The 71,808-nt window shown below is 44.3% G+C and overlaps 1 long non-coding RNA gene across 3 annotated transcripts, besides 3 other annotated features; it reads left to right on the top strand.

Moving 5' to 3' along the window:
- Nucleotides 1–23,401: 23,401 nt before the first annotated feature.
- Nucleotides 23,402–60,384, top strand: LOC105378617 (uncharacterized). 3 transcript variants are annotated; one of them, XR_001737960.1, is made up of 3 exons: nucleotides 23,402–23,532; nucleotides 36,146–36,218; nucleotides 60,306–60,384. It is a non-coding gene; the product is annotated as an uncharacterized LOC105378617 (long non-coding RNA). The 3 variants fall into 3 exon arrangements; XR_001737959.1 differs by lacking the exon at nucleotides 60,306–60,384 and adding an exon at nucleotides 41,989–44,474; XR_947128.2 differs by lacking the exon at nucleotides 60,306–60,384 and adding an exon at nucleotides 38,129–38,710.
- Nucleotides 28,484–28,984: an enhancer, noted in NCBI's record as "H3K4me1 hESC enhancer chr1:30667220-30667720 (GRCh37/hg19 assembly coordinates)". NCBI's record gives its function as "activates a minimal SCP1, AML or CMV promoter by ChIP-STARR-seq in naive H9 embryonic stem cells {active_cell/tissue: H9 hESC(naive)}" and the evidence as "EXISTENCE:reporter gene assay evidence [ECO:0000049][PMID:30033119]".
- Nucleotides 32,491–33,021: an enhancer, noted in NCBI's record as "H3K4me1 hESC enhancer chr1:30663183-30663713 (GRCh37/hg19 assembly coordinates)". NCBI's record gives its function as "activates a minimal SCP1, AML or CMV promoter by ChIP-STARR-seq in primed H9 embryonic stem cells {active_cell/tissue: H9 hESC(primed)}" and the evidence as "EXISTENCE:reporter gene assay evidence [ECO:0000049][PMID:30033119]".
- Nucleotides 68,724–69,537: an enhancer, noted in NCBI's record as "OCT4-NANOG hESC enhancer chr1:30626667-30627480 (GRCh37/hg19 assembly coordinates)". NCBI's record gives its function as "activates a minimal SCP1, AML or CMV promoter by ChIP-STARR-seq in naive and primed H9 embryonic stem cells {active_cell/tissue: H9 hESC(naive and primed)}" and the evidence as "EXISTENCE:reporter gene assay evidence [ECO:0000049][PMID:30033119]".

The raw sequence follows: 71,808 nt of genomic DNA, 5'->3' as shown, positions 1-71,808 counted from the left end.
AAGATAGAGGCCTGGAATATGTCAATCAGGGTCTATCCCATGAGTGAGCTTAACCCCATGTAGACTGAGAGTTGGGGAGAGGGCAGTTTTATCAGTAAAAGAATAAAAGTGTACTAGGCCACCAAAACCCATAGATGCCTGGAGTGAGTTTGGGGCAGGGAGCAAGAAAAGAAAACGTATTAACAGAAACAAAAGGGTGGATAGGAAAAATACAAATATTTATGCATCCTGGATTGATTTCATTTCACTTTCCCAATAATACAATGATATTGGAGCTGTTATAATCCTAGGTATAGAATTCTCGGTGTTTAGAGTTAGAAATACCTTCAATACTCTCAGACCAACTCTATATCCTTATTTATGTATTTTAATTGACAACTAAAAAAATTATATATCTCTATGGTGTACAACATGATGTTTTAAAATATGGATACATTGTGGAATAGCTACACTAAGCTAATTAATATATGCATTACCTCACATACTCATTTATTTGTGGTGAGAATACTTGAAATCTATTCAATGTCACTTTTATAGGCAGGGTGTCAAAGACCCAGAAAGGTTAAGTGACTGTCTCCAGGTCACATGCCTCAGGGTAAGATGGTGGAGTAGGGAATCCATCTTCCCATCTAAATAGCAGTTGCACTAGCAAAATCTTCTGATATAACTATTTTGGAACTCGAAAGTCTATGCAAAGGCTTGAAAATTAGAGGGAAGGCTTATGTAGTACATCACAGCTGATTTCCCTCAACTTCAGCTCTTAGTTGGGTAGCAGCTTCCAACCCTCCATCCCACAGCCATGTGGCAGGTAGTTGTGCATGTGCTCCAGGAGCAGCTTGCATGCAGCCTGTGGGAGCCTGGGTGGACAATAAGGACCTTGCCCTTCAAATATTGGGGATCTAGCCAGTCTCAGTGGCTCATGCCTGTAATCCCAGCACTTTGGGAGGCCAAGGCGGACGGGTCACCTGAAGTCAGGAGTTCGAGACCAGCCTGGCCAACATGGTGGAACCCCGTTTCTACTAAAAATTCCAAGAAAAAAATCTAGCCAGGCATGGTGGTCCATGCCTGTAATTCCAGCTACTTGGGAGGCTGAGGCAGAAGAATCGCTTGAACCAAGGAGGCAGAGCTTGCAGTGAGCTGAGACTGTGCCATTGCACTCCAGCCTGAGCAACAAGAACAAAACTCCGTCTCAAAATATATATGTATATACTGGGGATCTATGCTCTGATTGCTGATTTCTTCTGATTGTTGAGATGCAGTAACAGGGATGCTCGATGCAGACAGTGGTGAGCAGCCATCGTTGCAATCTTTAGCACCATTGTTGCAAGCCCCTACCCTTCTGGCTGAAGAGACTTTCAGAGAATTTAAAGGACTGGCACACTTTTCTCTTCATTATCACTTCTCCCTCTTTTATGGAGCCAGACGTTTAAGGATGTGGACATTTTGATGCGATTGCATATACAAAGGAATTTAGAAAGTCACCACACATATCCAGGAAACTTCACGTGCCCTGTGAAGTTTTTTGTTGAAAATTAAACATTTGAATCTTATAGTGTAGTAACTCTGGAAATCAGATTCTCTCCTTCAGGGTTTGCTTTTTAAAAATTTGTCATAGGCTGTCTTTGTGCAGGGATCAGGCTGAGGCAAATACTTAAGGTCTTCTCAGATCTTGCTTCCTGCCTTTGAACATCAGACTCCAAGTTCTTCAGCTTTTGGACTCTTGGACTTACACCAGTGGTTTGCCAGGGCTCTCAGGCCTTTGGCCACAGACTGAAGGCTGCACTATTAGCTTCCCTACTTTTGAGGTTTGGAGACTCAAACTGGCTTCCTTGCCCCCCAGATTGCAGACGGCCTGCCATGAGACTTCACTTTGTGATCGTGTGAGTCAATTCTCCTTAATAAACTCCCTTTCATATACACATCTATCCTATTAGGTCTATCCTTTTAGGTAACCCTGACTAACGACTTGCCATTTCATATTTATATTTGTTAGCTCGCTGGATCCATACATGGGTTCCTTGGCTGTTGTGAACTGGCAGTAAGAGGCTAAGTGCCTGCCCCAGGCCCCACAGCGAGGTGTTGGCTTAGCCAAGCTATCCCCAGAGCATCCAATGGCTCCCTGAAATTTGTTCTTCTGACCTCTTTGTCTGCCTCTCTTTTTCTCTCTGTCCCAATTCTCTGCCTCTCCAGATTCCCAGACCAGCCCGGATCAGCACATTCCTGCAGCCTGGAAAGGAGGTGGCAGTGGTTTATCAGTTATGTTGCTGACACCACTTTCAGCTTGAACTACTTTAAACAACTCTGGTATTCAAGTCCAAACTCAACAAACCCCCGGCCACACCCCTGTGTCACAGCCCCTCACTCACATTCTGCTGGTAGATGTTCACTGGGAATAACCTTAGTGGAGGATATTTGCACAACATTCATTAAAATCCAGATGCATGTGGATTTGACTCAGCAATTTAAATTCTACTAGTAAGTCATTTCAACTCATAGGAATATTTATATATTCAAGGATGTTCACATCATGTGTAAAAATGTAATATCAAAAATTTGAGGTAATCTAATGTCTATTCATAAGAGATTAATTACATAAATAATGGCACATTTCTGGCAGTCATTAAAAGATAATAAGCGTGAGTCCTATGCACTGGCTCAGGAGACTGTTCATCATATTTTTTAGTAAAAAAGTTTGATGAAAAATATGAACTGTCTGCTGCTGCTTTGCATAAAATTTCTGATCATTTTGTACGTGCACAGATAAATATCTTGAAGGATGAACACTTGTACTAGGAGACCCTTGAGGAAATCCTTAATGTGTCTGACACTCTCTGATAACAAGAACTATCTGAGGCCATTTGTGCTCAAGATTACCTTCCCCCTCTCACTGTTCAAGGTCATTGCCCCAGAATTCCTCTGCTCTCTTTCCTGCATCGTCCATAGGGTCATTACCCTCATGTGCCAATACCACATTATCTCTCCAAACTCAAAAAATAAAACAACCCCAAATCAAAACCAAAATGAACCCTCCTCTGCTACCTTTGCTTTCCTTTACATGAAAGCACCATACCTGCTCTCTCTAATTTTCCTCCTCCCATTTTCTTTTCATTTCACTCTACTGGGATTTCAGCCCTCACACTCCACCAAAACCACTCTCATTAAGGTCACCAATCATCTCCTCATTGATAAATCCTATAGTCAGCTTTCAATGACTCTTGACCTGTGGTCATTTGGTAAGTGGCTTACTCCTCTCTGAAACCTTCTCTCCCCTTGGCTCCTGGGATCCCCTCTTCTCCTGGGTCTCCTCCTATCTCCCTGGCTGCTCCTCCTTTATTTGCTTTGCTAGTTCCTTCTTGGCACCTTGACCAGTAACCCTTGAGCTGTCCCCAGGCTCTGTCTTTGGTCCTCTTCTTGTCCTTTCTCACTCCCTTGGACCTTTACATGCCATTCCTATGCAGATGGCTCCCCAATTTACATGTCAGCCCGACACCTCCCTGAACTCCAGGCTTATACATCCAGCTGCCTACTCACCATCTCCCTCATCTCGGTTAAAGCAACTCAGGCCAAAAACCTGGAGCTGTGGTGGACCCGTCTTGCTCTCATACCGCATGTCACATCTATCAGCAAAACTACTGGTCCTTTTTCAAAACATCTCCAGAACTGACTGCTTCTCTTCACCTCCACAGCCACCTCCTGGTCCTCCATACCAGTCTCGGCCCCCTCTCTCCTGGATGATTGCAGTGGCCTCCTAACTGCTCTCCTCACTGCCTCCCTCCCCACTAAGAATCTCTTCCTCACAGAGCAGCAGAGTGATCTCATGTCATCCTATTTCATTTGTCAGATTCTATCTCTCCTCTGCTGATTCTCATTAGGTCAGAGAAAAATCCAGAGTCCTTACAATGGACCATCTGCCCCTACAGGGACTGAGCCCCGAACCACAACCACCTTGCTGACCTTGGTCCTGCTGCTCTCCCCCTGCTCCCTTTGCTCCGGCCACACTGACCTCATGCTTTTCCTTGAACATCCCAGGTCTGTCCTGCCCAAGGGCCTTTGCACTTGCTGCTCCTCTGTCTGGGGCCCTACTCCCCAGACACCTTCAAGGTTTGCCTCCTAAGTCTTTAGTCTTTGTTCAAAAGTCCTCAAGGAAGTCCACCTGCCAACAATTTTTATTTATTTATTTATTTAGAGACAGAGTCTCGCTCTATCACCAAGGCCAGAGTGCAGTGGCACAATCTCGGCTCACTGCAACCTCCGCCTCCCAGGTTCAAGCAATTCTCCTGCCTCAGCCTCCAGAGTAGCTGGGATTATAGGTGCATGCCACCACGCCTGGCTAATTTTTTTTGTGTGTGTGTATTTTAGTAGAGATGGGGTCTTACGATGTTGCCCGGGCTGGTCTCTATCTCCTGAGCTCAGGCAATCCGCCCGACTCAGCCTCCCAAAGTGCTAGGATTACAGGCGTGTGCCACTGCACCCAGCCAATTTTATTTAAAGTAGTACCTTCCCTAGCCTCTCCAGCTACTCCCTATCTCCCTCCCTACCTAGCACCTTCCAACATACTATGTCATTCACTTATTTTTCTTTATTGTAAATTTAATGACTTACAGATAATTCAGTAATTTGATCTGTTTTATTCTCTGATTTACCCAGAACACCCATCTCAGTTCCTGGAACCGAGCAGATGCCCAATTAATATTGGTTGAATGTTTAAAGGAACAAAGGCAACTATTTTCCCTTCTCAGACAGGATGACAGGATGACAAAGCTATGAATAACATAGGTTGTTCTTGTACGAAGTTCTGCAGAACCCTGAGTCCCTGTAGGAAAGATCACATATCTGCAGAGAGAGAAGAGTAGATGACTGGTGTCTGGGTACTTTCTAGAATGTACTTGCTTTAGAAATTGTGTCTGCCTCTTTTCAGTGTTTTCATTGAAAATCTCAACCTAAATAAACACAGAGAGATTCTGCAAATATAATGAGTTTAATTGGGAGTGAGCACTGCAGTGTGGAATATGTGTGGCATTATAAACTATGGGCCTATTCAGAGAGGCAAAGGGTAAAAAGGGCTTTTAAAAGAAAAATGGGGAGGGTTACATAAGCTGTTTTGAAACAATTATCCTTGGTTATGAGGATTAATAACGAGAGTGGCCCAGGCAGTTGCTAAGCAGATGTCCCGGCAGAAGTATTGTTTGGGTAAGGTTGCAGTGACCTTTGTGCAAGGTTCTGATTTTTACAGTCTTTTGTGATACATCTTTGTTATCAGACAATCGTGCATAAGGACCCTCCCTTTATAGATTTTCCCAGTTCTGTTTTGTTACGGTTTGACCAAACGACTTCATTTTGATTCTGACAACTTTTGCAAATAGAAAATTTTTAATGGTGTCTTCAAGGAGATAAGATAGGTGTTACGAAATATTAACAATGGCCTGAAGCAGTCCGAGAAAGGAACAGAACCCGTCCCTCCCCATCTTGGTCTGCAAGATGGGGACTCAGAAGGATCCTCGTCTTGCAGACAAGGCTCAGCTGAAGGGGAGGCTGAAGGGGAGCTTAGCCTTGCCCAGTAACCACAAGATCCAGTGGTCTGTGTCAATTCCGGGGACGTAGACCAGTCAGAAAATCGATAGCCACCCCCCATCTTTCATGATGAGGGCCAGGGCAGCATTTCCCACAGGATCAGCAACAAAGAAACGCTTTGGGCAGACTGGCATTGTGTGCCCAGAAATTTCCTACTCATTGTGATTTTTAAAAAATGACCAGGCGCAGTGGCTCACGCCTGTAATCCCAACACTTTGGGATGCCAAGGTGGGTGGATCACCTGAGGTCAGGAGTTCAAGACCAGCCTGGCCAACGTGGTGAAACCCCGTCTCTAATAAAAATACAAAAATTAGCGGGGTGTGGTGGTGGGTGCCTATAATCCCAGCTACTGGGGGAGGCTGAGGCAGGAGAATTGCTTGAACCTGGGAGGCAGATGTTGCAGTGAGCTGATATCACACCATTGCACTCCAGCCTGGGTGACAAGAGCAAAACTCTGTCTCCAAAAAAAAACAAAAAAGCCCTGAGTCCTTTCTGGGGCTGAGCAGGGAGACAGCCCTAACCTAAGCAGTTCCTAAAACATCCCCACATTTTAATAGCCAGTGTCTTGAAGGAGTGGGAGTGGAGAGAGCATCAGGAGGTTTAAAATTTAACATTTTCTCTTCTGTGGCTGTTGGCATTGTTTTATCTTTGTACCGTATGTGTGCATGTATTATTTATATTTTGGCGTTGTTTTACCTTTGTACTGTATATGTGCGTGTACATTTGTACTGTATGTGTGCATATGTGTGTGCATACACATGTGCATGTGTGTGCATATACATGCATGTGCATATACATGTGTACGTACATGCATGTGCATATGTGCATATATGTGGATGTGTGCATGTGTGTGCATATTTGTGTGCATATGTGTGCATAAATGTGTGCATGCATGTGTGCACGTGTGCGTATATTGTGTGTGCATATACATGTGTGCATGTATGTGTATGCATATGCTAATGTGTGCATGTGTGTGACTATGTGCGCATGCATGTGCATGTGTGTGCATATACGTGTGTGCATGCATGTGCATATATGTGTGCACGTGTGTGTGCATGTGTGTGTATGTGTATATATTAACCTGTGTGCATTGTGTGCATATATTAGCATGTGTGCATGTATGTGCATGTGTGTGTGCATGCATGTGCATGCATGTGTGCACATACGTGTGTGCATGCATGTGTATATATGTATCTGTGCATGCATATACATATGTGCGTGTATGTGTACATGTGCATGAATGTATGTGCGTGTGTGTGAATATTAACGTGTGTGCATATATGTGGGTGTGTGCATATATATTAGCATGTGTGTGCATATCTGTGTGTATATTAAGGTGTGTATGTCCCAGCTTCCGAAGTGAGGTTTATTTACAGTAGAAAGGGATTCTACAGTTTACAAAAGGATTTGCCAAAGGCTTCTTTGAAGTGCTGTGCTCTCCAGGGACTAGCAGAAAAGCTTTTCATTTATAAACCCTTCCCTTGCATGCTCTGAAGCAACCCTTAAACACATGGTCAATTTCCATTTCAAGTTCTGTTCAGTTTAAGCCACAGTCTCCCAAGTTGCAGTGTGCAGCATTGTGCTTGGCATAGTGGGGGAACAAAGATGAAGACTTGTGTTCAAAGAGTAACTGGCACTGTCAACTCTCTCACAGAGGAGACCTCTAACGACCTTTTCAGAAACTATTGCCAGGTACAATTTAGCGAGAACTCTCGGTATCATTCATAAATCCCACGAAGAGGGCAGATGTGCTCTGGTCTCTGGTGCCTCTGGTCTTCCAGGTTGTTGGGGCCTCTGGGAGTCTCTGCTGTAGTCAGAAGGGAGGTGAGAGAGTGATGGTGAAGGAGGAACAGCGAGTCCGCATTCCTTATCAACACCATCATGGTGCAGAACCCACAGAAAGAGCCCTGCAGTACAATGAGGGAGAATTTTTGAAATTATGACAAAAGATGTTACAGGCAACTTGAAAAAACAAGTCCCAGTGATGTCTGGGGAAGGCAAGGAGGGAGCAAGAGGCCTTTTTGAGTTATCCGTGTCCTCAGCCAACCTGGTAGTTTACTTCCCTTGCAAGCTCCTTCATACCCTGGCCATCAGCAGCCTGCCTGTGCTGCCGATGTTGTCACAGGGGGAGGCAATGTGGGACAAATTGCAGTTATCCCTGAAATTTCTTTCTTTCTTTTTTTTTTTTGACACGGAGTTTTGCTCTTGTTGCCCAGGCTAGAGTGCAGTGACACAATCTTAGCTCACTGCAACCTCTGCCTCCCGGGTTCAAGTGATTCTCCTGTCTCAGCCTCCCGAGTAGCTGGGATTACAGGCACGCACCATCAAGCCCAGCTACTTTTTTGTAATTTTAGTAAAGATGGGGTTTCACCATGTTGGCCAGGCTGTCTTGCACTCTTGACCTCAGGTGATCTGCCTGCTTCAGCCTCCCAAAGTGCTGGGATTACAGGCGTGAGCCACCGCGCCCAGCCCTAAATTTTTATTTTATTGTTCCTACTTGAAATGAGTTTCTCTATTGATAAAATCTTTTAAAACAAGGATATATTTCTTTTTAAAGTAGAAAAGATACAATAAAAGCTTTAAAAAAACAATGAGAAAGTGCGGAACCCACCCTATTGGGTCTTTGTGAGGATTAAATGAGATGATACCACGCCCAGGGCACAGTGTCTGCAAGTGAGGAGAGTGAGGTCAGGGAGCCGCCAAAGCCTCGTTGCTGCTGTGGCTGTGTGGCTGTGGTTGTTGCTGTTGGACATTGAGGGGTTTAGTAATATTGTTGCGGTGGGACTTTGACAGGTAGTTTTACTTATCCACGCCGCGTGGCTAAGTCCTCAGTAAAATCAGAACACGCTCTTCCCAGCCTGAAAGTAGGATGATGGATTGGAAGACCTTATAATACCATTTCAAATGTCCAAAATCTCTGTTTTTATGGCTATACTGGGTTTGGTGACCTTTGATCTTAATGCAATGGAAGGGCAGGGGGATGATATGAAGTATCCCATCTATTTCTGCATAATTCACTACCTACATTCACTCAGGCATTCGAGAAACAGGTATGCAGCTTCTGCCTTATTCCCATTGTATCAATGAGGAAACTGAGGCTTATCATCCTCATCATATTATGCAGCCTTAATCCCTCTCTGTGCAGGCAGTGGGCTCTCTGCTTGCATTGACTTCGATATCACGAGCTCAAGGAGTTGCACGGGAAATCGGGATTTTGGTAGCTTGAAATAAATGGCTCCCTTGAATGGGCTGTGTCCTCCTGGGTCATTGCCAGCAAATCAATATTTGACTGTGCCACCCAGGGTGGTGCTCACCTCACCCACACTTGCCACCTAAGAAGTTACAGAGAAGATCAATAATCTGACAAAATCTAAATAAAAGTGTCTCAAGTAAACCAGAGGGGAGGAGATGTGCAGGCAGCTCTTGGGGAGTCCATAAATCTGGGCGGATAAATTACCTGGGCAGGTGCCTCTGCCACCAGCATCCTGGCTTAGGACAGGAGCGGCATAATTACCTCTCTGGTGGTAGTTATCTGGAGTGAGCCAATCCATTTTTCTTTTTTATTACCACTGAATTTCAGGAAAGTGTCCTCTGCAGGCCCCTTTTATCTAAATGTTGGATTTATTTGATGACTATACTAGGTCTGATGACAAGGGCCAGAGCGTGCCCTGCAGTAAGGAGGACTCGGTCCCTGAGCCTGCCGCGTGAAGGGTGCTCTCAGAGGGCATGATGGGTGGGTTGCTAGACAGCCAGCCATTCATAACCGTCATTCCCATCAGTGGTGCCGTTAATTTTCCTTCCTTCCCTGTTTCCCTGCTCAGTGGACTGGCTGGGCCCAACTCAAAGCAGCGGGAAGAGGGTGATAATAATTCAGGATTTTAAGGAGGATTTCTCTGCTGAGATGGGTAGGAAAAGGGGCAACTGGCCAGCAGGGCTATTTCCCTGCATCCAACTCTAACCTCCTCCTCACCTCTGCACGTTCCGTTGCAGTCAGAGCACCAACAGGAACTGGCTCCCATTGGCAAAATCACAGATTCCAGGATGTCCTTTTCTAAGCAAATTGCCCCAGCTCCCATGACACTCTAGGGCCCAAGTTGCCTGCCAAAGTTAGATGTCTTTTCTTCCAGGCCCCTTGCCTAGGCATTTCTGAGCAATGTCAGCTTCCTTGTAAAGCAGCCAAGTTAATTTTATAAAATATAGATCAATTCCATGTCCTCATTCCATCCAGGAGGAAGGAAGAACAAGAAAACATGAAAAGTAGAAGCCTTCCCTTTAAGGACAACCTGTATAGTGCACACAATTATTTGTATGCCATTGGTAGGAAATGGTCACATGCATGCACCTTGCTGCAGGGCACACTGGGAAAGTGTAGTTTTTATTTTATGCAGTTTAAATCTCAGGATCCGTAATGAAAGGAAGAAGTGGAGAATATATGGGGGTGGGGTGGGTGGGTGGGAAAGGGCTGGCTGGCCACAGTAAGGGGAACACGTAACAAGTGTTTTGGAGATTTGAGGTGAGTCTGGCAGTGGAGTGGGAAAAGAGATATGTCTATTCTGTCTTTTTTTTTTTAACCTTCCTGACTTCCTGGAGACTCCATTCTTTTCCTTTGACCTTTCTCAACCTTGACACGGGTATGTGGCTTTTTTCTTTTTTCTTCTTCTTCTTTTTTTTTTTTTTTTTTTTTTTGAGATGGAGTTTTTTGCTCTTGTTGCCCAGGCTGGAGTGCAATGGCGTGATCTCAGCTCACCACAACATCTGCCTCCCAAGTTCAAGCAATTCTCCTGCCTCAGCCTCCTGAGTAGCTGGGATTCAGGCATATGCCACCACACCCACCTAATTTTAGTATTTTTAGTAGAGATGGGGTTTCTCCATGTTGGTCAGGCTGGTCTCGAACTCCCGACCTCAGGTGATCCACCCACCTTGGCCTCCCAAAGCGCTGGGACTACAGGCGTGAGCCACGGTGGCTTTTTTCTTATCTTAATTTATATTTTCCAAAGTGCCTCCTAGGCCACCTAAAGCTCTGGGATTCACCAGACTAAGTGAGACCATATGGAAGTTTAAAGAAGCTAGTTGTTGGGATCCACTCTGTGCCAGACACTATGCTGGGTGTTGGGAATACAGCAGAGATTAAGACACAGATACACCTTTCCCCTCCTAGAACGGGGACTATAGCATGAGAAAATCACACAAATACACATCAAATGATAACTGTGACTTCTGCTTCTGGCTAAGATGGAATAACAGGGACTGGATTTCCCATGCTGCGGAAAACAACTAAAAAAACTGGAAAAAATATATAGAACAATGTTTTTTAAACATTAGGCACCAAGCAAAGAGGGCACAATGATCCCTGAAAGGCAGGAAAGAAAAAGGCAAGCCCTGTGAGTATTTCAGCTTTGTAGATCAAAAAACGTTTTTATTTCTCCTTTGTTTCTGAAAGGCATTCTTTTAGCGTTTAGAATTTTAGAGCATTTTAAAATATTTATCCACCATGTTCGCACTTGAATAATTTCTGAGGAGAATCTGCTGTCATCCATATATTTGCTCCTCTGTGCATAATGTGCCTTTTTTCCCTTTGGCTGCTTTTAAGATTTTTTTAAAAAACACTGCCTTTGAGCCCTTTGATTAGGATACAATGTATTAGGGTTCTCTAGAGGGACAGAACAAATAGGATAGATGTATATATGAAGGGGAGTTTATTAAGGAGTATTACTCACATGATCACAAGGTGAGGTCCCACAGCAGGCCGTCTGCAAGCTGAGGAGCAAGGAAGCCAGTCTGAGTCCCAAAACCTCAAAAGTAAAGAAGCCGACAGTGCGGCCTTTAGTCTGTGGCCGAAGGTCAAGAGTCCCAAAGCTGAAGAACTTGGAGACTAATGTTCGAGGTCAGGAAGCATCCAGCACGGGACAAAGATGGAGGCCAGGAGACTCGGCCAATCTAGTCTTTTCACGTTTTTCTGCCTGCTCTTATTCTGGCTACACTGGCAGCTGGTTAGATTGTGCCTGCCTAGATTGAAGGTGCGTCTACCTTTCCCAGTCCACTGACTCAAATGTTAATTTCCTTTGGCAACACCCTCACAGACACACCCAGGAACAATACTTTGCATCCTTCAATCCAATCAAGTTGACACTCAATATTAACCATCACATGTGACTTGGTGTTTTTGTCTTTCTTGGGTTTTTTGTTTGTTTGTTTGTTTTTGCTTGGGATTTATTGTATTTCTTCGACCTGTGGGTTCATACTTTTTATCAAAATTGGAAAATTTGTAGCCATTGTCTTTTCAAAGTTTTTTTTTTCCTGTTTTGAAGACATTAATTACCAGCAGATAGCCACCACAAGAAATGTTAAATAAAATCTTTCAGGCAGAAGAAAAATGATACCAGGTGAAAATATGGATCTCACAAGGGAATAAAGTGCACTGGAAATAGTAATTACACAGGTTAATATAACATTTTCTCTTACTATTTAAATCTCTTGAAAAGGTCATTGATTATTTGAAGACTAATAACAACAATGTAGTGTTGGGTTTACAACATATGTAGAAGTAAAATGAATGACATCAATAACATAAAGGCATAGAGAAAAGAAATGGAAGTATACTAGTCCAGGGTTCTAATATGTGAAATGGTATAATACTTGAAGATACACAATGATAAGTGAAGTGTGCATAATATAAACCCTAAAGTAACCACTAAAATACCAAAACAAAGAATTATAGGTAATAAGCTAACAAAGGAGATAAAATGGAATCAGAAAAATACTCAATTATTTAAAAAGAAGGCAGAAATAAAGAAAAAGTGAACAAAGAACAGTTGTGACAAACAGAAAACAAAACATAAAACACAGTAGTTATGTGTGAAAACTAAGTGTATTAATAGTCACATTAAGTGAAAATGGTATAAACACCATCAATCTTAAGTGTGGAAATTCTCAGATTAAAGAGCAAGACTCGACTATATGATATCAAAAGAAATACACTTTAAATATTAAGGTACAAACAGATTAAAAGTAAAAGGATAGGCTGGGCACGGTGGCTCACACCTGTAATGCCAGCACTTTGGGAGGCCAAAATGGGAGGATGGCTTGAAGCCAAGAGTTCAAGACCAGCCAGGGCAACATAGTGAGACCCTATCTCTGTAAAAGATACAAAAGTAAGCCAGGCGTGGTGGCATACCTGTAGTCCCAGTTTCTTTAAAGGCAGAGGCGGGAGGATCACTTCAGCCTGGGAGGTCAAGGCTGCAGTGAGCTGTGATTGCACCACTGCACTTCAGCCTGGGTGACAGAGCAAGATCCACTCTCTAAAAGAAAAAATAAAAGATAGAAAATGATATTTCATGCTAGCAATAATCAATAAAAAGCAAGAGTGGCTATATTAATATCAGAATAGATTTCAGGGCAAAGAATGCTATTACCAGGAATAAAATGGGTCATTTGATAATGATAAAGATTTCAATTCATCAAGAGAATATGAGTCCTACACTCAGATACATGAACAAGCAGAGCTTAAAAATAATGAAACAAAAATAGAACTGCAAAGAGAAATCGACAAATCTATATAGTGAAAAACTTTCATATCCCTCTTGTCGATGAAAGGAGTTGAACTCTGTAAAATATTAGAGGAGATTTATTCTGAGCCAAATATGAGTGACCATGGCCCCTGACTCAGCCCTCAGGAGGTCCTGAGAACATGTGCCCAAGGTGGTCAGGGTACAGCTTGGTTTCATATATTTTAGGGAAGCCTGAGGCATCCATCAAATACATTTAAGAAATAGATTGCTTTGGTTCAGAAAGACGGGACAACCCAAAGCGGGGAATGGGGGGCTTCTAGGCTATAGGCGAATTTAAACATTTTCTGGTTGACAATTGGTTGAGTTTGTCTAAAGACCTGGGATAGATAGCTAGGCGCCGTGGCTCATGCCTATAATCCCAGCACTTTGGGAGACCCAGGTGGGTGGATCATGAGGTCAGGAGATCAAGACCATCCTGGCCAACATGGTGAAACCCAGTCTCTACTAAAAATACAAAAATTAGCTGGGCATGGTGGTGTGCGCCTGTAGTTCCAGCTACTCAGGAGGCTGAGGCAGGAGAATCATTTTGAACCCGGGAGGCAGAGGTTGCAGTGAGCCGAGATTGCACCACTGCCCTCCAGCCTGGGTGACAGAGTGAGACTCTGTCTCAAAAAAAAAAAAAAGACCTGGGATAGACAGAAAGGGAATTTTCAGGTTAAGATAAAAGATTGTGTAGAACAAAGTTCTTTTGAAGTCTTATAGTGGCTGCCCTTAGAGACAATAGATGACAAATGTGTCCTATTCAGATGTTATTTAATCTCTTTAGGATTGGGAGGGTCTGAGAGAAAAAGATGTAGCTATGTTAATAGAGATTCTTATAGATGCAAATTCTCCCCCACAAAGAACGGCTTTGCAGGACCATTTTAAAATATGGCAAATAAATATGTTTGGGGATGAAATATTTTGGTTTTTGATTTTCTTCTTTGTCTCATAATGTTATGCCAGAGTGAGGTTGGAAAGTAAATCATGATATATAGGGTTAAATAAAATCCATCTGAGAATTTATGATTTGTTGGGTATGACTCCCCAGACCGCTTAGATAGGAGTTTGGGCAAGATAAAAATATCAGAGTTTAGTCCTCACTCTCGTAATAACTGGTAGAACTGTCACGCACGTCCATGTGAAGAGACCACCAACAGGCTTTGTGTGAGCAACAAGGCTGTTTACTTCACCCGGGTGCAGGCGGGCTGAGTCCGAAAAAGGAGTCAGCAAAGGGTGGTGGGATTATCATTAGTTCTTTTGGTTTGGGATAGGCGTACAAACTACCTTCTTAAGGGCAGGGGGAGAATATTACAAAGTACCTTCTCAAGGGCAGGGGAGACTGTATCGTATCAGTTAGGGCGGGGCAGGAACAAATCACAATGGTGGAATGTCATCAGTTAAGGCTATTTTCACTTTTGTGGATCTTCAGTTGCTTCAGGCCATCTGGATGTATACTTGCAGGTTACAGGGGATATGATGGCTTAGCTTGGGCTCAGAGGTCTGACATTCCTGTCTTCTTATATTAATAAGAAAAACAAAACAAAATAGTGGTGAAGTGTTGGGGCGGTAAAAATTTTTGGGGGTGGTATGGAGAGATAATGGGAGATGTTTCTCAGGGCTGCTTCAAGCAGGATTAGGGGCAGCGTGGGAACCTACAGTGGGAGAGATTAAACTGAAGAAAGATTTTGGGGTAAGGGGTGATATTGTGGGGTTAGAAGGAGCATTTGTCATATAGAATTATTGGTGATGGCCTGGATGCGGTTTTGTATGAACTGAGAAACTAAACGGAAGACACAAGGTCTGAATAAAAGAAGGAGAAAAATAGGTATTACAGGACTAAGAATTGGGAGTACCCAAGACATCCAATTACAGAATCTCCAAGGGGGTTCAGCATAATTATTTGCTTGGCTGGAGAGTTGTTGGGCTCTATCCTTGAGTTTTTTGATGTTGTCATATACCAGGCCAGATTTAGATAAAAGCAACACTCTTCATTTAAAAATATACAGAATCCCCTTTTTTTAGCAGTGAGTAAGTTGGGGCCTCAGCAATTTTGGAGGAAAGAGAAATGCAAAGTCAGCAATTGTTTGTTAAAGAAGGATTAGAAATGGCTAGGAGAGAGTGAGTGAGATTGACAGTGTGGTGGTGATAGCTGGGGAGAGGTAGAGGGTGGCATAAGAATGGGAATGAGAATAAGAGCGAGTATAAAAGTAAAGAATAGGATTTCATCAGGGTGAAAGTATTGGAGTGTGTCCTGTCAGCAAAGATCATCTATCCACTCCAAGAGGGAGTCAAGAGTGGAGGATTGGGGATAGATTTTCATGATGTAAAGGAAATGAGAGGTTTTAAGAGGCAGGATAACGGCTTGTAACCTACATGGAAGAGGGTATGAAATGATGACAGAATAGAATGGGCCTGTGAGGCTGGAAGGAGTTTTTTTTTTTTTTTTTTTTTTTTTTTTTTTTTTTTGGTCTAAGAACCATCTGCCTTGAGTGGAGAGGGATTGATAGCTGGAAACTTCAGTAGGAGAGTAAATAGGAGTGACCAATGAGGAGAAAAACTGGCCATGAGGGACAGAAGTTGGAATGCTAGCTGCTTCTTTAGCTACCTTATCAGCATAAGCATTGCCATGAGTGATAGAATCCAATGCTTTTTGATGGCCCTTGCAGTGAATGACTCCAGCTTCCTTTGGAAGTAAAGCGGCTTTAAGAAGAGTTTTTATTAAGCAGGCATTAATGATGGAGGACTGTTGTGTAGTGAAGAAATTTCTTTCTGCCCATATAACAGCATGGTGGTACAGGATATGGAAGGCATAAATTGACTCATATCTTGAGTCAGTATAAATATTGACACGTAGTCCCTTTGCAAGAGTGAGGGCCCAGGTTAAGGCAATGAGTTCAGCTTGCTGAGAGGTAGTGGAGAGGGGCAGAGCAGTAGCCTCAGTGATAGATGTGGAAGATACTATAGCATAGCCTGCCTTTGCTGGTGAGTGGTGGTTAGGCTTGGTGGAACTGCCATCAATAAACCAAATGTGATCAGGGCGAGGAACAGGAAAGAAGGAAATATGGGGAAATGGAGTGAATGTCAGGCGGATCAGAGAGATATAGTCATAGGGGTCAGGTGTGATATCTGGAATAATGTGGGAGGCCAGATTGAAGTCTGGGCCAGGAACAATGGTAATTGTGGGAGACTCAACAAACAGTGAGTATAGCTGAAGGAACTGGGGGGCAGAAAGTATATGCATCAAGTATGAGGAGGAAAATAGATTTTGAAAGTCATGGGAACTGTAGAGAGTAAGTGGACCATAGCTTGTGATTTTGAGGGCCTCTAAAAGTATTAAGGCAGCGGCAGCCACTGCACGCAGACATGAGGGCTAGGCTAAAACAGTAAGGTCAAGTTGTTTGGACAGAAAGGCTACAGGGCGCGGTAACGGCTCTTGTGTAAGAATTCTGACTGCACAGCCCTGTACTTTGGCTATGTGTAGTGAAAAGGGTTGGGATGAGTTAGGGAGAGCTAGTGTGGAAGCAGATTTTAGGACTGTTTTTTATGGAATGGAAATGGGAGTGGGGAAACAATTTAGGATTTATGGAGTCAGCTAGGTTTATCTAGAACAGAATACTGGGTTGTGAAGGGAGGTATTGAGGATAGGAGGGTATATGGGTTTGGCACCACGGGGGTGGATAGGCAAGACAATTTGGTTGATAAGGTGCAGATCCTGAACTAACCTGTAAGACTTGTCCAGTGTCTGAACAGGTAAAATTGGGGGAATTGTAAGGAGAGTTTATAGGCTTTAAAAGGCCACGCTGTAACAGGCAAGTTGTAACAGGCTTTAATCCTTTTAAAGTGTGCTGTGGGATGGGATATTGGCATTGAGCGGGGTAAGGGTGATTAGGTTTTAATGGGATGGTAAGCGGTACATGATCAGTCATCAAGGAGGGAGTAGAGGTGTCCTATACTTGTGGATAAGGTGGGGAGATAAAAAGGGAGGATGTGAAGGAAGCTTTGAACTGGGGAAAAAGGCAGCAATGAAGTGTGGCTGTAGCCCAGGAATGTCAGGGAAGCAGATAATTTAGTTAAAATGTCTCGACCTAATAAGGGAGCTGGGCATGTGGGGATAACTAAAAAGGGGTGCATTAAAGAACGTTGTCCAAGTTGGCACCAGAGTTGGGGAGTTTTAAGAGATTTAGAAGCCTGGCCGTCAGTACCCACACAGTTATGGAGGCAAGGGATACATGCCCTTGAAAAGAAGGTAATGTGGAGTGGGTAGCCTCCATATTGATTAAGAAGGGGACGGACTTGCCCTCCACTGTAAGAGTTACCCAAAGCATCTGTGATGGTCCAGGAGGCTTCCGAGGCAATCGGGCAGTGCCAGTCTTCAGCTGCTAAGCCGAGAAGATCTGGGAAGGAGTCAATCAGAGAACCCTGGGCCAGAGTTCCAGGGGCTCTGGGAGTGGCTGCCGGGTGAGTTGGACAGTCTGATTTCCAGTGGGGTCCCACACAGATGGGACATGACTTAGGAGGAATCCCAGGCTGCAGGCATTCCTTGGCACAGTGGCCAGATTTCTGGCACTTGAAGCAAAATCCTGGGGGAGGAGGTCCTGGAGGAATGCCTGGCCACTGCGGTTTAGGTGTTCTGAAGTTCTTGTGTGCTGGAGATGTGGCTGGGGTTTCTCTCACAGCAGAGGCAAGTAATTGCAACTCTTCTCTATTATTGTACACCTTGAAGGCGAGGTTAATTAAGTCGTGTTCTGGGGTTTGAGGGCCAGAATCTAATTTTTGGAGCTTTTTCTAATGTTGGGAGCAGAATGTGTAATAAAATGCATATTGAGAATAAGACGGCCTTCTGGCCCCTCTGGGTCTAGGGCGGTAAAGCATCTAAGGGTTGTTGCCAAATGAACCATGGACTGGGCTGGGTTTTTATATTTAATGAAAAAGAGCCTAAATGCTAACTGATTTGGGCAAGGTCTGATAGAGAAAAAGGAGCATTAACCTTGACTATGCCTTTAGCTCAGCCACTTCTTTAAAAGGAAATTGTTGGGCAGGTGGGGGAGGGCTAGTCGTGGAATGAAACCATAAGCTGGACCGGGTGTGAGGAGGGGAGGTGATAGAAGGATTATAGGGTGGGGGAGCAGAGGCTGAAGAAGAATTGGGACCTGGCTCGGCCTGGCGAGGAGCAGCCTGGGGAGGAGGGGAGAGGTCAGATGAGTCCATAGAAAAGAAGGATTCAAAGGACTCAGAACTTGGGGTGGAGACTGAAGGAACACAAAGGAGAGAAAGAAGAAAGATTTGGTATGAGTCGCATTGGGAGCAGAGACTAGTGAGGGACCGATGTGTAAAAGAATGCCTGGACATCAGGCACCTCAGAGCATTTGCCCATTTTTCGACAAAAATCATCCACATCTTGTAAAATGGAGAAATCAAAAGTGCCATTTTCTGGCTAGTTGGAACTATTGTCAAGTTTGTATTGGGGCCAAGTGGTATTGCAGAAGAAAATAAGACACTTAGGTTTTAGGTCAGGTATGAGTTGAAGAGGTTTTAAGTTTTTGAGAGCACAGGCTAAGGGAGAAGGAGGAATGCAGGGTGGAAGGTTGCCCATAGTGAAGGAAGCAAGCCCAGAGAAAAGAGAGGGTAGAAACATGGAGAAAGTGGGTGAGGGGGTGGTGAGCAGCCCTGGGCTGCAATGTGGGTGAGCAGCCAAAGCAGGCGTCTTTGCAATTGACTTGCCACCAAGGGAACGTGGGTGAATGACCAAGGCAGGCATCTCAGCGGTGATCAGACACCAATGAAATGTGGGTGAATAATCAGGCAGGCATCACCACAGTGATTAAACACCAAGGGAAGACTGTCTTCCCCGAGTCCGTGACCAGCACCGGAGTTTAGTTTTGGGTCCAGGGATAAAATGTGTCTCCTTTGTCTCTACTAGAGAGGAAAAGAACTGGAATTGGAAGGACAGGGAGATTGAAGGGTAGTGAGAGAGGGAGATTGAAGGGTAGCAAGAGAGGCTGGAGAAGAGAGTGAAAAGACTGCTTACCCGAATTGAAATTGGTGAGATGTTGCTTGGGCTGATTGGTCTGAGGACCCAAGGTCGTAGGTGGATCTCTTCACGGAGTGAGGGTGAGGACAGGGACTGGTCTCCTGAAAGAGTCCTCCTGTCCCAGGTCTTCGGCACCAAATGTCACATGAGTCCATGTGAAGAGAGTCCACCAACAAGCTTTGTGTGAGCAACAAGCCTGTTTACTTCACCTGGGTGCAGGCGGGCTGAGTCCGAAAAAGGAGTCAGCGAAGGGTGGTGGGATTATCATTAGTTCTTATAGGTTTGGGATAGGCGTACAAAGTACATTCTCCAGGGCGGGGAGACTATTACAAAGTACCTTATTAATGGTGGGGGAGACTATATCGTATCAGTTAGGGTGGGGCAGGAACAAATCACAATGGTGGAATGTCATCAGTTAAGGCTCTTTTCACTTCTTTTGTGGATCTTCAGTTGCTTCAGGCCATCTGGATGTATACGTGCAAGTCACAGGGGATATGATGGCTTAGCTTGGGCTCAGAGGCCTGACAAGAACAAGTAGACACAGAGTCAAAAAGGATATAAAAGACACATCAAACCACTTGTTCTAATAGGCATTTATAAAACTCTCTACCCAACAATAGCAGGATACACATTATAATCAAATGCATGTGAAACACTGATCAAGATTGATTATATAAACAAAGTCTCAAAGAGTAAATCAAAAGAAAAATTAAGAAGTATTTTGAATTGAATGAAAATTAAAGCCTGACATATCAAAATTTATGACATTCCATGAAAGCAGTACTTTAGGAGGAATTTGTGGCACAAAACACCTATATTAGACAATGAGAAAGGTCTCAAATTAATGGCTTCAGCTTCCATGTTAAGAAGCTAGAAGAGCAATTTAAACTCAAAACAGAGAAAAGACAATAAAGATCAGACCAAAAATTAATGAGATAGAAAACATAAATAACATAAATTATAATACAATCTAGTTGAGAAAATTAATAATATAATAACTATATATCCGAGGGATTGAGAGAAAAGAGAGAAATTATAAATCACTAATATCAGAAATGAGAGAGGGAAGATTGCTATCAATTCTACAGGTATTAAAACGAGTGTAAAGGAATAGTATAAACAACTTTATGCAAACAAACTTGACAACCTACGTAGATAAATTTGTTTAAATACATAAATTACCAAAGATCACTCAAGAAGAAATTGACTGCCAGGAGAATCCCATGCCTGTTAGAGAAATTGAATAATTGAACTTGCTGTTAAAAATCTCCCATGAACAGCTAGGTGCAGTGGCTCACACCTGTAATCCCAGCACTTTGGGAGGCCGAGGCGGGAGGACTGCTTGAATTCAGGAGTTCAAGCCCAGCCTGGGCAACAGCAACATAGTGACACCCGCATCTCTAGAAAAAGTAAAAAATTAGGCATGGTGGTGCATGACTATAGTCTCAGCTACTCAGGAGGCTGAGGTGGGAGGATCGCTTGAGCCCAGAAGTTTGAGGCTGCAGTGAGCTATGATCATACCACTGCATCTAGTCTATGTGACAGGGCAAGACTTTGCCTCAAAAACAAAAACAAAACAAAACAAAGCCTTCCCTCTAGAAAACTCAAGACCTAGATGGCTTCTCTGCAGAATTCTACAAAACATTTAAGGATGAAAGAATATCAAATCTACACAAAGTTTTCCATACAATTGAAGAGGAGGGACTACTTGCTAATTCATTCTGTGAGTCCAGCATTTCCCTGTGCTATGGTTTGAATGCTTTCATTCTTTCTTAATTTCGTATTGAAACCTAATCCCCAATGCAACAGTTTGGGAGGTGTGCGCTTTTGGGAGGTGTTTACATCATGAGAGCTCTGCCTTCATGGTTGGATTAATGCCATTATAAAAGGGCTCGAAGGAGAGAGTTCACATCTTTTGTACTTCTGCCTTCTGACATGTGAGGATACAGCATGTCTCCCCTCTGGAAGATGCAGTGTTCAAGGCACCATCATGGAACCAGAAAGACTGTGCCCTAACCTAGTGGTGACTTGACCTTGAACTTCCTAGTCTCTAGGACTGTGGGAAATAAATTTCTGTTTTATATAAATTATACAGTCTCAGGTATATTGCTATAGCAGCACAAAACAGACTAAGACATCCTGATATCAAAACCATGTGGACTTTACTAGAAAAGAAAACTACAGAACAGTATTCCTCATAAACATAGGTTTAAGGTTTTTAAACAAAATTCAGAAAATCAAATCCAACAATATATAAGATAGAAAATGCATCATGGTGGCTGGGCCTGGTGGCTCACACCTGTAATCCCAGCAGTTTGGGAGGCTGAGGCGGGTGGATCACTTGAGGTTGGGAGTTCAAGACCAGCCTGACCAACATGGAGAAAACCCGTCTCTACTAAAAGTACAAAATTAGCTGGGCATGGTGGCACATGCTTGTAATCCCAGGTACTTGGGAAGCTGAGGCAGGAAAATCACTGGAACCCAGAAGGCAGAGGTTGCAGTAAGCCAAGATTGCACCATTGCACTCTCCAGCCTGGGTGGGCAACAAGAGCAAAACTCTGTCTCAGAAAAAAAAAAAAAGAAAAAGAAAAAAGGAAAAGAAAATGCATCATGGCCAAGTGGAATTTTTCTTAGAATGCAAAGCTGATTTAATATTAAAAAATCAATCAATGTAATTCATAATATTGTAAAACCAGATGATCATTGCACTAGATGTAGTACAACTATTTCACAAAATTCAAGACCCATTTGTGATAAAAGCTCTCAGCACAGTAGGAATAGAAGTGAACTCTTTCATCTTGATAAAGGACACCTACATATATCAGCCACTAACATCATACTTACTGATGAAAGACTGAAGCCTTTTTGCCTTGAGATCAGGAACAAGGTAAAACCCAGAGTCACCACTCCTATTTGACAATGTAGTGGAGGTTGTAGCCAATGCAACAAAGCAAGAAAAAGAAATTAAGGGCATCCAGATTTAATTAAAGGATTAAAGAAAAAAGTAAACCTGTCATTATTCACAGATATAGAATCTATTTTTAAAAAACGATACCTTTAACTGAAAAATGAGTTTAGCAAGTTTTCAGGCCATATAATCAATACACAAAAATCAACTGCATCTCTACATATTGGGAATGGATAATTGGAAATTGCAATAGAAAGTCAATACCATTTGCAATAGCATAAGGAATATAAATTCATTAGTGATAAATCTGACAAAAGAAGTATAAGATATATACACTGAAAATTGTAAAAAAAAATTTTGAGAGAAATTTAAAATTACTTAAGTAGATAGAGAGACACAGTGTTCATGCGTTGGAAGACCCATTATTATTAAGATGTTAATTCTTCATAAATTGACTTATAGATTCAAAATAATCTCAATCTAATCCCAGAAGTGTTTTGCAGTAATTGGCAAGTTGATTCTAAAATTCATATCAAAATGTAAAGAATAGCCAACACAGCTGTTGAAAAGATCAAAGTTGGTGAATGAATATTACCGGACTTCAAGACATAGGATAATGCTACAATAATTCAGAGAATGTGGTACTGGCATCAAGATAGACAAAGTGATCAATGGAACAAAATGGAGAATGCAGAAATAAATCCACCCATTAAGGACAACTTATTTTTGACAAAAATGTAAAGGCAATTCAGTGGATAAAGAATCATCTTTTCAATAAATGGTGCTGAAACAAAAACTGGATATACATACTTCTAAAAATTGATCCATATCTTGTCCCATACACAAAAATGAATTGTCTGGCAAGTAATGAGCATTCCACAAAGGTTAGCTGTTACTGTTGGTGGTGCTGTTGTGGCTGCTGATGCCTGAGGCTGTTAGGTGGGTGATCCCACATGGTGTGTGAAGACTCCAGACGCAGAGCTGGGATCTCAGAGGAAACTCACAGGGGACAGATTTCAACTTTGGAGATGTGAGATCTGCCTGTCCTGGGAGCTGCCATTGGCCCACAGGTATGGGAGCCAAGACCAGGTGAGGTCTGGGTGGAGACACCAAGGCAGGGATTTCTAAGGGCTGTTGGACTAAGCCTGAGGCCATTTACCAGCTATGTGACCTTATTCAACCTGAGCCTCAGTTTCCTCATTTGCAAAATGGGGGTATACATGTTTTTGCTGTGAGAAGTAAGTATTCTGCCCATATAGCAGGCAGAGAGCCTGGTACGCAATAAGCCCTGCAATATGAGCCTCTTTCTCCCTCTAACATCCTTTAATTCACCAGGAAACAACCACCACAGAGCTGCTCAATTTGTCTGGTACGTGGACCCATGGCTCCTGAGAGGTGGGAAGGGGCTGCCTGCATCCGTGGGCCCTGAATCACGACATAGAGGAAGATGCCTCTGCTTCTCGATGTTGGAGGTGAGCACTGGGTCCCTAGGGCCTCCCACAGGGCAGCGTGCTTAACATGGTAACTGATGCCTGTGGAATGGGGTCCTCTGTCCGCCACCCAGGCGTTTGCAGTGTTGATAAATCCCCGTGTTGTCTTCTTCCCCTGCTCAGGGCTGTGGACTACCCTATGGCCTTTTACCTTTCAGATTCTGGGGGGCTGGGGAGAGGGGTTAGGTTATGGCTCCTGCAGGCAGGGAAGGAAATGGAGGTGTGCATTCATAAGTGACTTCCCCAGGGTCACTCAGCAAATCAGTGGTCAGTGGGGCTCCTGGTTCCTCCCAGGCTTCCAGGGCATGTTTTTCTGGGGTGGGGAGGGGACTTCCAGCTGAGCTATCCTCCTGCTGTGGCAGGAGGCCCTGATCCTAAGGACCTTCAGTCAACACTGGATGGGGCTCCTTTGTTCTGGTCGTCCCTTAGAAGCTGCCCTAAAGAACCCCCTGGATCCCATTTCACCTGTTCCAGGTACGGACCCCTAGGGTGGTCTACTCTAAAAGGGTCCCAACTCCACTTGCATCAGGGAGAGCCCTGGACCCTCCCCCTCCCAGAAATAGACTGGACTTGGGTCTGGAGTGGTTCTGCTTACAACCATCTAGTACAAACCTCCTCTCCCCACCCCTGCCCAACCTCAGGTCATTTCTCAGATGGGAAACTGGAGCTGGCCCAGCCACTCACTCTTTCCTAGTTTGTTCTGTCTCTGATTGACGAGCAATGGGATGAAGCATGAGGTTGAGGGCGAGAGGGCTGTGTTATCTCAAGAAGGCCTCTCCCAGGAGCTGATATTTGAGCTGAGAGTCATAAACTCTCAGGATGAGCAGGTGGGTCTTAGAGATAGATCCTCTGGTCCAGGCATCGCCGGGAATCTTTTAGAGGGCAGGAGGTGTTCCAGTGTAAATACAAAACAGAGCAAGCATGACATGAAAGAATCTGTTGCTCAGCCTCCAAGCTGAGGGGTGGTCAGGTGTGGCAGGACTGTGGCTACCTGGAGCATGCATGCCCTCCTGCAGTGGGCAAAAGCTGCCTCACTCAGCCAACTGCCCAGGCCAGAGTGCAAGCCCTAAGAGGCCAGCCTCCTGATGCTGCCAAGAGACAGAGGTCTGAATTTCTAGGCAAAATATCCCCATTTGTAAACTTTGGAAGTCCACCCAATTTTGAAAAAAAATACGCAGAAAAAAACAAACATATGCACAGGTGGATACATTCTGCAGCCATCAGTTTGCCACCTCTGACTTAGTCTAACATCTGCATTTTACAGGTGAGGCCACTTTTGTTGAGGGGGAGTGCGACTTAAGTGAAGACTGGTCCAGAATGAAAAGATCTCTGTGTCTCTCTCCCTGTCCCCTCTCCCCCTTTTCATCTCTGTGTCTCTCTGTCTCCATCTCTCTCTCCCTCCCTTCTCCCCTCTGTCTCTGGCTCTCTCCCTCCTCCCCTCTGTCTTTCTCTCCCTCCTCCCTTCTGTCTCTGGCTCTATTTCTCTCCCTCCTTCCCTCTGTCTCTGGCTATCTGTCTCTGTCTCTCTCCCTCCTCCCCCTGTCTCTCTCATCCCCTCTGTCTCTCTCTCTCCTCCCTTCTGTCTCTGTCTTTCGTCTCTCTGTCCCCCTCTCTCCCCCCCTCCCCTCTGTCTCTGTATCTCTGTCTCTCTTCCTCCTCCCCTCTGTCTCTGGCTCTCTCTCTCTCCCTCCTCCCCTCTGTCTCTCTCTTTCCTCCCCTCTGTCTCTCTCTCTCCTCCCCTCTGTCTCTCTCTCCTCCCCTGTCTCTCTCTCTCCTCCCCTCTGTCTCTGTCTCTCTCCCTCATCCCCTCTGTCTCTGGCTCTGTTTCTTTCCCTCCTTCTTTCTGTCTCTGGTTTTGTCTCTCTCCCTCCTCCCATCTGTCTCTGGCTCTGTCTCTCTCCCTCCCCTCTGTCTCCGTTTCTCTCCCTCATCCCTTCTGTCTCTGGCTCTCTCTGTCTCCCTCCTTCTGTCTGCCTTTCCCATACTTGGCATCTCCTCTCTGCCTCTCACTCCAGTCCTCCACCTCAGCCCCCTCCTTTCTCTCCCTCCCTCCTTTCAGTGACTGTGTTTATTTTCAGAACCTCTGACTCCTTCCCACGCCTCTGACATTTACTCTTTGGAATTAGAATATTTTCTATTTCTTTTTCCCAAAGCGAGGCTGCTGGGTAAGGTTTCCCTGGGGTTCCTACCTGCCCTTCTGGAGGTGAAGTGCTGGGGGCAAAGCTGGCATAAGTCACTCTAGCACTGACTGCGTCAGCCAGCAATTATTAGGCACCCACTGTGCACCAGGCCTTTGTTGTGAACTACTGCACTCAATCCACCCCGGACCCCTGTAGGACTGTTTTTATCGCCTGCACATGCTGGATGAGTAAACTGAGGTTTGGGAGGTTAAACAAGGAGTCTGTGCCCACTCAGTGGGTAAGGGGTGGAGCAGGGATGAAAGCCCGTCTCTTTCCTCTGTGCTCTGCTTTCAAGGTTCATGGATGCTGGTGCATTGAAGGACATGCAGCATTTTGGGAGAATAAGAGTTAAGGAGATGGAGATCGGTATTTAGGAAGAGGGAACCACAAGAGTGAAGACATAGGGGTGGGAACGTACTGGTGGTGTCTGGGAGGGGCCAGTCGGTAGGGCTGGAGCAGAGGGCTCAGGTCCAGGAGCAGGAAAGGATGAAGACGCGTAGGGAGCAGGAAAGGATGAAGATGCGCAGGGGGCAGGCTTGGCCTGTGTGGTTGCAGGTGATGGAAAACCCAGCTCTTCCGGCTGAGCTTGGAAGGAAATGCACTGGTTCCTCTGAGAGGTCAGTCCAAGAGGCGGGGTAGGCAGGGGTGGGAGGAAGGGCTGATCCCAGAAGGATAACATGCATAAACTACCTCCAAATACCAACCTAACAGATCACAAGAATGGGCACACATAGAGAGCTTACCAGGCGCTGGACATCCTAAGCATTTTACATGCTTTGACTCATTCATTTGCACACCAACTCTGTGAAGCAGACTCCATGAGGGAGAACAATCCTCATTGTATAGAAGAGAAAACTGAGGCTCAGAGAGGGTATGTGACTAACTCAGCAGGTGGCAGAGCCAGGAGGTGGACTGTGGTGTCCTGGCTCCAGAGTTTGGGTCTTAACCACTGGCCCCTCTCCCCACAGGCTGTGTTCAGGTTGGATCACAGGCAGCCTCACCTGTTAAGCATACTGGCTTCCTTCAGTGGGAAATGTGGAGCCCTTGACTGTTTCTAAGCAGGGGGATGGCAAGGTCAGAGTGTGCCTGAGAAGAGCAACTGGCAACAGCATGGGGCAGGCCTGGGGGTGGGAGGAGAGTGCCCATCTGGGCCAGGGCCAGGGCAGAAGGGTGGATGGGGCGCATCTCAGATGCTTGCTAATCTCCCCTTGGCCCTGGTGTTGTGCTGGTGAATAGGTTAAATAAGTGCCAGGTGTGGGGAAGGGGCTGGTTGATGACGATGGTGGTCCAGTTCTGCAGGTGTGCTGGGGCTGGCATTGTTTTTTTTTTTTTTATTTCCAGTGAACTCTGCCCTCCCTCAAGAAGGAGGCAGGCAGGGCTCTGCCCCATACACTCTCCTTATATTAGTCTTCTATGAGAAACAAGGCATCCAACACTTGGCAGCTTACAAGAACACCTATATTTTATCTGCTGCCGTGGGTCAGGAATCCAGTTCCCTGTGCAACTGGAGAACAGAGTCCTCCTCCCTCCCAGCCAGGTCCCCCCACTCCCACACATCTGAGGCTGACGTGTTCCCCCTCCCTGGCACCCGGGTCCTGAGTGGGTCAGGGACCCAGCCCTCCAGCCCAGGTCTTTTTCCTTCAGAGACCTCGGGAGACACGGGGTGCTGGGAGCCAGAGTACGGACAGCCTGGCCGTAAACCAGCGAGAGGCTCCCATCACACCCTGCACAGACAAGGCCCCAGTGGGAAGCAGGGTCTCATGCAACTGACTGCCCAGCATCATCCGCTCCATGTTTCAATTACATCTCGATGGTGCTGGAAAGATGCTCACAGCTAGAACTTCTTCCTTGACAGCAGCCTTGGAGGGGCAACGGGCGCAGAGGGGACAGCGACATGCCAGGCACCACACCAGGGGCTTTGCATTAAATGTTTATTTTTCACATTAACATTTGCTTAGTGGTTATTAAAATCCACCTCTAGTATTCTGGGAAACTGACATTCAGAGCAGTAAAGCCACCTGCCCAAGGTCACGGCCAGTGTGTGGCTGAGCTGGGATTCAGCCCCAGGCGAGTCTCACTCAGAAAGAAGCCCATACTCCAGTACTAGGGACACGGCTGCCCGGGAGACACCAGGACTCCGAGCTTCACCAACAGGCCTTTTTATCCACCCTGGGCCAGGTGCTGTCCCAGGATACAGCACACAGCTGAACAAAGCCCTTCAGGTCTAGGGTGATGTGAGAAGAGAAGGAGGAAGGGGGCAAAGCAAGGAATTCTCCAGGAGTGAACAGAAGCTCCCCTGGGTGGGTCAGGACGCTGTGTGGTTACTGTATTAAGTAAACCAAATGCAGCTGGAGGGCGTCTGAGCACAGGTGCCCAGGATCAGTCCCTGCAGCTGTTAATAATTGAGAAAATCCAAAACACATAAAGTGTCCATGGAGAGGAAGCGGTGAAAGAAAGAGGCCTTCATATGGTGTGGTGTGGGCTGCTGCTAGAAAGGATGGGGAGGAGTTTTGTGTGTTGACCTAGAGGATGTCCCTGAGGCATGGTCAGGTGGAAAAAGGAGGTTACAAAACAGGAGGCGCAGGATGAACCGAGGTCAGCCTCCACTCTTGCCTGGACTATGGTGTTGGCCTCTGGGCCCCCTACCCATTCCCTGCAAACCCCCGCTGTCACCCCTGCAAACTGCTCTCCACTCAGCAGCCAGTGACATCCTTGGAAAACCTGTCAGGATGTGTCCTTGCTCTGCTCAAAGCTCCCCAAAGGCTCCTCATGGCACTCAGAGTAAACGCCCTGGTCCTTCCAAGGCTTCCCCTCCTGCTGCATGGGCCTCCTGGCTGCCTAACAGGCACGTTCCTGCCTTGGGCCTCTGCATCTGCTGTTCCCTCTGCCTGGAATGTCCCACCCACCTGCATGGCCCATTTCTCATTTTGTTGCAGTGGGTAGCTAGGCAGGTATGAACAGGGCAGGAGAGGGTTCCCCCCTCCCCACCCCAGACACACACCAGGAGTGTTGGGCGACCATCAGGTGATGGTCAGGCAGTTGTTAACTGTCTCTCTAAAGTAATAATTGGTCACAGCCGGCACCAGGGAAAGGCTGACTTCTAATAGAAAACACCTGAAACTAGTGATCAGCTCAGCAGCTTCCCAATAAGATCTTAGGAGTTGGGAAAAGTGATGCAAGACCCCGGACGTATGCCAACACAGGAAACCCCAAGCCAAAAGGTCAAATGGTGCCTGTGTCTTTCAAGTCACCCCCTTGGCCTTCTTCCAAGTATACTTTCTCTCCTTCCCACTCTAAAGCTTTTTAGTAAACTTTCACTCCTGCTCTAAAACTTGCCTCAGTCTCTCCTTCTGCCTATGCCTCTGAATTGAATTCTTTTTGCTGAGGAGGCAAGAATTGAGGTTGCTGCAGACCTGTACAGTTACCCAAAGCCATGTCCCTAGCACTGGAGCACGGCTTTCTGAGTGAGACTCGCCTGGGGCTGAATCCCAGCTCAGCCACACACTGGCTGTGACCTTGGGCAGGTGGCTTTACTGCTCTGAATGTCAGTTTCCCAAGATACTAAAGGTGGATTCTAATAACCACTGAGCAAATGTTATTATGAAAAATAAATCAAACGTTTAATGCAAAGCCCCTGGTGTGGTGCCTGGCATGTCGCTGTCCCCTCTGCTCCCCTGGCCCCTCCAAGGCTGCTGTCATGGAAGAAGTTCCAGCTGTGAACTTCCAAGTGTACTTACTTTCCTTCCTTTCCTTTCTACTCTAAAGCTTTTTAGTAAACTTTCACTCCTGCTCTAAAACTTGCCTCGGTCTCTCCTGCCTTATGCCCCTGGGTCGAATTCTATCTTCTGAGGAGGCAAGGATTGAGATTGCTGCAGACCGATAGAGATATGGATTCGTACCGCTGCTGACATACTTTGCAGACCTGTGACTTGGATACTTTCGGCTGCTAACAATTTCTCATGTCATGCATGGCCTCTGCTTTGCCAGGGGACTTTCGTGACACCTGCATCTAACACAGCAACCCCCATAACTCTCTGTCCCTCTTACACTGTTTCATTTTCCTTCATGGTACACGTCACCTGACATAGTTCCTATTTAATGATTATATTCATGCATCACTGTCACCTCCACATACACCCAGAATGACTGGGCCCTGGGTCCTGGGGGCTCAGTTAGCCTTGATCCCTGCTGTGTCCCTTGGGGTTTCCAGGGCAAGACTGAACTTGAGGGCAGGCATTTTTGGGACTTGGGTAAATCAGTTCCCATGTGATCTATTGAGGTCTACCTGGCTAGAACTCTCCTGTGGCTGCTGATTACTCTAGAGATAAGCACCACAGTCCTCCATGAAGCCTGCACTCCTGCCCGTCTCTGCCCAGCCCCATCTGGCACTGCCCGCTCACTTCCTGTCTGGGCCCAGCCCCTCTGGCTGTTTTCCTGTTCTTTGTCCTTGCTTTGCTGCCTCTTGCCCCAGGGCCTTTGCACATGCTCCCTTGGGTTCAGCATGTTGTCTGGCACATAGCAGGTGCTCAATAAATGAGTGAATGGGAGTGAATGGATGAATGAATGAATAAATGAATGGCATTGCCTCAGGTGCAGCTGGGAGAAGGCTGACAGGTGTGTCCCTGTAACATCTGTGTGGCAAAGCTCAGGACCCAGGGGAAAGAGAGGAAGATGGTCATGGGGAAGAGGGGGGCCCAGCAGAGGACAGGGACAGGGAGTTGCCCCCCTCTTTCAGCCTCGCAGGCAAACCCAGTCTCTTCACCCAGGACAAAAGCACCAATGAGTTTATCACGTTTCCTTTCCCTCTCTTCACCCTCAATCTTGCTGCAGTGTTCCTTAGACCAGGTGCCCAGATTTCATGATACAGATGCTCCATCTGTTCCTTAACCACTGCCTGTCCATGGATACTCATTTGTTTCTGATTTTCTCAGTTATAAACAGGGCTGCAGTGACTCATTCTGGGCATCTGTGCTCAGGTGCCTTTTGAACTGGAGTTTGGTAACTTGTCACATAAAATGTCTTTATACATCCTGCACTACCACCATCACTATTTAAGAGGTGGCTGTGGAGAAGCAGAAAGGGCCCTGGGAAGGCAGACAGGGGATGTGACTTCCTTTCTGGCACTGTCTCATCCTTCCAGAAGCCGACCCTGGTGGTCCCAGACTGCATGGACTTCATTCCTGATTCCTTTGCATTGTGTCTGCACCTTCCACACACTTCCCTGCTTGTCCATTTCATGGTAAATGGCAAAACATAATTTATATTGGAACCCCCACCAATACCCTCCTCTCCAAGAACTGGGAAGTTCTTCAGGGTAAGAGCTCTGTCTGATTCATTTCTGTATCCTCAGCCCCTGATGATTGTTTGACCCTCAAGTGTAATGAACAGTTTACTATAGACAAGCCACCGCCCTGCCCCATGACTCAGTTTCCCCTTCTGTGAGATGGGAGTCTTCCTGGAGGGCATGTCCCTAAGGTCCTTCCCACTCTAGGATTCCATGGTCTAATTGATAAGCCAGTAACCTCTTGGAGCCTCAGTTTCTCCTTCTGTAACACAAGGTGGTAATAACACCCACCTCACTGAGTGCCGTGAGAGGGGCCAGCGCGGTGGCTCACGCATGGAATCCCAGCACTTTGGGAGGCCGAGGTGGGTGGATTACTTGAGGTCAGGAGATTGAGACCAGCATTGCCAACGTGGTGAAACACTGTCTCTACTAAAAACACAAAAATTAGCTGGGTGTGGTGGCGGGTGCCTGTAATCCCAGCTACTCGGGAGGCTGAGGCGGGAGAATTGCTTGAGCCCCAGGCTGTAGTAAGCTAAGATTGGGCCACTGCACTCCAGCCTAGGAGACAGAGCAAGACTCCATCTCAAAAAAAAAAAAAAAAAAAAAAAGGCAGTGAGGATACCTGTGTGAAGTGCTCAGCTCCTCACTCAGGAGGGCAAGAGGGGCTGCTGCTGTGATGGGCACTTATTCTGCTGGGTGTGGCCACTGCTATAATGGGAGGGGCTGCTCCTCTGGTGGGCATGGCCACTGCTATAATGGGAGGGGCTGCTGCTCTGATGGGTGTGGTCACTGCTATAATGGGAGGGGTGCTGCTCTGATGGGCGTGGTCACTGCTATAGTGGGAGGGGCTGCTGCTCTGATGGGTGTGGTCACTGCTATAGTGGGAGGGGCTGCTGCTCTGATGGGTGTGGTCACTGCTATAATGGGAGGGATTGCTGCTCTGATGAGCCTAGCTGCGGACATCTGTCTGGAGCCTCTGACCTACTTCTCACTCCACCCATCTCCACCCAAAACATTTGCTGTCAGTTCCTGGAAGCTGCTCTGAGTCATCACTGGTCTAAGCTTTTAAGCAGCATTTTACCATTTTGTCCCCACAACCCACAGAAGGGCTGAGATAAAGGTCTTAAGCAATTTGTTTGAAATGCAAAACACTCCTGTCCTCCCTCTGTTTAAAGCCCCTCAGAGGCTCCCACTTTTCCTAAAGCAAAGACCCAAACCTTGAGCTCTGCTGTCAAAGCCCTGTGAGGCCCAGCTCTCACCCGGGCCCCTCCAGCTTCATTCCCAGCAATTCAGGTGTGGAAACTGAGGCTCACCCAAGGCCATTCTGTCTGGAGATGGCAGAGTCCTATTCAAACCCAGGCCTGTCAGGGATCAGTCCTGGGGAATTACTGGCTGGCAGTCGGTTCTGAAACACCTGCCTCCTGGTGCCCATCCTGTGACCCTTTTAAAAGCAAACAAAGGCTGTTTCTACTCCTCTATCTGGGTTTGATGATCACACATGGCTCCGAGGGCAGCAAAAATACTGTCCAGTCCAGGGTGTTTATTGATCAGAATGAATGGATGGCCTCATCCATGTAGGCCTCCTGATGGATTGGTTTCCATGCACCCAGCCGTCCCCATAGCCCCAGCTCACCCTGATTTGTTTTCCTCCCGACAGCTGCACATCTATTGATTTAGAGGGAATCTGTCAAAAGGCACTGAGAGGCTCTGATCTGTCGTGGCTACGTATGGTAAGAACTCGAGAGCCTTTGAAGGAGATTAGTAATTCATAATCACTGTGATTTGGGTCCCAGGCCCACAGTCCAAGGAGATGCTCCCTCGGCTCCTCATTAAAGAGCTAACTGTGTAATTTGACAGCGTAGCTGTTGTGTCTCCACTGCCCTTTGCTGAGTCTTTAGAGCCATTTAGATGAAGGCATGTGGCAACTCTGCAGCAGTGTATTGGGAGTGGAGACCTCTGGGCAGCCTTGCTGGCATAGACAGCAGCCCAGAGCCCGGCTCACCTGGCGGGGGCTCCAGTCAGCCCACTAGAAACGTGGACACCGAGCCCGTGGGAGCTCTTTGCTTACACTTGCTTCCTCCTACAGACCTTCATGCAGCCAATATCCCTGGGCAGCCACTGAGCTGCACTGAGTATTAACAAACCAGGATTCGAGGCTGCACACAGCTTCCCTTTTCCTTTGTTCGTTATTGATCTGGTAGGGAGGGTGTCCTTAGGCCCTGGGTTTGGGGGATATAGGAATATGATTTAGGGTGTCCACCCTCAGGAGCTCATCATCTGATGGTGGAGGCAAGTGCCTGAGTGGAGAAGCGTGAGGCAGACTGACAGTGGGGGTAAGACAGGGGTTGTATTCTAGTGGCACTGGAGTGAGGTGGTAAGGCCCAGAGGTACATGGGTTTGAGATAGCTCTGCCACCAGCTGGCTGTGGGAGTCAGGGACAGTCACTTACCTCACTGAGCCTTGGTTTCTCATCCCTACAATGAGGATCAGTTTGGGATTTGAGGGAGTTGGATTAGTTGATTCAGTTAAGTGCTTGGCACAGGGGCTGGCACACAGTAGGTGCCTACTAAACAGTAGCTCGCCTTTATGCATCCAGTAAGCAGGTGTTTAGTGAGCACCTGCTGCATGCCAGGCCCTGCTCAGGGAACTGAGAATTCGATGGTGAAGAAAACTAGATGCAGACCTGGTCCTCAGGGACCTTAGAGTCTAGTGGAGGAGGGGGAGGCCATTGATTAAAGAATCCCAGAGCTGAATTCAAATCACAAACAGAGATCAACTCCGAAGAGGAAAGGTGGGACCTAGGGGTGCCTATTGCAAAGGATCTGGGCCTAGCCCTGGGGCAGGAGTCCTCCCCAGGAAGATGACAGGTCAACCAAAATCTGCAGTAATTAGACATTTACTATCTGCAGGGGTGAGAAAGAAAATTCTAGATCTGCAGTGCCCCTGTGGCAGAGGAACCCCTGACACCTTCTTGGCTGAGAAGTGGCTGCTATGGCTGGAAAGCAGAAGGCAGGCGTGAGTGGGGAGGGAGGGTGTGGGGAAGCAGGTGCCCCAGGGTGTCCAGGTCACACTAAGGCTTCTGGATTGTACTGGGAGCAGGGGCAGAGTGGCAGGGTGGTGTTTCCACACTGTCCCTCTGGCTGCTGTGGGAAATTGGCAGGGGTAGACAGCAGGTGGGGAGGGCAGGGCCAGGTGGGGGCCAAGGCAGTGGCCAGACCAGAGGTACCAGTAATGGAGAGGACAGGACAGATTCCGAGACATGAGGAGTGCATGGGCAGGACTGAATGTGAGGTTGGGTGAGACAGCAGAGGAGGTATCAAAGGGAGGAAAATGTTCCAGAAAGAAAGATCAGCTCAGAGATGGAAAGAAGTCTCCTGGCTGGGGTGACTGTATGGATGGTGGCACCAGACATGGGAAGAAGGGACCCAGAGAAGGCTCATTTCTGGGGAGCATGGAGCTCATGAGTCTGGACCTGTGCACGTCCAGTCTGTGATGCCTTTGAGATTCCACACCTGAAGTGGAGTTGGGGGTTGGGTCTTTCTCTGCGGACCCCTAGCTGGGAGGCTATGAGGGTATTCAGAAGAGAACGGTCCAGCTCTGCTCTCAGGGGCTTACACATGGGGACTCCATGGACCATCACAGGTAAAGGTTGTTGTTAAGAACAGTGGACACCCTATGCTATGGGGTTGTGGGATGGAGGTCAAGGTCAGCTCTGAGGGTCACCTCTGAGCTGAATCCTAGAGCATGAACAAAATTCACCAGGCAGAGATGGGGAAGGACACCAACGGCTGAAGGGCAGGTTCAAGGGAGACTGCGGTGTTGGTGTCTGGGAGGGGAAGCAGTACAGGAGGCCAGAAGCCACAGGGGTCAGAGCAGGAGGGGCCTTGAATGCCGGGTGCAGGGTTTGCTCGTTATCCTACAGGCCCATTCCAGTTTCAGCAGGACGACGTGCTCAGGGCTGCAAAAGTGTGGGAAGGTAAAATGTTGCAGGAGGAGGCTCTGGCAGCAAATCAATCAGTTAAGAGGCCTGTGATGGTACAGGTGACAGACTAGGGCAGGACAGACACTGTGGGAATGGTGTGACGCTGGTGGACAGGAGTGGCCTCAAGGGACAAGAGGACTTGGGCCAGTGAAAGGCATAGTGTGGAGTATGTTCAGAGGGCTCAGAAACTGGAAGAGCAATAATACTGGAGTGCTCCGTGGGCCACCAATGGGAATGACAGACACATTCCTGAAGGGCCACCTTGCAGGGTATCGAGTCATACAACATGGGTTTGAGACAGGACATTATTATATGAACACCTGTAATAAGCCTTCTAGCAATCCTGGAAAGTAGGTGCTGCTGTCACCACTATTTTCTAGATGAGCAGAGACACAGAGAGGTACAGAATCACTGGGAGGGCTAGAGAGCCAGGCTCAGGGGTTGTGGCATCAGCACAGATGCCCCAAATCAACCCACAGGCAACAGCATCTTGACCTCCTCTACCAAGTTCTGCCCCCAACAGCTTGCACCACCTTCACTACCACCACTGACCCTGCAGGCTACAGGTGAACCCCTGCCATCTTGTTTCCCATGGACTGTAGTTGGACATGTGCCAGCCTCAGCTGCCATCATCAGCTCCATTGCCAGAATAGGCTCAGCAAGGAAAACCACTTCCCACTGGACTTCTGGCCCAAAGTCTATACTGGGAGGTGGGGCGATCTGATTGGAGAAGCCTCGTCATGTGACTTCACCCAAGCTCTAAAGGAGGCTGGGAAAGAACATCTCTGGCAATTTCAAGCTTTGTCTCCTAAGTGGAGAATTAACTAATTATAGGGATTTCTGTGGCTGGGCTACTTATGTTTGTGTGCGTATATATGCATATGGGACTGGTGGTGGCTTATATTGTGCTGTGTCCTCTGTAAATTTGATCTCTGGGTTGAGTGACGGCAGCTGAGGATGCCATCACCATTCTGCTAACAGACATTTTCTGGGCAGTGTCGGAGACAGAGGTGGCAGCCTCCATTATCCCCTCTGCCCCAATCAGCTGCCTGACTGCCTAGGTGCTGGCTGCTGGCAGACTGCTCTTCTGCTCCTCTGCAGCTTCTGAGGTATAAAAATAGACACCCACCCCTCCCTGTCTCTCCGCAGGTGGGAAGAAAGCAAGGGCAGGACAATGCCCTCCAGGAGATGCCAATGTGGATGAATTTAGCCTGCAGTACAGGTACATCTATTTCTGGTGTGTAGAATGACCTAAGCTCCCCACTCATTCATGACTTCATGCAACTGACGTTTATTTTGTGCCTACTATACCCCAGACCCTCAAGATGTCTCTGTTCCTCAATCCACCCCATCCCTGCCTTTTGTCCTGATATCTGTCACCTGCAAAATAATTTCCACAAAACAACTACAACCACAAATTATAATTTCTTTGGGACCCCACATTGCCATGGAATGCTATGAAGCTTCCTCAGGGGCTTCAGTGCAGGGATAGGGGACAAAGAGGCTGCTGTGGTGTCCAGCAGGAGCTTGGCAAACTTGCAGCAACCAGTAGAAGCAGTGATCGCTGGCAGAGGGGGGTGTGTGCCTGTGTGTATGTTTCAGTACTGGTGGGTAGGAAAACCGGAAGTAAATGGTAGATTCTACTGGATAGCTCATTGGAAAGTTGACCAGTCCTGTCAGGAAGCATGTGAAATATTCTCCAGAGAAGCCGAGGATGCTTTGCTGGAGACTTCGATTTTTTCAGGCATACATAGATGGGACAAAAGCCAAGGAAACATGATGGATGGGTGGGTGGGTGAATGGATAGATGGATGGATGGATGGATGGATGTAACAGATGAATGAATGGATAGATGGGATGGGTGAGATGGATGGATGGTTGGGTAAATGGGTGAATAAATGGTTAGAGGGTTGGAGGAGAGAAAAATTGTGGAAATATGTGAGAAGAAAAATGGAAAAGGAATGGATGAATGGATGAATAAATAGGGGGTGGATGGATGGGGGGGTGAGTGGATATAGACTTAGATGAAGCAGGAGTGATAATTATCTTCAGATAATGGAAATATAGATATAAGGAGTTTGTAGCAATATTCTAATAGAGAGGGCAGCATCATGGAGAACAACCCTTGCTTTTTAATCATCATCACTCCTTTCCTGCAGTCATTCCACGCAGTGTTGACATCTGCTCTGTCCCAGCTTGTGGAACAAGCTGGAGCATTAAAGAGGAGCTCACTCTCTGGTGAGAAAAGCAGACAGACAGACAGTGAACCTGAGCCTCATGCTACATGCTGAGGCTGTGAAAGCAGCATGCTCAGAGCTCCCGGGGAAGTCTGGCGGGCGTGATGGAGCATGGGCCCGCCCCTTCTCTGAGCACTGCTCCTACACACCCTTTGTTGACGGTGTTGCCATTGCTTACTGGTTATGTGGTGCTCCCCCTTTGGCCACACTGGCTGGCCCAGGAGTGGACCTCTGGGCATCTCTACAGCTGCATTTCATTTTAGCCATACCAAAAGGGTATGTGTAGTGGGACTGTGGCCACCATTTTCAACCATATGCACAATGACATAGAAAATCTGTTGTGAGAAGCAGAGACAAGGCTCTATATGACCACAAGGGAGAGGGGAAGAAGGAGAGAGACACTGTCTCAATTCCTTTGGCTTCCCACGCTTGGTACCCATGAGGTCCACTTGTGTTCTGTTTCCATCAGAAGTAGCAGCAAACATTATTAAATACCTATGCATTGGAGCCGGCTCTTGACACCAAAGAACCTTGAGTAAGATGGCAGCAGTATGAAGGGGAGACTAATTCCACCAGAGAAGGGGAGGGTTTAAGTGGTCGGAGAAAGTCTTACGGGAGCTGTGACATTTGGGGATGGGTTTTGAAGCATGACTAAGAGTTCTGAGAAGAAAGATCAAGACATTTCAGCCAGAAAATACATGCATGGTGAGCACATTCCTTTGGTTTGAATATAGTTTGCATTGAAAGTTTAGATGATGGGGAGGAAGAATAAGAAAGTACCATTTGTTGAGCTCTTACCAGATGCCACAGATGGCACAAGGTGCTTTTCATATATCATCTCTTTTTATCCTCACAATTGCCCCCTAAGCCAGGTAATTTTTCCCCCATTTTACAGGCAAGGGAAGTGAGGCTCAAAGATGTTGGTCAAGGATGTAATAAAGGCATAATTTGAACCCAGATCTGCAGACCGAAGCCCGTGCCCACTCTACATAACCACAGCACTGTGTCCAGGCCAGGGCAGGCAGGCTGGGGCCAACTTCAAGAGGCTCAGCATTCCCCCTCTGTCAACTGCTCTGTAACTTGAGGACACATCCACCCTCTGCAGGAGAAGCCCAAGGCTGGTGGTCCTTCTCCAGGAAGCAGCAGATGCCAGGGTGCAGAGCTGAGTGTGCTGCTGAGATAGACTCTGCCTTGCTGGACTGATGGATGACCTTAAGTTGAGTTGTTCTGTTCAGAAACAAAGTGTGTTGCACAGGCCCCATCCAAACAGCCGAAGGCAGTAGCTAATTAGAAGGGAGAGATGGAGTGTCATTTTTTTCTGGCAGCAAGCCCAGTGGCAGAAGTTTTTAGCAAAGAGCCTCAGTGCAACTTGAGAGGTCTGCAGGCTGGAGATAAGGGTCATCTCTCCAGAGTGGCCAGAGGGACTCCCTGGAGGAAACAGAAAGAGGAAAGAGAGGAAAGATGGACTAAAGGAAAGAAGATGGAGGTGGGAGAAAGGGAAGAAGGAAAAGACAGGAGGAGAACTAGAGAAGAGAAAAGAGGGTGGGAGGAGGAGGAGAAGAAGTGATGGAAAAGAAGGAGTGAAGAAGGGGAAGAAGGTGGAAGGACAGGGAGAGGAGGAAGAGGGAAGAAGAGAGGAGAGAAGGAGATAGAGAAGGTGAAAATGAGGAAGGAGTGAAGAAGGGGAAGAAGGGGGAAGGACAGGGAGAGGAGGAAGAGGGAAGAAGAGAGGAGAGAAGGAGATAGAGAAGGTGAAAATGAGGAAGGAGAGAAAGGGGCCAGGAATAGCAGTGAGAGGACCAAGAGAAAATGATGGACATAGGAGGAGTAGGGGTGGGAGAAAAAGACTGTGGGAAAGAGGGAGGGGGAGGGGCTGCTACCACAGCCGGCATCCAAAGGTCCACCCCCACTGAACTCTCCCAATTGGGGATGCTCTCAGCATCTCTAAGATGAAATGCTGCACAGCCAGCAACCCAGGCAGCTGGGAGAGAAGGGGCCCCTGTGGTCTAACTGGCACCTGTTTAATGGCTCCCAGTGGCAACAGCATCAGCGCCCCCCACTCTGGTCATACTCAGGAAACAGCTCCGCCTGACTCAGGCAGGGTCAAGTCCACTGCAGCCCTCTCCTTCCACCCATGCCAGGACAGTCTGCGGGGGCAGAGCCAGAGTCCAAACCTACAGACACCAGTGGTGGAAAGGGTGCTTGGCTGGGCGTTAGAATATTTGAATTCTAAAACCGAGTCTGCCACAAATTTACTAAGGGTGACCTTAATCACTCTGGACCAGTTTTCTGTCCATTTACAGATGTTTCCTGACTTATAATGGTTCCATTTATGGTTTGTGATTTCATGATGTCACGATGATACACATTCAGTAAAACTCACACTTCAAGTACCCATATAACTATTTTGTCATTTATTTTTAGTACAGTATTCAATAAATTACATGAGATATTCAACACTTTATTATAATAAAATAGACTTTGTGTTAGTTGATTTTGTCCACCTGTAGGCTAACGAAAGCATTCTGGGCACGTTTAAGGCAGGTGAGGCTAAGCTATGACATTCGGTAGGTTAGGTGTATTAAATGCATTTTCAACTTAGAATATTTTCAATTTACAATGGGTTTTTGGGATGTAACCTCATTGTAATTTGAAGGGCATCTAGGTAGGCTTTTTTTCATTTAATTTCTCACAACTCTATTACTCTTATTGTTCACATTTTTCAGACGAGGACACTCAAACTCTCCAGAGATGAAGTGTCACCTCAAGGCCACACAGATAATCAACAGAGAAGCAGGCCCTACACTCAGCTGTACTGTGAGCTCCACAGCAGCAGGGATACTATTGTCCTGGTTCACCCCTGGGTCCCAAATCCCAGGACAGTGGGGGCACCAAGGAGATGCCCCCATAAACTGTGTGGACTGAATAAGTGGCCTCAGTCTGTCCAAGATCAAAATCTGTCCTGCCACTGTCATTCCCCCATTGCTTGCCTGAATCACCCTATGAATTAGCCAGGGTCGAGTCAGAAGACAGAAACCCCACCAGTAACCGGAACAGGGAAAATTTAGTGTAAAGAATGATTAACTTGCAAAAGATGGTTAACGACCAACAGGAGTCAAGGAGGACCCTCTGGAATACAGGAATAGCAAATGCACAAAACAGCTACTACCTCTATGCTGAGGGAGAGAGAACAAGGAAAGAAAGAACTAAGAACTCAGAGGAGGCCCCCATCACCACCACCAAGGCTGAGGTTTGTGTCCCATTGGAGAGGTTGTTGCTCCACAGGAACATGTAGCATGCCAGTGGCTTCAGAACGTGATGGAAGGTGCAGTTCAGAGGTGGTCAGTAGGACCAGCCAGCCAGTTGGATGAGACACTTACTAGAGGGTGTAGGACACCAGAGGTGGTTTATAGGAAGTGGTCCACTGGGGTGGCAGAAATATTGGGTGGACACCACTGATCATCTCACATACTGCTGACAGCCTTATAGAAGGTGGAGAGATAACAACATAACCAGGAAGAGGAGCCCCTTCCTTTGCTACAGCATAGCATTCCCCCTGCCCCAAGTGCCATATGTTGAGAAAGAATAATATTGTGCTGAAGGAGAAATGCTTACAGGGTCCAGCTCCAGTATCAATATACAAAGCAAAAAGGGAGAATTTGGAGCTGAGAGACAATATTTTGATCCCTGGCACAGCCCATCCCTTTGGCTACCTGACTTCCAAATGCGCCCTCTACATACTTCACCTTCCACACAAACACCTCAAGGCCACACAGATAACAACTCATGTTTCCAATTAAGACAATGCAGCTATCTTTTGTACAAGTGGAAAAATTCTCACTCTTTCACCAAAATGAAGAGACAGAGTCCTGGCCACTGTTGTTTCAATTGCTGACAATATTCATTACTCCTTAAATTCTGCACAGTACCTAAAGGCTAAATTGAGGTTCTCCTCCAACAGCTTGAATATAAAATAGTAAGAGAGAAAGGATATAGTTAATTGATACACATACATATGTACACATAACATGTGCAAAGAGAAAATATGCAAAGCTACAACCGTCCTCTTTGTAGAAACTGCTCGCAAGCACATAGATAGTATTTGTGACTTCCTTCTTCCACTACCCTTTCCATATTTTCTTTGCCCTCAACTAGAACCTCAGTTGGGCGGGTTCTTTATCTGACAGAGTAACCCAAGTGGTCATTCCTTAAGAGTTTGTGTCCTCACCAGGCTCAGTCACTTGCACCTGTAATCCCAGCACTTTGGGAGGCCGAAGCTGGCGGATCACTTGAAGCCAGGAGTTTGAGACCAGCCTTGCTAACATGGTCACACCTCGTCTCTACTAAAAGTACAAAAATTAGCCTGGTGTCATGGCATACAACTATAGTCCCAGCTACTCAGGAGGCTGAAGCAAAAGAATGGCTTGAACCCAGGAGGGGAAGGTTGCAGTGAGCCAAGATTGTACCACTGCACTTCAGCCTGGGTGACAGAGTGAGACTGTCTCAAAAAAAAAAAAAAAAAAAAAAAAAAAAAGAGTCTGTGTCCTTAATGGTCCTTTCTTGGATGCTGTAGTTTTCAGGAACCTTTATTCTGGGACACAGAGGAAATTAGAAGGGCCCCCAGAGAATCCCCTAAGTTCTAGGCAAAGCCTTCTTTCCCCCAAATTGTATAGCAACCAACAAATTTCCCTTTGGTAATTTGGCTCAATCACTGTAATCAGCACAGTAACCTCTTTTTCTTCTTGTTGATTTAAGGGCATCAGAAGCCCCAAATAGAGAAGCGGCAGTCTCGTTTCCAATGCAATGGAAAATGCGAGTGGGGAAGAGCAAGCCCTTAGGAGGCAGCCAGGTAGGCTGGGCCCACATATCTGGGGCTTTAGGCACATGTGGCTAATCTGTGCTAGACAGGCCCAACACTGCCTCAGACCAACCTGGGTTCAAATTATGGTTGTACCAAGGACTAACAATCTCCCCACTGAGACCCTTCTCTGTGTCAGGACAGTGTTGGGGGCTCTAACACAAGTCACTGCATTTAATCCTAAAACAATCCTGTAGGCAGATGCTATTGTTCTCGTGTGCAGATGGGAAAACTGATACTCAGCACAACAAGCCAACTCGCCCAGAACCACCCTCCATGAAGTGGCAGAGATGGGATTACGTTCTGGCTGTCTGACCTAGAAGTCAGAGGTGCTTTGACAATAGACCTGGGTGTAGCCATCTAACTGCTCTAAACTTTGCTTTCCCCATCTGTAAAATGGGAGTTCATTCAGCAGATATTTTTTGGAGCAGTCACAGAGCTATGAATAGGCACAGAGCTTTGGGCATTATAATCCCTGCTCCACATGGTTTGTGTGTGGATTAAATAAAATGAATTGATAACTTTACTATCCCTGTATCAGACACAAACTGTATTTACCTTCCCTTTTGCATTTTATAACATTTTTTCCTCTACGTCAGGATGTGCCATATTCTACATGAGAAGTTGCCAGTTTTTCCCCTTAGAGTAAAAGTAGTTTGAGATTTTCTGTGAAAGATGCTGGTTTGATGAGTGTATGAGACAATGTAGATTTTGTCTTCTGCTCTGATGGTTAGTAAGTTGGAATAGCGAGGGCATCTGAAACTCACTTTCTGGGGTCCATCTGCCCTCCCACACAGGATTTCCCACTTGGTTTAGCGGGGCCTGTTGAGCCTGCTCCGTCATGGATGCATTCGCAGAACAGTTCTGCAGTTGATGTGCTGATAATGTGGTTTTAACACATTTATAAACATTTGGCTATCTCCTACAGTCACTATCTTTTAGAGGAAAATAAATTGTCTTCCTGATCTGACAAGCTTGCTGCTGCCTGAGGCTGGAGTGTGTTGCGGCAGGGATGGACACTCCCAGGAGCTGGGAGAGGCTTGCCTTCACTTCCTAGGGCTGCGGTAACAAATTCACACAAACTGGGGGCTGCAAACAACAGGCATGCTTTGTCTCACAGTTCTGGAGGCTAACGTCTGAAATCGATGTGTGGGCAGGCTTGGTTCCCTCTGGTGGCTATGAGGTCTCGCTCACCTTCTGGGGGCTGCCTGCAATCCTTGGTGTCCCTTGGATTCAAGAGGCATCCTTCCCGTCTTTGCCCCACCCTCACAGCACCATCTTCTCTATGTGTGTCTTCTTTTCTGTCTCTTCTATGCACACTTATCATTTGATTTAGGGGCCCCTCTAAGCTCTAAGCCAGGAAAATCTCACCTTGAAATCTTCATTTTAATTATATCTGCAAAGACCCTTCTTCCAAATAAGATTGGATATTGAGGTTCTCTTTTGGGAAACCACTATTCAATCTAGGTACCCTGTGTTCCTGTTCGAGCTGGGTCAATACTTTGCTGCCTGGCCTTGAGCAAGTCACTTTGCCTTTCTGGGTCTCAGTTTCTCTTAGATCGTCTCCTACATTGCTTACAGGTAGAATGTGCCAATAGAGTGAGGGGTCCCAGGAAATGGTTCAGACCAAGCTTCCTTCATTCAACAGTGATGCTCCTGCTCTGTACTAGCCTCAGTGCTGTATCCCAGGGAGGCAGACGACCCCGAGCCTTGTACCTCCAGCCACTAAGAACAAAGTTTAGAGGGAAAGCAGACCTTGGAGTAGCTGATTACAACAGACTAGAATGGGTGCTTTGAAAGGTCAGCGCCTTGCTTCATTCACACCGTGAAAGTCCTGGCACCATTTGTAATTGATGAATCATTTTAAATGGACATATTTTGCAGCCAGGGAGAGCTGTGAGAGGACACAACCTGAGTGTTTGTTGGAGCACAGAGGAAAGGCAACTGGCCTTGTCTTGGAGGATCCAGATGGGTTCCTAGCAGAGATAGGGTCCAAACAGAGGCCTGAAGGACAAGTGAGTGTGAGATGAGGGAGGGGACAGGGTGCTGCTCCAGGTACAACCATAGCACGTGCATGGGGCAGAGGTGAGAGAGAGCCTGTTCCCCGCCAGGATGGATAAGTGGCTTATAATGACAGTATAACTGCCCAAGGTCACACACCTCTTAAGAGGTAGAGCTAAGACTTGACTCCAAGAAGTCAGATTCTAGAGCCAAAGTATGATAACATGTTGAGGAAATGTGGTGTCATCCATCGGAAACCATTTAATAAATTCTATTCAGATTGGCTTAAATGCTCATATCAACTATATACTAATTAACTGAAATTTATTTTAGTGCATTTAATTGAAGTAATTTTTGAGTTGATTTAAAAATTATTGGTAAAATAAAAATAGAAATGTCTTAAAAAGTATCAGCATATGGCCAGGTGCAGTGGCTCATGCCTGTAATCCCAGCACTTTGGGAGGCCAAGGCAGCTGGATCACGAGGTCAGGAGTTCGAGACCAGCCTGGCCAAGGTGGTGAAACCCCGTCTCTACTAAAAATACAAAAATTAGCTGGGTGTGGTGCCAGGCACCTGTAATCCCAGCTACTTGGGAGGCTGAGGCAGGAGAATCGCTTGAACCCGGGAGGTGGAGGTTGCAGTGAGCTGAAATCACTCCATTGCACTCTAGCCTGGGTGACAGAGCAAGACTCCATCTCAAGAAAAAAAAAAAAAAATTGTCAGCATACATTTTTGCCTGGATTTAGAGGTCAGACCGTTTTATCTTTGTCTCTAAGGTGTTTCCAAGGCTTTAAGATGTCAGGGTTTGATCCAAAGGTTATAAAACTACAAACTCAGCCTAAAATAGAATAATCTTTCTTTGTGCAATTCTTTGAAGAGTAACATTAATGTAATATTATTAGTTTAATGAAAACAGCTGTAGCTTCTAAATTATCAGCAAGATATTTATATATTTAATTTTAAGAGTCCTACTTAGGTAACACCTGTTAGTCACAGGATGTAAAAATGGTTACCAGGGAAATAGCTTGAAATGATGACTGTCTTTGTCTAATATCTCAGTTTTAATAAATACTCCAAGTGTAACTGTTAAAAATAAATAAATTATGTAAATGTAAATGGGATGTTTATAAATGAAATTTTTGTGTAATTAAAAACCTTAAAGTTACTTTATTTTAAATTAAAGAATAAATATTCATTAAGTGTCTGGGTCATTTCCAAATAAGAAAAGAACTGAAATAAAATGCTGAGCATAAATATGTCTTTGTTTTGGCTTCACAAATTGTATAACAAAAGTAAATACATTTGGGTCTATTAATGTACATTACAATTATGTTACAGGAAAACATTTTTTAAAGAATAAAGTGGTTATTGTTACAGACAATTCAAAACCTTTAGCTTTGTAGGTTTTCACTGAAAATTAAGGTTACTATGAGTTACATTTCTGAATCATGTATGTAATTCTGTATACAAAATGTATCAAAAGATGTTTTTAATTTGAAAATTATAAAAATGCATTAAAATGTGTTCTTTATTTTGAAAAAACAATAATTTTGTCTAATTCAAGGGTTATTTAGTTTGTTTCAAAATATGGATTTTAGGAATTAAATGGAAACAAGAATAGAAAGGAACCAGTAAGTAGGAGGGAGAGGTAAAGAAAGTTATGCATATGAAGATGTATTTTTGGTCAGGAGGGTCAAAAAGAAAAGAGAATAATTTTGTATAAGAAAGAATATTGTGTGGTAAATTCTTTTCCTAAAGTAAAATGACTGGTTATTTTAAAAAGGGGATGTATAGGACAAAGCAGAAAGTTTAAGCATGTAATCAATTGTCTGTGTAAGTTATAATAAGGTTCATGAAGGATGAATTTACAAGAGGAATTTAGCGTATAATCAGGTTGGCAATAATTAGAGGGAAATTATTTATGAGCCTTTCTAAAGATTGAGCTTTGATATTAAAAATATGCCAATACAAACCTAAAAATTTGACTCCCTGTATTAGAACAACAAGGTTTTCTTGAAATATTTGTCTGCTTTTAACAAAAATTGCAAGAGGTTTTACATTTTTAATTCTGAAATCTATTCCTTTAACACTCAACTTCCAAATTGTGGCTTTCTTCTATTTTAGTTTCCATATAATTTCTCTAGTTTTAGGTTACAAATGCTGTCTTTTCTTTCAAAATAGTAATTTCATTTCTTGAGATAAAGTTTTTCTTTTAAGTCTACTGAGATTCATATCTCAGAAGCTCAACTTTTGCTCTATCTCATAGCCCCTGATTTGTAGGTCACGAATCATTACCATCAGCTCTTTCTCCCTTAAGACGGTTTAGGGTGATAACTTTCTCCAACTTTTTAATCAGCTACTGTAACTTTTTTCTCTGGTTCCAACTTTGCTGTTATGACTTGACCCTGAAACTTTGTGTCTTGAAACACCTAGAAAAGCAATGTTTTCCTCTGATATAACTTGATTCTGTACTCTTGGTTTTTTTTTAATATGTCTGAATTTTTCCATGTAACCAGGAAACTTCACATGCTCTTACCTTTACTAAGAGCCATGTATTCCCCTGCTTGGGTGAGTAGTTTTCTTGTTTACATTCCTTTATAGTACTGTGTACACTTATAACCTTGGGCACACATTCTTCATGTGTCTGATTAAATTCAAGTACTTAAAAAAAAATCAGATTCAACATCCAGGATATTTAAATGGGCTTTCCATAAGGAGAAACGATCACACTGGAAGAGGTCTTTTTAAACTCTTTTAAATAACTTGCCCCTAAGATAAAAGGAATTTGTGTTTTATCAATATATAACTGAGGTTTGAAAGTGTTAAGGTTTTTTAAGTCTATGCAACTTCCTGAATAGATTCTAAAGCTTTTTGATTAACACTCTGGTTTAATGAATGATTATTATTTCACAGTGACTTGTGATCCTATTTTTATCAAGTGTTTTGTATCTTTTGACACCTTTGGTAGGCTTCCCCAAGATCAAAATTCTAAATTAAGATTTTTTGACCTAGAATTAACTTTTGGATTTTCTAGCTGGCCTCCTAAAGTGCCTCAAAGAATGCCTCTCTTATCTTTTAGAGGTATTGAATTTTTAGGATTATTTGGTAAATTGTATGGGAAACTTGTCAAATAAGTGACTCTAGATCTTCTTTCAGTTACATTTATGGGTGTGTTTTTGATATGAATGTTCCAAAATTGTTTAAAACTCTTAGAAATATATCATTGGTTATAATTCTGGGTATTATGTTGTATGCCACAAAAGTAACTACATTTCTTTGTCAATTGCTGACTGTAATGAGCTTTCATCATAACTTAATCATGGGCATCCTAAGTTTTTGTCATCCATAGTTATTGTTTTGATTTTTCTTGAAAAGTACTTGCAATCAGCTATTATCCAAAATTGCTTTTCGTGGAAAAGCCTCTAGCAAGTACTCTTAAATATAGTTTTTTGATAACTTTAAGATTAATGGACTAAATAAGATTTTTTCAAAACTCTAATGAAGTAACTTATGGGTTCATGAAATGACTAATCAAGATCAAGCTGAGCAAAAGTTAATTACAAGAGATTAAGCAACCGATAAATATGTTTTTATGACTTTTATTTAAAACATTGTTCGTTATTTACTTAAATGTTTTATTTTCCACTTTTATGAAAATTTTCTCTCTGAAACGACAATTTACAACAACTTGGTAAAAAGCATACTTTTGTGAACAAAAATGAAAGCATTTGCTTTTTCTATCTACTTGAGTTCATCAAAATTTGGAAACTATTGATGAGTATTCTTATAGCAATATGTTTTTCCCATAAGTCTAAAAAAACTCTCTTTTTATAACAATATACAATTGGAAACATTTGCTTTATTATTTTAAGGCTTTGACTGGAATATCACATTTGGGAATATGTGTAGAATACCTGGCTTCAGGCTGGGCGCGGCGGCTCACGCCTGTAATCCCAGCACTTTGGGAGGCCAAGCCAGGACGGGCGGATCACGAGGTCAGGAGATCGAGACCATCCTGGCTGACATGGTGAAACTCCATCTCTACTAAAAATACAAAAAATTAGCTGGGCGTCGTGGCGGGTGCCTGTAGTCCCAGCTGCTTGGGAGACTGAGGCAGGAGAATGGCGTGAACCCAGGAGGCGGAGCTTGCAGTGAGCCGAGATCACGCCACTGCGCTCCAGCCTGGGCGATAGAGCGACGGGGCTCCGTCTCAAAAAAAAAAAAAAAAAAAAAATACCTGGCTTCAAGGGTTCCTAGTCTTATAGTGAGTGTAAAAACTTGTCACTTCCTGGCAGATCCAAAAACCTAAAGACTTTTCCCTTTAAAAATATTTGTCTTCCTTTACCTCCCTGAATACATAAACTGTTTACTATGGCAAATATATTTCAATTGCAATGCCCTATTCCTGAGTAAATATTATTTTCTTTTAGAGATCCTCTGTCTATTTGCTATTTAAGTTGACATTTTCTACATCTCCTTCCATTGTCTCCTCTGGCCCTCCTGCCTCCCTCTTGTAAGGCATCTTGTGATTACATTGAGCCTTCTCAGATAATCCAGAATAATCTCCTATCTCAAGAACCTTGACTTAGTCACATCTGCAAAGTTCCTTTTGCCACGTAAGATAACATATTGAGAAGTTCCAGGGAGTAGGATGTGAGCCTCTTTGGGAGGCCATTATTGAATCTATCATACGAGGCACAAAGATGGTTAAGATGTATGTCTCAAGATTTGGACCTAAAATTAGGATACAGAATGCTTGGTCTTAATCATTGTCCCCCATTTCTTCCCTCCTCATCTACAGGAAAATTCTGATCTGCCTGATGAACCACAGCCTCATTTCAGACTCAGACAGTAGATCCAAGTGTTAGGGTCTTCCAGAGCACCTAGCCAGTGGGGCAGGGCTGACAAATGTTGCAACAACTATTGTATTTGAAGTGCATGATCTTGCCAAGCTGGGATGTTCCTGACTTAGAGAACTGGCTGATGAGGTGCCACTCCTCCTGTGTGACAGGTTGGAGAGTTGACACCCCACCATGCCAGGAGACACTTCCCAGAGCCACAGGGACCAGCTAGATATCAGAAGCACCAAAAGGATTCTCCATAGATCCAGCCTCCATTGGGAGTGGCCCTAAGAACAGGAAAGAATAGGAAAAATATTCCAAGCCTGTACTCAGGAGGCTCCAGAGCACTGGATGCTCATGCTGCCCTTGGCAGTTCACACATGCCTTGGGAGAATCCTCAAAACCTCCCTGAGACGTAGGTGAGATGGCGATGTTGCTTTCCCCTTGAAGATGTGGCTGTAGCAGGAACATGCACTGTACCCCAGCCTCTGCAGGACTCGTTAAGAGCCTCCAATGTATGCAGCAGGATTTATTTTGTAACTTTGGAAGGGGGTGGGGCAGGGAGCTTTCTGAGCCAGCTCAGGAGCACAGGCCAAAGGGAGAGAAAGGAGGAGAATAAACACCAGGCAGGTGTCAAATGGTGAGTGCAACGCCCCAGCCCAGGTGACATCCTTACCCAGCAGCCCATGGCAGGGCCTGGGCCTCTCTCCTCCCTATGAACTGAGAGTCTGGCCTAAGGCCTGGCACCAGGCAGGAATCTGTAATGGTTGAAGAATGAATGAATGAATAAGAGAGGGAAAGCACCAGGATGGTTTGGAGAACAGACTCTGGAACTAGGTCTTGGTTTGAATCTTCACTCTATCAGTTATTAGCTGTGACCTTGAGCCAGTTACTCAGTCTCCTCCTCTGAACCTCAGTTTTCTCATCTGTAAAATGAGAATGAGAATAATAGCCTTTATCTCACTGGGCTATTTCGAGACTTACAGGAACCCATGTGTGAAAGTGCTTAGAACCGGGCCTAGTGTATCACGTGCATTCAGTAAATGCTAGTTATTATTAGAACAAGAACTATTTCTAGATTTTTGCAACCTTAAATACTATAGCAACTGATAAATTGCAGCAGAAAGGATGTCCTTCCTTGTGTCTAACCTAAAGTCTTCATGCTGCAGCTTCATCACTGTGCCTCTTCCTTACCAGCTATGCTTTTCAAACTCAGGCCTGCCAGGAGGGCAGTTTTAGAACCAACTGTGTCTGCAGCACAGATCACATTAAAAGGCCCAATCAATCAATCTGTCTGCAGCCCTGAAGTGACTCCTGCCTCAAATCAATGATGTTTACAAAGTTGGGTAGGAAGGCTATGATGCTTTTTTATTTCCTTCTCCCACGTCCTTTCTGGGATAATCAACCATGTCTCCTGCAAATAAATGCCTGTCTGTGCCCACTTCTGCGGCCCTGGAAGGGTGGTGGGCTTTTCTCTCAGGGTGGACCTTCATGACTTGTAGCCAGCTCTATAACTGGAGTGAGCCCCAGGAGGGGCCTTTCACACACAAGATGTCACCCACTCCCTGCAGCAAGGGGGTTTGAGTCACTTACTCAAGAATGCACAGCCAGGAAGCAGCAGTGTCTCAATTTGAGCACAGAACTAACTGATGACACACAGCAGCTAACATTAAGTGAGGACCTCTCCTGTTTTAAATACCTGTATTCACTAATGCTGAATGGTCATTTTATACTGACAAAGCTGAGGCACAGAGAGATAGAACACCTTACCCCATCCCCCAGTGGTAGAAGGATTTGCCAGCATTCAAACTCAAGCACCTGGGCTCCCGAATCCCTGCTCGAAACCCCCAGGCTTCCACTGCTTGGCAAGAGTCCATGCTCAGCCTGCTGGCCCACACCATCCCATCCACTTTCCTCTGATCTAGAATTGCCTTTCGGGAGCCTGTGCTTGTCTCCAGTGACTGGGGTGCTCACCAGTACCTGGAGAGCAGTGGGTGCTTCACAAAGGGCAACTGGCAATAACAGTGATGACACAGGCCTGGCAAGTGAGCTACCAGTTAAGGATGTACAAAGAGTCCGGGATGCCTCTGACTCCCTACCTCCGCCAAAAATTAATTCTGCCTTTAAAGAGCTCCATTCCCCCAGAGGAAGAACCACTTCATTAGAGAGGCCCTTCTCCATGAAGACGGAACAAGCAGGCCAATAAAACTCACTGGGTTTTGGCATCACTTTGGAAATCAATGCACTATGATTGCGAATCCGGCGTCTGTCGGCAGCTGCCTAATTTTAGCTGGATCTTTGCAAGCGTCTAGCCCTGTTCATCTGCCCCCATGGACAAGCAGAGAGGTTCCAAGAAGCATCATCGATCTTTCAACTAAAGTGTCCTAATGAAATACAAATCTGTTGTCACTTAAAGAGCCATCTGTCATGGTGGCACAGAAGAAATGCTACCAGGAGGACAATAACCATAATTTCATTTTAAGATCCAGCCTTCTTCCCCTTTCCCTTCCAGAGAAAAATCGACATTTTTTACTGTTTCATTTTGTCACAGAGCAATAGGAGGAAAAGCCATCAATAGGGTGTTAAAGCTATTTCCAATTATGTGCAAGTTCCCTGTTACAAGGGCTCTTGGCTTCTTGCAGTGAGTTAACACCTATTTGCATGAGGTAGAGTTAGCAGGAGGATGATTTAGTGTTGCTGTCCCTGGCATGCAGCACTGCTTACATGGCTAAGGAGACAGAATGAGTGCAGGGTTCCCAGAGGGCAGGGGTCCTAGGAAATGGAAGCACCAGCCTTAAATAGCATCAGACCATTCCTGGGTGGGGTGGTCAGAACTAGCACACAGAGCCCAGGCAGCGGAGATTACCAGGAAAGAGGAAGGAGGGAAACTGGAGGGGGGAGGGTGGGTGGCATGTATTCTCCAGGCAGGGCAGGGTCAACAGCCTCCAAGGGTCCAATCGCCTCATCTTTCAAGTAGGCCTTTGAGACACAGAGAGAAACAATTAACTTCAATGACCCCCAGCTAGTCACTAGCAAAAAGAGAGAAGCTGAAGCTCCCTCTCATCTGCTCCTTACTGGGAGCTGTTTCTCTGGACATAAAATGTTGGGGAAATACAACAGGTTTCCCCAGACTGCATTTTATACGCCCAAGAGTCTGGACTCACGTTGGAAGCCACTTTAGGTATGTGTTTTTCAAAGTCAGTTTTATTGACATAATGTAGATGTAATAAAATGTAGCAACTTTAAGTGTATAATTTGATGAGTTTTGACATATGTATATAGGTTTTTAACCACCTCCACAATCACAATGTGAACATTTCCATTAACCCCCAAATATTTGCTTGTTTCTTTTCAGTAATGACTTCCACAAGCCATAGCCTTTGCCACCTATTCTGCCCTCTGCCATTATGGTTTTGCCTCTTCTAAAATTTCATATAAATGAAATCATACAGTATTCAGTCTTTTGTATCTGCTTTTTTTAAAAAAAAATTCAAGACAATGTCTTTGAGATTCACCCATGATGTTGTGCATATCAGTTGTTTATACATCTTATTACTGAGTAGTATTCCATTGTATGGATTTACCTTGTTTTGTTTATTCACCAGTTGATGGGCACTTTTGCCAGTTTTTGGCTATGATGAATGAAGGGGCTACAATTGCTCACATACAAGTCTTTATGTGGACATGTGTATTCTTTTCTTTTAGTAAATACCTTGCAGTGGAATGGATAGATGCATGTTTGACTTTAAGAAATTGCCAAATGATTTCTAAAGATTCTGTTCCATTTTGCATTTATACCACAATGTATAAGAATTACAGTCAACATTTGTTATTGTCAGGTATTAATTTTAGCCATTCTAGTGGGTATATGGCACTATCTCACTGTGGCTATCATTTACATTTCCCTGATGATTAATGATGTTAGATATCTTCTGAATACTTATTTGTCATTATATATTTTCCTTGGTGAATTATTAATTCAAATCTTCTACCACTTATTTTGTTGTTCACTTACTAATGCTCTTTACATATCCAGATGCAAGTAATTTATTAGGTCTATGCTTTGCAAATAAACTGCCACTTGCCTTTTCACTTTCTTTAAATGTTTCTTTTGAATAGCACACGTTTTTAATTTAAAAACCTTTTCTACATACCAAATAGAACCTTTATTACCTTAAAAAATTGGCCTGCTTATATCAATACATTTTAAGAATTGTAAATGTGCAGAGAGCTCTAAGTAGAGCCTTTGGGTTTGACTTTCACTCTTCAGGATCAGTTTGGCTTTTCATAGGCTTCACTAGCCCTGGAATGTGGCAGCAGCTCCCATCTCAGGGGCAGCAGCGTGGCCTGGGAGATTGTCTCCTCTCCATCGTGGGTGGCCTCAGGTGACTTAGGCCAACCCCATCCAAGGTGCCCATGTCTCAACCTCCCAGCTTCTGTAACAACACATTGGAAAGGCTGTTTTCCCTTTGGTGGTTTAACTTTTACTTGAAACCTCCTTTCCACACCTATGGACTTTATTAGAAGTGTAAAAATCCTAAATTAATTGGCGGGTCCAAGAATGGCTTGGTCAGTATGACCTGGGAATGGCCTGAGCACTGGCACTGTCTATGCCCCTTCCGGCCAGCAGACCGGCCAAGGACAGGAGCAGACCATAGGTGGGGCTGGTCCTTCTGTGATAAACCCTAGAGGAGGAAATCCACTCCAGCTTATGCCAAAGAACAAGTATAAAGAGCACAGAGAATGCCACTCTACGTCAAGTTACACCATTTGTGGTTCTGAACTGAAGGTGACCCATCCAGTAGAATAAACCTCCTAGATATGCAAAAGTCCTCAAGGCCTATGGTCACAATTTAGAAGAAAAACTGTCTTTCTGCAAGTGTAAGCACAGAACTCACAGCTAGGGGCCTACAGTGTTGGGCACACCCTCTCCCACTGAGATGCAAAGCTCTTCTCAGTGGAACAAACGGTGCCCTAGATAAGGACCTTTCCTGGGATGCTAGTAGCAAATGTGTGCACCAGCATCTCAGCATGCAATGCTGTGCGTCTGTTGTGCCAGAGACCGTCTTGCACTGGGTGTGCTCCATGGAGATCTCTGTGTCTCAAACCACATCTTCCAAGAAGACCCAGGTGATACCCGGAAGGTCTTCATGCAGAGCCTTCAGGTAGGACCAGCCTTCCCCAGCCCACTGGTGTGAACAGGAGTGAGCACAGCCAGGCGCTGAAGCAGCAGAGGACCATCTACATTTTTTTTTTATTTTGATGAAGTCTAGTGTATCATTTTTTTCTTTTAACAATTCATACTTTCCGTGCTTTTTTGCCTAAATCGAAGTCACAAAATTTTTCTCCATGTTTTCTTCTAAAAGTTTTAGTTTTAGCACTTAACTTTAAATTTACTATTTATTTCAAGTTAAATTTCTAAGAGGTGTGAGATCGAGGTTGAGAATGGTTGTGTGTTTTCCCCACTTCTCAGTAGTTTGCTGAGAAGACAGACAATCCTTTCCCCATGGAATTAACTTTCCATTTTTGTAGAAAATCAACTTATATTTGTGGACCTTTTTTCCTATTCTCTATTCTGTTCCATTGTTCTATATGTCTGTCCTTATACCAATTCCACACTCTTTTGATTATGATGGCTTTATAATTTACTTGAAAGCAGCTAATACAAATCAACTCTTCTACTTTTTCAAACAGTTTTGGATATTCCAGATCCATTGTGTTTCCACATATATTTTGCAATCAGCTTGTCCATTTCAACAAAAAGTCAGGTGAGATTTTGTCTGTGATCATGTTATACCCATAGATCACTTTTCAGAGAATTTACATGTTCACAACATTGAGTCTTCAGTTCTGACATATCTCAATCCTCTTTAATTTTTGTCAGCAATTTGTTTTTTAGTTTTCACATATTTTGTGAAATTTATCTCTAGATAGATTTTATGATAGATAGATATAATATATATTATGATTTTAATGCATTTATTAATGGTTTTTTGACAATCTTAGACTTTTCAGTTGAATTTTTGGATCATTTCATGTAAGATGATAGTAGATAAGGTTAAATTTAAATATATTGTATTGCTATTTGTTTCTGTTTGTTCTTTTTGTTCATTGCACCTTTATCCCACTTGTCCTGCCTTCTCCTGAATTAATCAAATTTTTAATAAGTTCATTTTAATCTCCACTATTGGTTTATTGGTAATATCTCTTTTTTTTACTTATTTGTATTCTTACCAGTTGCTCAAGCATTTAGAATATACATCTTTAATCTGTCAGTATACCTGCAAATAATGTAATACTAGTATGAGAGCTTTATAACAGTAAATTTTCACTTCCTCCATCCTTTGTGCTATGATTTCTTACATTTTATTTTTAGATATATTACAAACCCCACAATACATCGTTGTTGTTAGTACTTTATTTAAGCAGTCAATTATCTTAAAGGGTAAAATATGAGAGACACAAAAAATCATCTTTATTGTTCTAGCTTCTATCATTTCTTTATGTAGATCCTAATTTCTATTTTTATAATTTTCCTTGTACCGAAAAGACTTTCATTGACGTTTTTTTGAGAGGCTGTTCTGCTGATGCTGAATTCTTTCATCTATTTCTGAAGTTGTCTTCATTTCTTGCATGTTTAAGTGACATTTCCACTGGGTATAGAATTCTATGCTCCTATCTTAAATCTCTTCTTTTGCTGCTTTAAAGATGTTGCTCCATTGTTTTATGCCTTGTATGGTTTCTAACATGACATCTTCCATCTTCTTATCTTTGTTTCCTTGTCCATTATATCTCTCTTTCTTTTTCTGGCTCCTTTTGAGATTTTTCTCTTTATTGCTGGCTTTCTGAATTTGACTGTGATGTGCTTTAGTGTGATTTACTTTATATTTCTTTTGCTTTGGTTTTGTTAAGATTTTGGATGTTCAGGCTTATAATTCTTTTCAAATTTAGAAAAACTGTGGCCATTATTTCATAAAATAGTTTTTCTGCCCCCATTCTTCTCCCATATCCTCTCCTCTGGAGCTTCAGTTGTTAAGTATGTTAGGACATTGGATATTGTTCCATGGGTTACTGATGTTTTCTTCATTCTTCAGGTGTTTCCCTCCTTTGCTCTATTTTGGATAGTTTCTTTTGCTATGTATTCAATTTCACTGACCTTTTCTGTTGCAGAACAGAATCTGCATGTTAATCCCATCACGTGTAATTTTTTTCAATTCAGAAATTGTATTTTTCTGCTATGGATATTCCATTTGGGTTATTAAAACTCAGCCTGTTAATTTTCTTTTGTCTTCTTAAACATCAGTGTATTTATAATAGCTATTTTATTATTCTTAGTAGTTCCAACATAGCCACCATTTTCAGTTTCCTTTATATTAATATGTTTTTCCTTCTGATCATAGATCCTACTTTCTTGCTTCTTTCCACCTAGTGATTTTTTATTAGATGCTGGACGTTGTGATTTTATGTTGCTGGTTATTAATTTTGTTCTATTTCTTTAAATAGTGCTGGATTTTGTGCTGGGAAGCAGTTGTTTTGAGTCAGTTGGATAATTTTGAAGCTTTCTTTTAAGTTTATTAGAGAAGACATAGAGCAGAGTTTATTTAGGGTTAATTAATGCCCACTTCTAATCCAGTAGCCTTCTGAGGAGTCTACCTGATACCCTGTTTGCCATGAAGTCTTTCCACTGTTCCCGGTGGGAACAAAAGCCACCCCCTAGGCCCCAACCTTGTGTGAGCTTTGAGAATACCTCTGTATCCCCTATTCTGGTGTTTTTGTTTCCCCTGGCCTCAGATACTTTTTTCACATATGTGTAAATCATTACTTAGACGGATTCTTGAGGGGACCCCTCTCAAGTCTTTGGAGGTCCCTTTCTGTGCAGCACCCTCTTCAATATTCTGTCTTTCAAATTCTAGCCACCTTGGCCTTCTCAAACTCTGTTCTCTTTCTCCTCAGATCATCAAAGCTACCAGGCTCTGTTGCAGTTTTCCCTCCTTTCTTTGCAGTCTGGAAGCCACTTCCGGAGAGCGATCTGCGACAGCTGAAGGGCATGGCTCACTTGCTGTCTTTCTCTCTCTGCTTACATGCCTGTGTGGCCAGCTGTTGAATGTCCGACACAGTTGTTTAATGTGTTTCGTCCACTTTTCTGGTTACTTGAGGTAGGAGAGTAAACTCCATTCCTGTTAGTTCATCATGGCCAGAAGCAAAAATATAATTGATGCAGTTTTCTAATTTTTTAATGCACCTTTGAATACTATTATCATTAAGAGTCAAACACTTTTTTTTTCCAAATTGATTCTGACATGGAACCCCCACCAAATCTAAAGCTGATAGCAGTGGAACTTCTTAGAGCGAAAGAGAGACTGAGGCTGTCTGTCTCTGCTCTCTCCTCACAGGGCCACCTCTGACCCCTGAGGTCCCTCAAGGGAGGCATATCAGTGAAAACCTCTGGCTTCCAGGATAACTTTTGTCCTCCTTAGCATGATATTCAAGGGCCTTCATTGCATGTTCCTGCCAACTCCCTCACCTTATCTCCTGCCCCTCTCCTCCCCTCTTCTCACCCCATACTTGATGCTCCATCCCCATGGAGACTTTTACAATGCTCATACTGTTCCTCCTCTCCAGACTGACTCTACACCCCCAGGCTCCCAGCCTCTGCTTTTCCACCAAGCCAGGGCTTAGAGTCGAGTCTAACATGGGGGCAGGCTGTGAAGTCAGCACATACCACTAAGACTGGCAAAGAGCCTTGGGCAAAATTGTCTGCACTCCTTATATCACGATATTTTTCTTTTTTTAAATTTTATTTTGCCGAACAGAATACAGTTGGAGTCACAGAAATATCCTTCGTGTACACTGGTTGCTAAACTCTTTAGTGTCTGATTCGAGGATCATATTTGCAGCTCCTAACTGCAAATCTGACACATAGTAGTTTGTCAATAAATATCTGTAGGATAAATGAAGGGAAGGGAAAAGGAGTTCAGGAGGAAGTCATGATATGAGCAAAGGAAAGCAGGGGAGAATAAACGTGGCTGCATTAGGGAGTGGCTGGAACAAAGCACAGAGCAGATTTGAGACAATTTGAGAGACGATGGGCACAGCATTCAGTCGGCATTCACTCTGACCTGTGCACATCCAGACTCTGACTCTGTCACTTTCTGTGTGACTTTGGGCAAGTGGCTTAGACTCTCTGGGCCTTTGTTTTTCATAAAATAAGGACCTTAATGTCTGCCTCACAGGGTTCTTGTGGTGTTGATATAAGGCAATTGGATTGATTGAACGATTGAGCATTAGACTGAACAATATGAAATTGTTGGGTTTTGATCATCTTTGATCTCTAAATGGTATAGAAGCCTAAAGCCCAGGCCACAGATCCCAGGAGGCTGGTGTCCCCTAGCAGCCCTGACCGGCCCTTCCAGGGATGAACTGTGCATTTGAATAGTTAAGAGTCATGGCTGCTCTGCTTGGAAGCCAACACATTTCCTGTCCCCGATTTAACCTTCCCCTGCTGACCCACTCAGAGCCTGGTGTCATTTCAGGTGGCACCAAAGAGCCTGTGGCCTGGGAAGCCCAGAGGATTTCCAAGGTGTTGGCACAAGGCAGCTGCCACTAGTGTGGCAGAGCTAGGCTTGAAGGGCTTCTATTTTCTTTATTTTTCCAGACGATGGAAGCCTTTCAACTGACCACTCGCCTTGGACCAGGTTAATGTGGGAACTGGGAGCAGACAGGCAAAACCAGGAGGGAGAAGGAAGAGGAGGCGATGGATTCCAAGTGGATCTGGTTGCTCTCATTCATTCCAGGCGACTGTTAAATGGGACAGAATGACCCTCAAATCCCCTTTCTCTCCATTCAGTGCTTCTAGGGATCTACTTGACATTTCAGGGGAAAAAACCTGTAAAAGCGAATAACACATGATACTCTCTAGAAACTGATGGCACATGATACCCTCTGTAGAAACTGTAGGACGGAGAAATCTCAGTGACCTTGTGTTCTATGTGTCCTCAGATCTCCAAAATAAAATCAGATGAGGTGAGAAGGCAAGTCTGACACCAGCCCTCCTGTACTATAATGTGCTCCAGGAGCCCCCCTACAGGGGGCTTGGCCCTCATGTTCTCCTCACACCTGCTTCCCACCCCCATGGCAGCCTTGACTGCTTTTCCTTACCAGCCCCTGCAGCCCTCCTGTCCCCTTGGACTGCCTGCAAAACATGCCTCTTCAGGCGAACAAATGCACCTCCACCCTCCCCTTTATTCTCAGTGGTGTTTCAAACTTCATCAGGCAGAAAGGGGTGAGTTCTGGTACTGAGCCACAGCCTCTGGAGTTAAACAAGGGCTTTGTACTTGTGCTGTAGGACTGCTCGGCCAGGTCCCTGTCTGCTGAGGGACCCCACGACACCATGAGGCACAGGCTACAGACTCAGCTAGAGAAGAGTCTTCAGCCCGACCCAGACAGAGATGAGCTGCTTGGGGTCTTGAGACCCTCTGACTGAGCAGAAAGCATTTTATTTACTTAGAGAATGGCTCACGTAGTTCTGCAGACTGAGAAGTCTCACAGTCAGTCATCTGCAAGCTGGAGAACCAGGAGAGCCTGTAGTGTAATTCAGTCTGAGTTGAAAGGCCTGAGAAACAGGGGGGCTGATGGCATAAGTCCAGAAGTCCAAAGGCCCAAGAACCAGGAGCACCAAAATCCGAGAGCAGGAGAAGACGGATGTCCTGGTTCCAGCAGATAGAATGAATTTGCCCTTCCTCTGATGGGCTGTGCTATTCAGGTCTTTGATGGACTGATTAGATGACACCTTGTCTACGTTGATGAGGGCAGATCTTCTTTTTTCGGTCTACGGATTCAAATGCTAATCTTGTCCAGAAACACCCTCACAGGCTCACCCAGACATAATATTTTACCAGCTATGTGGGCATCCCTTAGCCCAATCAAGTTGATACCAATAATTAACCAGCACAAGAACAGTCCATGGAACACGTGCTATTCAGTTTAATGAAGTGATGTCCTGGGAACCATGCCCGTGCCCATAGGAGCATTTCTTGGAGGGGGACTTATCAAACCAAACCCTCCAGGTGAAGTACCCACCTGCTCCACCACGTGTCTGAGTGACTGCAGGCAAAAGATTTCATCTCTCTGATCACACGAGGAAACATATTAAGGATAACAGGAGATACGGTTCTCACCATCAGAGGAAAGAGTGACAAACATGAGGAAGGGAGAAAACTGGGAGCAATCCCAATTACAGAGCTCAATTTCCTCCTTTGGAAAACGGGGATGGTGACAGCATCCATCTCCTAGGGCCGTTGGGTCAACACGTAGAAACACTTGATCATGTATTTGCTGCTTCTTGACCTTCACCTTCCTCTCATACCACGTAGGCCCTCACCCGGTTTCTATCATCACTGAAGTCTCCTCCAGGCCAATGAGTTTCTGAATTTATGAATATGAATACGACAGACGCTCTTCACAATCTTGCTGACACTTTCACATGGTTCAGTGAAACGCTGTTCACAGATGCAGGAAAGTTAAACTTCAGGCCTGATTCATGGTGAATGGTGAGTGACTGGGTTCTGCTAATCTTCCCACATCTATTTGCTCATTTAATAATAATGTAATTATCATAAGTCACCATAGGCACTGTGCTAAGGGTTGGAGATAACCAACATTCATTCATTCATTCATTCATTCACTTATTCCTCCAAATAAACAGTTAGTAAATGCCTCCCACACACAGGGTACAAATGACCCCAGAGGGGTAGGGGGCAGCCACACAGGTGATGTGGCATGGTACACGGGAGACTGAGAAGGCTGCAATAGATTGATTTCAAACAGGGAGATAATGAGAGCCAGGGTTCTCTTCATGTGTCCTAAGATCAAAATAAAGTCAGATGAGGTGAGAAGGAGAAAGAAGTTAAAAACATAGAAAACTAGAGTCAACCCTGTTTACAAAATTCTGCAGTGCAGAACCAGAGGGCGTAGAGCAGTGAAAATGCTTCAAATAACGGATTTTGTAGCAGAGGCAACTTTGCTAAAAATAAGAGACAAACTGGGAAGCACTGCCTTGACCCGCCCACAGGCGCTGAGCCTCGGAAGGATGCTGCCCACCGGCAGCTCTCTCTGGGGCAGCCCTGGGGCCCTGACTAGCCCTCTGTGGTTTGACTTCCCAGTTTCCTGACCACGAGCTCTCACAAGCCAGGCGACTCCACTCCTGCTCAGGAGGGGCTGCTCAGGAGGGGCTCCATGCCTCACCTGGGCTCATCACGTCTCTCCAGGAAACCCTTCAGCACCAGCCTTGGTCTCCTGGGATCCCTCTTGGTGCAGCTTCCCTGGAGAGCAGGGAATGAAGAATGTGTATTAGGATGTGCTCCTGGGGTCCACACCTGTGGAAGGCAGGGAAGGAAGCAGGCCTGGGCAGGCCAGATGGAGACCACTGATCCCACAGGGAGCCACAGAGCAAACAGGCTGCTGGAGAGGCCTGCCTGGGGCCTGACCAACTGGCACGCATACCCCACCTCTGTCAGTCAATCGTAGCACGGGGTACTCTGGGAGGGTGTGGCAGTGGTAGAAGTGCTGTTTGCCACTGGGGCAGCCCCTAAAGTGGAGACAGTTAAAGGCTGTGTGGTGACAGTCAACCCTGTCCACTGGGGCAGCGAGTTCCTTCCTGGACCGAGCGTCCGGGTGGCACATCACAGTATCCCTGAGAGATGCTGCGGCCAGTGGCTAAGAGGCTCTGCCCTCACGCAGACCTGGTTTTCAGCTCCTGTTCCCTGTGTCTGCTCCAGGCCTCAGTCCCCTTATCCATAAAGCAGGATGAATGCAGGACTCTCTCAGCTACAAATGGGATGACATGGATTCCAGAAGGTTTTGTACACCATAGCGTGTGGCTGTGTAGACGGTAGAGTGGCGGGCACAGTGTGGCCTTGCAGAGCGGAGTGCATGGGCAGCCACGGGGAGAGCGGCCAGGAGCTGGCGCCGAGACCCCTCAGACCTGATACATCTATGACTGTGTCACTGAATTCTTACAAACCCTCCACAAGGCGAGTTTTATTATTTCTGCTTTTAACAATATTTTCCACTATTTATTTCATTTTTTTAACAAATGAATATTTTTAAAATAAAGTAAATTACAGAGAATGATAGAGAATAGAGAGGTGCTATAATGTAACAAGTCATTAAGAGCCTTGACTCAGGGGCTAGGCAGCCTGGGCTGGAATCTAGCACCCTATTGTAGAAGCTGTGCGATCTTGGGCATGTTACTTAACCTCTCTGTGCATTACGTTCATCATCTGTAAACGGAATAATTATAGCACCTGCCTGAGAGCTGTTAATACAGATAAATCCCCTGGCATAGGGAAACCTATGAGTAGTTGTTTTTAATTATCATTACTACTGCAAACACAAATACCCACCAAGGAGATTTAATAAAATGTATTTATTCAATTCAGATTCTTCACTTCTTTTCCCTTATCTTGAAATAACTTGTAATTCTGAAATAACTGTAGATTCACAGGAAGTTGAAAAATAGCACAGAGAGGTCTCATGTAACCTATACCCAGCTTTCACCAAGGCTGATCTCTCACATAACGATGATATGATATCAAAATCAGGGGTCCAACCAACCCTGGCATGATTGTATTAACTAGACTACGGACCTTATTCAGGTTACAGCAGTTTTTTATATGCACTCATTTGTGTTTCTCTGTGTGTGTATGTGTGTGTGTGTGTTGTATGTGAAGTTCTCACAGTTTATCACTTGTATAAATTCATAAATTTACCATCACAATCAACATAGAAAACATCCATTGCCTTAAAGGAACTTTGAGCACCATGCTGAGTTGTTCACATACAGTGATACGTTCACTCCTTACCACAACCTAGGTGTTGTTATCCCGTTTTCAGGTGAGAAAACTGAGGAACAAAGAGGTCAAGGTAACCTGTACAAGATCACACGCTGGAAAGCAACAGTGCTGGCCTTGAACCTGCGTCTGTCATCAGTATTCTATCCGGATGCATCGCTTTTTGTCTCATCATTGTGTGCAGGAGGTTCACACAGGTTGATACCTGTGGACTTAATTCATGAATGTTAACCACTCTGTAGTTTTCCCTTTTATAATTTTTTTTTTTTTTGAGACAGGGTCTTGCTCTGTCGCCCAGGCTGGAGTGCATTGGTAAGATCTTGGCTTACTGCAACCTCTGCCTGCCAGGTTCAAGCGATTCTCTTGCCTCAGCCTCCCAAGTAGCTGGGACTACAGGCACGCACCACTACACTTGGCTAATTTTTGTATTTTTAGTAGAGATGGGGTTTCACTATGTTAGCCAGGCTGGTCTTGAACTCTTGACCTCAAGTGATCTGCCCACTTTGGCCTCCTAAATTGCTGGGATTACAGGCATGAGCGCCCATGCCCAGCCCCTTTTATAATTATACAGCTTATATAACCATGTATTGAAGATGTTACATTTTCTCTACTGCACACAATGCAAGTACCAGCCCGTCTGTATCTCCTTCTGCGTTTGTGTCTCAGCCCCTCTGTGGTTGATACCTACAGGTGGAATTGCTGAGTCGTTGAGTACATGGGTCTTCAACGTTGGAGGATGTTGCCAGGTCTCAAAGTGTTTGCAACAATTTATACTTCCACCTGCTGTGCAAGAGAACATGAGATGATATATGATTATTTTAATTTGCATTTCTCTGGTTTCTAGTAACGTTGAACATGTCTCTTTTGATTATTGGCCATGCATGTTTTCTCTGTGTACATTTTTCTGTTGGGCAGTTTGTCATTTTTAAATAATGTTTAGGAATTCTTTACATATTCTGAAGGATAGTTCTTTATTGATTATATGCATGGCCAATATCTTTTTCTAGTCCGTGTCTTGCCTTTTTAAAAAACTTTCATTATGGTATCTTTTATCATAGAAAAGCGTTCCACTGTAGTCAATTTGATCAATCTCTCCCTTAACAGTTTGTGCTTTTGTGTGTTTTATGTAAAAAATTACTTTCCACTTCATGGTCATAAAGATTTTTTTCTTAATTTTTCTAATTGTTTTAAAGTTTTATTTTTTCTTGGTTTTCTGCAGTAGAGTTTCACTTTATACAGTTATTTTCTATGTAAGATGTGAATTTTACCCCCCCTCAACATCTAGCCAATTTCCTAGCGCTATTTGTTGAGTCATCCACCTCTCCCCTCCTCTTTGCAGCACCTCCCCCACATATGTGGAGTTTCTGTGTCCATCTGAGTCTGTGTCTGGTTTCTCCAGTGGCCTATTTACCTTGTACAACGCTAACAACCACAATCGAAAATGCTAGAACTTAATCATAAATCTTGGTGTTGGGAAAGGTAAGTTGTCCTTGCCCTTCAAAATTATTTTCCCTGGAAACTTTTGAATCAGCCTATCATGTTCACTTGAAGTTCTGTTGGGATTTTAAAAAATTATTATTGTATTGTGTTTATGGATTAGCATGGGGATAATTGACATCTTTAGAATATTAGTCCTTCCTACCGATTAGCAGGGTATATCTCTCCCCCATTCAGTTTTCCTTTTATGTCCTTCAGTAAAATTTCATAATTTTCCCTTTAAAGGTCTTGCACATCGTTTACTAGATTTATTTCTTGGTACCTTTTATTGTTTATCAGAGCTCTGGAGTGAGGTATAGCTCATGTTGTAGCTTAGCTATTTACAATCTGCATGATCCTAGTCAAGTCTCTTAAATGGCTCAATCCTCAGTTTCCTCATAAATAATTGTACCCACAGCATAAAGTAGATGTGAGGATTAATGAAATAAAGAAGGTGATACTTTTAGAACACTTTAAATATCCAATAATTGTTAGCTCATCCTGGATTTGGCATAAATTTGGAGTTGCATTTCTGTATAGTTGTGTATCAGTAAATGAATGAGCTTGGGATATGGTCCCCAGGCAGAAATAGGTTAAATGTAACAGAATCTGATCTGTAAGTAATTGGCAGACAACCTACTCCCCCTCCTCCAACACTTAATAAAGTGCTTTCAAAATACGTATATAATAAAACCAAAACTCCTACTAAATCTCAAAGCAAGGATAATTAAGTTAGATTTTGAAGCCATTCTGGTTAACTTAGAAAACCAACAAAAAGAGAAAATTAATTGTAAAGATTTTTTTATGTTCAAAATTTAGTGTGGCTTATTAGCATAATTGTTGTTCTAGTTTTTTTTCAGCTAAAACTATTTAAACTGGGTTTCATTTTTAAAGGTTATGTTTGTTTGTTTTTAAACAATAAATGTTTTATCATAAACATTTCATACATTAAAGTACAAACGTGCAAAAATTTCTCCAAATCATACCACCCAAATAGCATTGCTCACATTTTGGTTCATATCATTTTTTTCTCTTTCTTGATGTCAACAAATGGGCTTCTGGGTTCATGCTCACTTTTTATTTTCCCTCAACAGGATGCTGTAGATGTGTTTCCATTTTAATAGTTGCAGAATTACATCGTTTGACATCATCACATTATATTCCATTTTATAGATTTGCACTAACTTAGCAAATCAATTCCCTATTTGGTGCCATTTGGTCTTATAAAGTAAATCATGCTCCAATAAACCACACTGCATACTTCTTTTTGGTTAACTTGTGTGACCACCTCCATCAATAAAATCCTTGGGAATGAGATTATCAGGATAAAAAGCATGCTCCCTTTACATTTTCACATGTATTGCCAACTGCCTTCCTGAAAAGGTCAAATTAATTAGCACCATTTTCATCTGTGCCTGAGGGTGTCCATTTTCCAATAAGCTAAGTGGGTTTGTCGGTTTTCTTAGTCTTTACCTGTCTGGCAAGCGGAAAACAAGCCTCTCTCTGCATATGCATTTCCTTGATTAGTAGAGAACCTAAACATCTTTTCATCTGTTTATTGGCTCTTTGAATTTCTTTTTCTGGATTGCCTCCATGAGTGCTTTGCATGTTCATCTTGTTGTCTTATAAGAATTCCTGTTTATTAACATTGTTTGTAACATTGTGTGCATTAATGTTAATTAATCCCTTGCCATGAGTGTGGAAAATATCTGCCGTATAAACCTTGCTTATGGCATATCTTTAATGTTTAATGGAAAAGTGTATATATAGTAAACAGCAATGTATCAGAAAAACAAAGCATTACCAGGGCCCCAGAAGCCCCTGGATCCCCCACTGAGTTCCTGCATTCTATCAAGAGTAAAGTGGGTTTTTTTGTTTGTTTGTTTGTTTGTTTTGGTCAATGGTTTCATTGACATACAGAAATTTCTGATTTTGTGTTAATTTAATCTCTCTTACCCTTTATAGTCTCCAGGCTTCTTGATATGCTGAGGAAGGTGTTTTCCACCCCACAATTGTAAAAATAATCTTCTCTTGCCTGATTGCCATGGCCAGAACTTCCTAATTGTCTCTGTTTGCAGATGACATGATTGTATATTTAGAAAACCCCCTTGCCTCACCCCGAAATCTCCTTAAGCTGATAAGCAACTTCAGTAGTCTCAGGATACAAAATCAATGTGCAAAAATCACAAGCATTTTTATACAGCAATAATAGACAGAGAGCCAAATCATGAGTGAGCTCCCATTCATAATTGCTGCAAAGAGAATAAAATATCTAGGAATACAACTTACAAGGGATGTGAAGTACCTCTTCAAGGAGAACTAAAAACCACTGCTCAAGGAAATAAGAGAGGACACAAACAAATGGAAAAACATTCCATGCTCATGGATGGAATCAATATCATGAAAATGGCCATACTGCCCAAAGTAATTTATAGATGCAATGCTATCCCTATCAAGCTACCATTGACCTTCTTCACATAAGTAGAAAAAACTACTTTAAATTTCATAAGGAACCAAAAAAGAGCTGGTATAGCCAAGACAATCCTAAGCAAAAACAATGAAGCTGTAGGCATCATGCTACCTGACTTCAAACTACACTACAAGGCTACAGTAACCAAAACAGCATGGTGCTGGTACCAAAACAGATATATAGACCAATGGAACAGGACAGAGGCCTCAGAAATAACTCCACACATCTATAACCATCTAGTGTTTGACAAACCTGACAAAAACAAGCAATGGGGAAAGGATTCCCTATTTAATAAATGGTGTTGGGAAAACTGGCTAGCCATATGCAGAAAACTGAAACTGGACCCATTCCTTACCTTATAAAAAAATTAACTCAAGATGGATTAAAGACTTAAATGTAAGATCTAAAACCATAAAAACCCTAGAAGAAAACCTAGGCAATACCATTCAGGACGTAGGCATGGGCAAAACTTAATGACTAAAGCACCAAAAGTAATGGCAACAAAACCCAAAATTGACAAATGGGATCTAATTAAATTAAAGAGCTTCTGCACAGCAAAAGAAACTATCATCAGAGCAAACAGGCAACCCACAAAATGGGAGAAAATTTTTGCAATCTATCCATCTGACAAAGGGCTAATATCCAGGATCTACAAGGAACTTCACCAAATTTACAAGAAAAAAACAACCCCAACAAAAAGTGAGCGAAGGGTGTGAACAGACACTTCTCAAAAGATGACATTTATGTGGCCAAAAAACATATGAAAAAAAGCTCATCATCACTGGTCATTAGAGAAATGCAAATCAAAACCACAATGAGACACCATCTCATGCCAGTTAGAATGGCGATCATTAAAAAGTCAGGAAACAACAGATGCTGGAGAGGATGTGGAGAAATAGGAACACTATTACACTATTGGTGGGGGTGTACATTAGTTCAACCATTGTGGAAGACAGTGTGGTGATTCCTCAAGGATCTAGAACCAGAAATACCATTTGACCCAGCCATCCCATTACTGGGTATATACCCAAAGGATTATAAATCATTCTACTATACAGACACATGCACATGTATTTTTATTGCGGCACTATTCACAATAGCAAAGACTTGGAACCAACCCAAGTGCCCATCCATGGTAGACTGGGTAAAGAAAATGTGGCACATATACACCATGGAATACTATGCAGCCATAAAAAAGGATGAGTTCATGTCCTTTGCAGGGACATTAATGAAGCGGGAAACCATCATTCTCAGCAAACTAACACAGGAAGAGAAAACCAAACACTGCATGTTCTCACTCATAAGTGGGAATTGAACAATGAAAACACATGGACACAGGGAGGGGAACATCACACACACGGGCCTATTGGGTGATGGGGGGCTAGGGGAGGGATAGCATTAGAAGAAATACCTAATGTAGATGACGGGTTGATGGGTGCAGCAAACCACCATGGCACATGTATACCTATGTAACAAACCTGCATGTTCTGCACATGTAGCCCAGAACTTAAAGTATAATAAAAACAATATATATATAAAATAAGGAATTATGCCCATATGTGTTATTAAAATGGGTATTTATTTGAAATTTAAAAAAGAAATAATCTTCTATCAGAAGCTTCAATTCTATTTTTTGTGTTTCACAGAGCCAGGCCAGTTGTCACAATTCACATTCAATGACTAATCTTTCCCTTGAGTTGAAACATACACATTTAATTTGCATGTCTGTCTATGTACTTAACATACGCACATATTTGAGTGTGTTTTTTGATTCTTCATTATTTGTCTGCTCTGTTGTTTTGAAAATCGTGCCCTGCATCTCTTGCGTTGATAAGCTTTTCAATTACTGTGACTCATTTCTCAAGTCTATCAATATCTGCTTTGATTTAATTTCTTCTGTAGGACTTTTCCTATCTATTCTCACATAGTCACTCTTCCATACAAATTTAAGACAATTGTATGAATAAGTGTCTACCTTATTTATCCTCTCTCTAAGGACTAAGCTCTGATTTTTTTTCTTATCTTGTCCAAATTCCTATCTAAGGGGTCTAGGGAGTCATGCCATACAAACCATAAGTTCTCCTCAGATGGGTTTTATTTAACCCTGTATATTGTGACTTACTTTCCAATCTGACTCTGGTGTAACATGATGTGACAAAGAAGAAAATCAAAATATTTTACCCCAAAACATGTTTCTTTTCCACATTTTGAAATGACCCTGCAAAGCTGTCCTTCGTGGGGAAAATTTACATCTGTAAAGAATCTCTATTAACATAGGTAGAGCTTTTTCTTCCAGGCCCTCCCAATCCTGAAGAGATTAACTAAGAGTCTAGCACCTTTTAAAGGTCTGAATAGGAAGCATTTGTCATCTATTGTCTCTATGGGCAGCCACTATGAGACTTCAAAAGAACCTTGGTCTCTACAATCTTTTATCTTAACCTGAACATTTCCTTTCTATTGATCTTCAGGTCTTCAGATAAACTCAACCAATTGTCAACCAGGAAATGTTTAAATTTACCTATAGCCTGGAAGTCCCCCTGCTTTGAATTGTCCCACCCTTCTGGACCAAACTAATGTATTTCACAAATGTATTTGATTGATGTCTCATGACTCTCTAAAATGTATAAAACCAAGCTGCACCCTGACTGCTTTGGGCGGATGCTCTCAGGACTTCCTGAGGGCTGTGTCATGGACCGTGGCCACTCATATTTGGCTCAGAATAAATCTCTTCAAATATTTTACAGACTTTGACTCTTTTCATTGACACTCTGTACACCCTACGAATCTGCACAATAACCTCAGTCAGAGAATGTGGAGAGTGCTGTTTCCACATATTGAAGTTTATTGGCATTTTCTTTGGGATATAATATTTGATCCATTTAATAGACATACATTTTTAAAAGATATATTTCTTGTTTGCAGTGTAAAGAATAATCTATCAATCTCATTAATTATCCTACTTATGGCCTCAAATAATCTTAGTTCTTTCTTCTTGATATGTTACCAGCAGAGGAAGACTGGCAGTTTCCCACTGATACTATGTTTCTGTTGGATTTTTCTTTGTATTTCCTTCAGCTATTATTTCATATACTGTATCTTAACTTTATATCATTGGTTCAAGTTGATTAAAGGACATTCTATCTTCACTGTGATTGTATCCTTAATATAATTTAAAAGTAGCCCTCTGTATTAGTCCATTCTTGCACTGTAACAAAGAACTACCTGAGACTGGATAATTTATAAAGAAAAGAGGTTTAATTGGCTCATGGCTCTGCGGGCTATACAGGAAGCATGGTGGCATCTGCTTCTGGGGAGGCCTCAGGGTGCTTTTACTCATGGAGAAAGGCAAAGTGGGAGCCGGCATCTTACATGGCAGGAGCAGGACCAAGGGGAGGAGTGGGAGGTAAACAACCAGATCCCATGAGAACGCTATCATGAGAACAGCACCAAAGGGATGGGGCTAAACCATTGCAAAAATTTATACTTCCATCTGCTGTGCATGAGAATATGGATGATTTATCATTATTTTAATTTGCATTTCTATGGTTTCTGGTAAGGTTGAACATGTGTCAACCACCTCTCTCATGAAGGAGGATCCCCATGATCCAATCACCTCCCATCAGGCCCCACCTCCAACACTGATTACAAGTGAACATAAGATTTGGGTGGGGAAGTAGATCTAAACCACATCATTGTTTCCCTGGCCCCTCCCAAATCTCATGTCCTTCTCACATTTCGAGATATAGTTGTGCCTTCCCAATAGTCCCTCAAAGTCTTCACTCATTCCAGCATTAACTCAAATCTCCACAGTCCAAAGTGTCATCCGAGACAAGGCAATTCTCTCCCGCTATGAGTCTGTAAAATCAAAAGCAAGTTAGTTACTTCCAAGATACAATGGCAATAAAGGCATTGGATAAATACTCTTTCCAAAAGGGAGAAATCAACCAAAAGAAAGGGGCTACAGGCCCTGCACAAGTCTGAAACCCAGCAGGGCAGTCATTAAATCTCAAAGCTCCAAAAGAATCCCCTTTGACTCCATGTCTCACATCCAGGGCATACTTGGTGCAAGGGGTGGGCTCTCAAGGTCTTGAGCAGCTCCACTTCTGTGGCTTTGCAAGGGTCAGCCCCCACAGTTGCTTTCAAGGGCTGGTGTTGGGTGCCTGTGGTTTTCCAAGTGCAATGTGCAAGCTGCTTGTGGACCTACCATTCTGGGGTCTGGAGGATGGTGGCCCTCTTCTCACACTTCCATTGGACAGTCCCCCATTGGGGACTCTGTGTGAGGGCTCCAACCCCACATTTCCCCATCACTCTGCCCTAGCAGAGGTTCTCCATGAGGGTTCTGCCCCTGCAGCAGGCTTCTGTCTGGACATTCAGGCTTTTCCATGCATCCTCCAAAAACTAGGCAGAGACTCCCAACCCTCAACTCTTGCCTTCTGTGTACCTATAGGCTTATCACCACAGAGAGGCTGCCAAGGCTTACAGCTTGCACCCTCTAAAGCAGTGGCCAAGCTGTACCTGGGCACCTCCTAGCCATGGCTGGGGCTGGAGCAGCTGGGATGCAGGAAGCAGCGTCCTGAGGCTGCACAGGGAGTTGGAGCCCTGAGCCTGGCCAACAAACCATTCTGTCTTCCTAGGCCTCAGGGCCTGTGATGGTAAGGACTGTTGTGAAGGTCTCTGAAATGCCTTCAAGGCCTTCTCTCCATTGTCTTGGCTATCAGCACTTACCTTTCTTTTAGTTATGCAAATTTTTGCAGACTGCTTGAATTCCTCCTCTGAAAATGGGCTTTCCCCCCACCCCCCCACATGGCCAGGCTACAAATCTTCCAAACTTTTATACTCTACTTCCCTTTTAAATATACGTTCAAGTTTCAGGTCATTGCTTTGCTCATGCACACAAGCATAGGCTGTTCAAAGCAGCCAAGCCACATCTTGAATGCTTTGCTGCTTAGAAATGTCTTCCGCCAGACACCCTAAATCAACACTCTCAAGCTCAAAGTTCCACAGATCCCTAGATCAGGGGCACAATGCAGCCAGGCTCTTTGCTAAAGCATAGCAAAAGTGACCTTAACTCCAGTTCCC

Source organism: Homo sapiens, chromosome 1 (genome assembly GCF_000001405.40).
Source record: "Homo sapiens chromosome 1, GRCh38.p14 Primary Assembly".
NCBI classification, from domain to species: domain Eukaryota; kingdom Metazoa; phylum Chordata; class Mammalia; order Primates; family Hominidae; genus Homo; species Homo sapiens.
Note: the sequence above shows the minus strand (reverse complement) of the source record. Positions and strands in the feature narration are given on the sequence as shown.